Source organism: Ascaphus truei, chromosome 1 (assembly GCF_040206685.1).
Source record: "Ascaphus truei isolate aAscTru1 chromosome 1, aAscTru1.hap1, whole genome shotgun sequence".
Taxonomy (NCBI): Eukaryota; Metazoa; Chordata; class Amphibia; order Anura; family Ascaphidae; genus Ascaphus; species Ascaphus truei.
Window position 1 is genome coordinate 442,727,062 of NC_134483.1, and position 59,653 is coordinate 442,786,714.

Consider the following 59,653-nt stretch of genomic DNA (forward strand, 5'->3'; position numbering starts at 1 on the left):
TTCTTAATGGCCCATCGGATTAACACAGCAGGGGTCCCTGCAGTCCCATTCAGTTTGAATGGGACTGCAGGGACCCCTGCTGTATTAATCCAATGGGCAATTAAGAATCTCACAGAAATGTTGAGGCAATGTTGAGGCATTTACTGTGAGACTGCCCCAGAATCTCCCAGAATTTCCCAGGTACAAGTGATCTAATACTCGTGGCTGCATCTGTATGTTAAGGGTTATGGTGGCCGATCATTTCATCAGTGTTTTGAGAGGGATTAGGAAGGATGTGTTGGTGTGAGTTGAGTTCTTGGGGCGTTATAACTTGAGAACGTTAGCACTGAGGGAGACGGTGGAAATTCGGCATATAGAGTGCTTTACGTATATAGTAGGTTCAGTCAGTTTTGTGACCTTTTTTGGGGGATGTTGGTGTTCTGAAAGATGAGCAGAGGAATGGGGAGAGCTTGATTTGCTGGGCCACCTGATATTCCTGGAGCTGTTCCCATTGCTGGTGGCGATGGTGGTGTAGGGGCAGGAGTAGGAGCCAATAGAGTATTTGCAAGTCCAACAATGTGGGGGTTGTGGCTACGGTAAATGGGGTGTTGGCCTCTAGTTTAGGGCAAAGCATATGCCAGGGATTGAGAACAGGGTGGCAGATGCGTTGTCTCTTTTCCAGTGGATTGCAGAATTTTGGGACCTGGTTCCAGGAGCAGAGCAAGTAGAGGAGCTGTGCCCGGCATTCCTGTGGGTCATGGCTCTGAGGAGTGATGGATCTGGTTTGAGCTTAACTGGCACGGAGTCCGTGGGCAGTTTATGTTGGGCTTGGGTAGAGTGGTTACATTTCCTGAATTCAAGTGATGATGGTGGGAAGATGACAAGTCAAGGGGGTAATGGGAGAAGGGATTAGTTGGGGAGCCTATTTTATAGAAGCACGATGGGGGCTGGCCAGCGGCTTCAGTATAGATGTCGCTGGCTGGTTTAGCCTTTCTCTTTCTGTTGTTAGGGTTACGATATTGGTCCCAGGATTTCCTGGTACAGAAGGTCGTAGTGGGATGGAGTTGGCAGACCGGAAGGCAGACAGTAGGGTGTCACTTCTGGCTGATATGTTGGTAAGATTGGTGGAGGTAACGGGTGTAATGTGTATGGATAGTTTTGAAGCAAAGTTGTTTTCTGCGGCATTCTCTTTAGCTTTATTGAGGGCTTTGAGGGTGAGTGAATTGGTCCGTGCTTCCAAGAGAGGGGAAAGGGGTTTAAGGAGTGAGGATGTCTGTTTGCATGAAGGGCGAATACGTTTTCTGATTAGACAGTTCAAGACTGACCAGCAAGGTAAAGATAGGTGGGTCTCACTTTCTCAGCTGAGTGGGAGTATCATTTGCCCGGTGAGTTCAGTGGGTGTTTATTTGGGTTTAAGGCCATGGGTGTGGGGTCCATTGTTGTTGCATGAGGATTTTTTATTATTTTTTGTACATAGGATTGAAGCAAGGGGTCTATGGAGCTGAACATCATTAATTTCAGGTCTGAGGGCCCCTGCTTCCTGAGGTGCAGGCCTCCATATCAGGTGCTGGTATCTCCTGCAAGTTTAAATGTTCCACGTCAGGGTCCATGTACCATGTGATGCTTTCTGTTGAATCGATCTGATCTGGTTGGCATGCCTGTCGGTCTCTCACATTTGACTGACACATGGTACATTCACCAATCTGATTGGTGGATGTACCATGTGATGCCTTTCCTTTTTTGGGTGATGTGACGTCCCCTTAATGGAAGGGAAGCATATGGTACCTGATTGGATGGCTTTCCTCCATTTAAGGTGATGTCACATCACTTCAAAAAAGGAAAGGCATCACATGGTACATCCACCAATCGGATTGGTGAATGTACCATGTGTCAGTCAAATGTGAGAGACCGACAGGCATGCCAACCAGATCAGATTGATTCAACAGAAAGCAATTAATCTACAGGAACAGTCTCTTTTTTAGAGCAGAGGAGGCCAGGGGAAGGTCGAGGCCAACGAGATGGGCAGGGCACAAGCACCGACGGACGAGGGGCCACAAAGAGAGGGATGCAGACATGAACCCGTCATTAGTGGTACATTTTTTGGACTTTACCCTTTCCCTTGAACAGACTAGGGCCCTAAACAAAGGACTATCATTTGTCCTCATGGCACTTACAGACCCATTAGCATTAGACGTAGATCTGGCTAGGTTCTTCCGCACAATACATCTGAAGGGATATTTCGCCAAATTTCCCAATTTAACCAGAAGCCATAACATTGAGATTGAGGAAGATACTGTGTTTCACATTTTAACCACAGACTGTAAGAATAAGAGCAGATTCAACCCCCGCCATTTAATCATACTATTGAAACCTTCATTACCCTGGTACAGAATGATATGGCACTCCTAAAAAGGATACCCCCAGCACCACCTAGGAAAATCAACTTCACTAGGGCGGAAAGGGAAATTCAGAAAGAAATCGAACTAATAAGGAACTCATCATTAAACCAGATGATAAGGGGGGAGCTGTGGTAGTCATGAATAAGTCTGACTACAAGGAGGAAATTATTCGTCAGCTTTCTGACACCTCTAATTACATTAGCGTACCACATAACCCTACCCTAGAGTTGTAGAGATTACACAGACCATGACATCGGCCTTTGAAGGCGGTGATTTCTGATAAAAAAAGACCCCATTACACCCGTGTACTATACACTTCCAAAGATCCACAAAAATCTCAATAGGCCGCCTGGACGTTCCACAGTAGTGGGTATGGACTCAGTGTTTCAACCCCTTGCTACTGTATGTTCCTGGACAAACTTCTGCATCCACTGGTCACAGCTTCAGCTTCATATATCCAAGATACCACTCATTTTTTACATAAAATAGAGGACATTACAGATTTTGAAGACAATATGTTGCTAGTCACGTTAGACGTAAATAGCTTATACATGTCCATACCTCATAATGATGTTATTGAGGTGGTCAAACTGGCTCTCGACAAAGATGGTTCCTTTACACCTCAGGAAAGAATGTTTGTATTGGACACACTGTCAGTGATTTTGAGAGAAAATGTCTTCTTATTTAAAGACACGTGCTATATTCAAATGCAAGGTACTGCAATGGGTTCGAATGTCACACCCACATACGCCAACATTTTCATAACCCAATTTGAAACAGATTTTGTTTTCCATCACCAACTATTCATGACACATGGGCATATGTGGGTGCAGTAAATTGACGATATTTCCCTCATTTGGACTGGTACAGAAGAATTACTTCATCAGTTGATAGGGGACCTCAACAGTGCCATGGTTACTATTAGCTTCCCCTCATCTATCAGTAAACAGGCCATCAATTTCATTGATACTACAATCATGATACAGCATAGGAAATTAGAGTCTGATATTTATACCAAACCAACAGATAGGAACAACCTACATCATTACAGTAGCCATCATCCACCAGAGACCATCAAGGGCTTACCTTACAGTCAATATTTAAGAGGAAAATGCATAATCAGTATCCCCCCAGTAGTCCCGGCTAGGCTAGATATTATGCAAGACAAATTCATGGAGAGAGGATACCCCGATCAACTACTGTAAGTACAAATGAGGAAGGCAGAGACCCACTCAAGGGCTAGTTTACTAGGAAGGGGTACACGACAACTTAGGGCTTCTAGGGATTTCTTTGTTCCCTTTAAATCTACTTTTGGGACCTGGCGTGGGAGAGTCAATCAGATAATCCTAGAACATTGGCCATTTTTAAGGTCAGATTAAAGCCTGATACCCTCATTGAGTTCTAAATCCCTGTTTTAATATAATAGGGGACAAAACCTTAGGGATCATATAATCAGGGCAGATATCGGAGATAAGGCTGGGCTGTAAACATTTTTAGGCCCGCCTAAAATGGGTTGCTTCAGGTGCTGCAGCTGCAGCAACTGTGGCAATATGCAAGAGGGTAATCTCTTCTATCACCCCCATAGTGGTTAATGTTTCATCAAGACATTCTTCCCCTGCAACTCCCGTAATGTCATCTATCTGATCAAATGGCCTTGTGGCTTAGGGTATGGGGTTAAGACGACCCAGTGTGTAAAAGATAGGATTCAACAGCATAAGGCTGAGATCCGGAGAGGGAGCGAAGAGGCCCCAGTGGCGCATCATTTCATATACTCTGGACACAACGTAAGCCAACTCCGGTATCAGGTCATAGACAGTGTGGAGAAGCATCGACGAGGGGTTAACTACAGAAAGAGTCCAGATGGATAAGGATATTGGGCACATTAACCCCAGGGGGAATGAACATCGTAGCAGGTGTTATATAAGGCCTGTGATGTCACATTTGACTGACACATGGTACATGCATCAATCTGATTGGTGGATGAACCATGTGATGCCCTCTTTTTTGAAGTGATGTGATGTCACCTTAAAGGTAGGAAAGCCATCCAATCAGAAAGTATGGTGTTATAGGCAGCACTCCAAAATATTAAAACTAAAGAGAAAGTAAGTTAGGATTTAAATGTTGGTGCCACTGAGTTAAACAGGGACGAAGACAGCCTTTATCCTTGCAGGGGATTTCATTTAATTTTAGGCCCCATTGATTGTTTCTGAATGGGAAATAACCCTATTACCCAGATATAAGAGTAGTTGCCTCCAGGGAGGGTGTTTAGGCCTCCCCGGGGTAGTGGGAGGCTTAACCCTTTCATTACCTTAGCGATTAGCCACTAAGGTAATGAAGCTCTGCTTTTATTTTATTTTTATTTTTACTACATACAATAGGATTGAATAAGGGCGTCTCCGGAGCTGAATCGCATTACTTTCAGGTCTGGGGACCCCCTTCTTCGTGTGGTACACGCCTCAGTATGGGGTACCGGTATCTCCTGCAAGTTTAAATGTCTCAGTCACGTGGGCCGTGATCCAGGACATTTAAACTACAGGAGATACTGCATGAAGAAACCTCCTATGGCGCTGAGGATGGAATGGAAGTAGAATCTTGTGCAAAAGTTCTCTTCTTGTGCTGAAAACCTCAGAAAGGAAGATAAAAAGAGGCAAAAAAACACTGCAATAGTGTATTACCCTTGGGACATGTGATGATGTATAAAGAGCATTTATTAATTAAAACAATTGATATTACAATTGGTGTAAAATTAATTTATAAAACAGTTGATCAATCTAATAAATGAGTGAATTAGTAAAAAACTTCCAAGCGCTTGTGCTTAAGGAAGCTGTGCTGCTCCGCCGTTGTAAAATTGAAATCCTACTCACCGGACATGAGTAGGACATGTGCAATGGTTTGGGGTCTTTAACTCCAGAAATCACCGCTCGCCGTGGGGTGCAGACGTCTGTTGGTGCGGGGGGATCTCCTGCAATCCTCGTGGTCTCGTTGCCGACAGAGTATCTTTCGATCGTCTCCTCCGCTGACGTCACCGCCTGGATAGCACTGCTACGGTATCCCTGAATGGCCAAAAACCTTCCTACGTGTTTCCAAACTCCAATTGATGGGTTCCCTGATGAAGAAACCCATCAATTGGAGTTTCGAAACACGTAGGAAGGTTTTTGGCCATTCAGGGACACCGTCCTTTCTGAGGTTTTCAGCACAAGAAGAGAACTTTTGCACAAGATTCTACTTCCATTACATCCTCAGCGCCATAGGAGGTTTCTTCACGCAGACTTCTTATCTGGTTGGAAGATACCAGATTAACCTTTCAGGCAGCTCAAGGACTACCTTCACCATACTCTGTATCACAGGTTTTGGTTTATTCATTGTTTGTATATCACTGTATTGTTTGCACGAGCGCTATTTGCACTTATTATTTCACCACTACAGGAGAAATACAATAAAGTTGGAGCGCAGAGAGAAAAGGGTGGTGTTAGACAAAATCACTTTAATGGGTAAAATAACATTTAAAACTTACAATTAGTAAAGCTGCATCGCCCATGGGGTTCCCAAGCCTGTCCTCACTAACACTGCCTCCCTCGGCAGTGTCCTAATGCGAGTCGCTGCCCTGCTACAACCCGGAAGTAGAAGTCCAATACAGGGCTCTCTCGCGAGATCACTACTCAGGAAGTGCTGGCTCTGGCTGGATAATAGAAATGAACCCCCGATAGGCTATAGGTACCACTCTCCAAGACCGAGTGTGTACCCTATATTCTATGCAACCCCTCAGGTATTTCTGACTGTTGTCCCGGGTGATCGCCGGAGGATTTGGGAGCTGCGGGGGAGAGGTGGATAAACAGAGATATCCAGGAGAGAACAGACGAGCGCAGTCTCCTTTTCTGCTGACCACTACAGGAGATACTGGCACCCAATACAGATAAAACAAAACAGAGACCATAAGTCACTTCTAATACAGTTGCTCCCTGCTGAGATCAAGCCCCATTATACATACAGTATGGTATACATTATACAGTCATACCCACCTGTAACTAGCACTACGCACCATATCTCTTCTGGGTCTTTTCGGCAGGCTAGGTTATGTGTGGCCTGTAGGCCTGGGAACTGCCCCAGTATTAGGCAGATGTCATAAAAGGAGGTGTCGGTGGGGAATTGCCCAATGGCAAGCACCTGTTGGGGTGCTATGCATTTCAACACCCATTCATTGACCTCCCGTCGGGATGGTAATGATATGATCAGCGACACAATTTGGTTGTGCTAATTTTGGCCACCCCAGGTCTGAATCAGCAGCACCTCCAAATGTAGCCCCCTTTCCTTATGACTAAGGGAACTAAGCGTGCTGAAATACCTGTTCCTCACAGGAGGCCTAAGCCTCCGCCACTGGGAGCCTGGGTGAGCTCTTTCTCCTCTCAGTACAGCGCCGCCCCCTATGAGGGATCCCAGTGTTGGCGGGATAACCCCTCACAGGAACCAATTACAGTAAAGAATAATACACACACAGGTATATAACATGTTTACTGACACACGCACATACAATAACAATACCCCAATGCAATTCCCACACACAACATCCAACACCCCGGTTTGGTTCCCCCACCTAAACACCCAGTGCCCATAGAATAGTCCCACCCAAAGTGTGAGGTAGCGCTATCCCCCTTGAGTTGTGATGGTGCATGGTATGTACCTTCCTGGCTATGAACAGGGTATTATGGAGATCCTCTATTAGCAGAGACGCATCCGTGGTCCCACGATGCGGGGTCTGCAAAATTCCCCTCACGCCTCGCTCCGATCCGCCTTGAGAGGCGAGTTCCAGCTGGAGTGTCTCACCTAATGTCTATGGGCCTGTGGCCTAGTCCCAGACCATATAGCACTTCTAGTACCATGCAACATCTTACAGAGCCTCCTAAGATGGCCACCTCACTACTAGCTATCTGTGCATGCGCACCGCATCATACTGCGCATGCACAAATCCAAAATGGCGGTCCCCACACTCCAAGTCCGCTGCGGAGCTCCAGCAGCTCCGGCGGCACACAGCAGCAGTTCCTACTCGCCGGAGGTAAAGAGGGGGACCTGAAGCACTGCCGTTCATGGGCAAACTTGGTGGGTGCTGGCCAGGTTCTGGTAGACACTGTAGCTGGCTGCCAGGAACTTGTGCTGGTTCGGGCAGGATCAGGCTGTCGCAGCCGGAAAGGCACTGCAAGTTTAAGAGACACCGGAAGCTGCCTCCGGAGCTGGAGACGTGCAGCCATGAAGTATTGTATTGTATGTCTTTATTTATATAGCACCATTAATGTACATAGCGCTTCACAGCAGTAATACATGTGGTAATCCAATAAATAACAGATAATATAAATAACAGATCATGGGAATAAGTGCTTTAGACATTAAGGAAGACGAGTTCCTGCTCCGAGGAGCTTACAGTCTAATTGGTAGGTAGGGAGAATGTACAGAGACAGTAGGAGGGAGTTCTGGTAGGTGCATCTGCAGGGGGCTAAGCTTTATGTGCCATGTGTTCAGAATATCCACAGTGCTATTCATATGCTTCTTTAAGCAAGTGTGTCTTAAGGTGGGTCTTAAAGGTGGATAGAGAGGGTGCTAGTCGGGTACTGAGGGGAAGGGCATTCCAGAGGTGAGGGGCAGTCAATGAAAAAGGTTTAAGGCGGGAGAGGGCTTTAGATACAAAGGGGGTAGAAAGAAGACATCCTTGAGAAGAACGCAAGAGTCTGGATGGTGCATAACGAGAAATTAGGGCTGAGATGTAAGGAGGGGCAGAAGAGTGTAAAGCTTTAAAAGTGAGGAGAAGAATGGAGTGTGAGATGCGGGATTTGATCGGAAGCCAGGAGAGGGATTTCATGAGGGGAGATGCTGAGACAGATCTAGGAAAGAGTAGAGTGATTCTGGCAGCAGCGTTAAGGATAGATTGTAGGGGAGACAGGTGAGAGGCAGGAAGGCCGGACAGCAGGAGGTTACAGTAATCAAGACGGGAGAGAATGAGGGCCTGAGTTAGAGTTTTAGCAGTCGAACAACAGAGGAAAGGGCGTATCTTTGTTATATTGCGGAGGAAAAAGCGACAGGTTTTAGAAATGTTTTGAATGTGAGGGGCAAATGTGAGAGAGGAGTCGAGTGTGACCCCAAGGCAGCGTGCTTGGGCTACTGGGTGAATGATCGTAGTTCCAACAATAATGTGGAAGGAGGTAGTAGGGCCAGGTTTGGGAGGAAGTATGAGGAGCTCTGCCAGGGCGGCCGCTTGCCTCATGCTGACCATTTTGCAGTCGGTGACCCACTCTTGCTCCTCGGGTAAGCCTTTCAGCATGAACTGCTCTTCCACCATGAGGTCATGGAGTGCCTTAAAGAGTGTAACCTCACACCCGGCGATCCCTCGTTTAGATTGGTGCTCTAGCCGAGACATGAACTCGAGGTGCATATCCTGGGACCCTTTGTTCAGTGCTCTGAACTGGGTTCGGTAGGTCTCCTGGGTAATGGCATAACGTGCTAGGAGAACCTCCTTCACAACTGGGTAGTCCTTAGCATCCTCCCGGTCCATCTCACGGTGTGCCACGGCTGCTTTGCAGCGCAGCTGAGGGATCAGGTAAGACATGCATTTCACAATAGTTCTCAAAGGACCACAAATATCTATCGATGTCATCCGTGTTATCACAGAATGTGGCGAAGCTGAAATATGTGAGTCGGTGTGCTTAACTGGCCCGGGACCTCCGAATTCCAGAGGACGATCGGGACCTTGATCGGATGGGTGCGTGAGCAGCCAGGAAATGGAGCATGGCAACTCATTCAGCAGTGGTCGCCCCGTTGACCAGGTCTTCCAGCGCCCGCCGGATGTCTGCTGCCATGCCCATCTCCGCTGCAGGCAGCCCTGTCAGAGCCTCCACGACTCATCACCAGAGTTGGCGGGTGATTCCCGTAGTCCAGAAGGGCCCGAAACTACCTCAGGGCTGGCCAGTACCTGAGCTGTAACCACTGAGTACTGCACCTCATACGCTACCAGATCGGCGAACAGCTGCTTCTTGTCATGGTTTCCGGTAGGTTCTCCACACCTCACACTGAAGTGCAATACGGTCCTTGGTCCAGGGCCGATACTTGGCCGACATCCGTGTAGTCTTGTCTGTATGTAAACTAAGCTACAGGGAATGGTAAAGGGTGTGTGTCCAAGTACTGGAACAGTTGTAATTGTGAGTTCTATGGTCCTCAAAATTGAGACCTTACTCTAGACAGATATTCCCGGAAGAATATCGGTGCTGAGCCTAGCGATCCCACTTCTACCACTAGAAAATAGCCTGTCACAGGAGACCAGGACTATCACACCAGAGGTCAATTCGCCAGACTGAAACACAGAGTTTATAAAAATGAATTTATTGGAAAAATAAATATCCACACCTATTTACAGTAAATCAACACACACACAGCTGGGAAACTGGGGTTACCCTATAAACTCGGGCTCAGGGAGCTCCCTAAAGAGAAGTTCCCTGTTTTTTCTTCCTGCAGTGTCGTCCTCTGCAGCTTCTCCCAGTTACTTCAGCTAAAGAATCTGAACTCCCAGCTAAAACTGAACTGAGCTAATCTTATTTGATCTAGCTAGGGGTCTAGCTAGGGGTCTTCCCCCTCCCCCCAGGTGTTTGCAATATGAGACCCAGCCCCTGATTGTTGGGTGGAAATGCAACAACAAACACAGTTACATGCAAAGAGTTACTGGGAAAGATCACAGACCCCTTTGCAATATTCCAGCTGAACATAACATTAACCCCTGGTTCCTGAAGTGCTGGAACCAGGCTTACAATACAGATATATATATACAAACATAATACAGGTGTATTGCTGACAGGTAGGAGTAATGCCCGGCTTGACCTTTATTAAAAGCAGTCATATTTACCCCTACTGTCACAATAATCTCTTAATTTTAAATATAATAAAATGGAGCAAAGCAGCAGCAGTTCCCCCGCCTGGACACCCTTTTTTAAGTGGGTGGGATGGAGTGCGTCCCTGGCACTGAACTGCATTCATTTCAGCTCGGGGGATCACCTATTTCCTGAGATCCGTACCATTGCTCTAGGACATTTGGTCGCGGTTGTTTTCGCTGCCCCTAACCCCTTAGTCCATAACCTTAGCCCTTACCCTAAAACCCCATAATCTTAACCCCTTTTACAAACGCTACTCACTACCCTAAAAATCTTAACCCCTGAACCTAAAATCCTTTAAGTTAACCCCCTACCCTAACCACTAAAACCCCTAAACTTAACCCCCTACCCTAACCACTAAAACCCTAAACTTAACCCCCTACTCTAACCACTATACCCCTTGTTAACCCCCTACCCTAACCACTAAAACTCCTGGTTAAGCCCCTACCCTAACCACTAAAACCCTAAAGTTAACCCCCCCAGTCTACTCTAAAACCTACCTTATCATAGAAGCGGCCGGCTCCAGAGGGTACAGTGGCAGAGTAGCTGCGGCGGAGGCTCTGTAGCTAAACACTGGTGGGGACTTGGTCGCGGTTAGACAGCGGCGACCACAAGTCCCATTCCATGCCGGGTAATGTAGCGCTGACGCCAGTACTTCCTGGTTATTTCAATCCCATGCGCCACGTGAGATAAAAGCGAGTTTCACCTCTCCGTGGAGGCCCTCTGCTTCCCACCCATGTAGAAAAAAAAGGAGAGGGGGGTGAAAAATAATGAGTTGGAGAACTGCTGCTTTAATGTGTCTTAGGCCTCGTTCAGGGTGTCAGCTGCAGGACTCGGAGGGAGGGCGTGAGGGAGGCAGTGCTGCAGTTTGCTGGGCGATCTGTGTTTATCCCCCAGCAGACTTTTCAGCGTTGGGGAGGGGGCGGGGTTACACACGGCAGGGTAAGTATCCAAGTTGCAGTCATGAAATCATTCTGAAGAATGATTTCATTGGCTGCCTTGGTCCCTGTGACGCTGCTGCAGCTCCAAAAAACGAAATTTTCGTTTATTGAAACTGTAGTCAGCTTCAACTCCTGGCTTCGGAGACAGGGCAGTTGCTACCCTGAAAACCAGTATTCAAATTGAATACAGTACTTTGTTTCTCACGGCAGCACGCACGGCAGCACGCCCTCCCTCCGAAGCCAGCACCCTGAACGAGGCCTTATATTTGACAAAGTCACAAGGCAACAACAACAACAAAAAGATTCAATGTACACTTAGTAAACGGGAAAATAAAAGGATAACATTTGTAGTATGATAACATTTTTTAGACCAACAAATAATTTTCAGTTTACAAGCTGAGAAGTGCTTTGCAGGAGTTCAATATACTGTACATATAAGCCTTCAAATAGATAGTTCTCTCAATTGCTCACTAGGTGCTGCTGCTGCTTCATCTGTGGAAGCAGACACAGTGCAGACCAAGGCACTGTCACTGTGAGAGCAGCCTTCACTGCAATAGAAACTCCCTCCACCAAGCTCTCCACAGCGCAATAAGAATCACTTCTAATAACCAGGAAGGGGGGTTTATTGCATCAATATTTATCATGCTTTTTTTATGTGGTGAAAAGGGGGTGCAAATGATCTTTCTTTGTCTCTTAAACGTTCACAGCTATTGTCCATGTTTTTAACCTGTCATCTCCTCAATTACAGAAAGGCAAATGTGTTTTAACTGCTTAGTGCAGAAAATAAAAAAGAAAGACGTCTGGGAAACAGGTTAATGTCTCAGCCAGAGCTGATAGTGACAAACTAAACCTTCTGTGTCCTAGAGAGGAGCTAATAAAATCATCACGTGTGGCAAAGAAAACAGAGATTAGGTGCTAGTGTCTGCTGTGCAGGGGCTGTCAGCCTCTTGGTGAAGGATTGCTCACATCGTTTTCAACTTCAGCACAAGCAGATCATTTGGGATTGTCTGTATTTACTGACAGTGTTTCAGCTCTGAAGAGGACGCAACGAAGTGTTTGTAGAAGCACAGTTCTGATCAGAGACATCAAACATATATATACATTTATACACCTAAGAAGGGGAGGTGGGGAGGTGGGTTTATTAAGCACACGAGACAAGCTGAGATCTGCCCTCAGCATGGGTGGCACACACACACAGTGCTGCTGACACCGTCCCAGCAGGGACTCCTCTTCCCTAAAGATCTTGGAACCTGAAAACTGGAATAGAAGTGAGAATTCATGTATTCAGTTGAAGAAGGGAGAGTGCGGGGAGACTCATTTCACATTTAGCATCAATCAGATCTACAGGGTGAAGTTGGAACTTTCCTATGCCTCACATATAGAGGGCATTCCCCTGCCAGGGTTTTGAAGTGGCTTTAAAAATATCAATTTAAAAAAAAAAGTGGTACTGTGTCTGGCTTTTAACCAATTTTAAATTGCATTTAACAGTGGGGAAAGAAATCTATTCTTGACATATTTTAGAAAGATGTATAAAATGGGAAATGGGTTTCCTAAAATACATCCTTTTTTTCATAGAGAGTTAGTCTCTCAGTATAAATAAAATAAAAAAGTAGTGGTACTCTGAGATTGTCAATTAAAAACGAGTGATGATGCTTTGTTTCTCCTGGTACAATCACACTTCCCACATCTGCCTCTTGGTTCTACTTATTATTGTGAATGTACAGCCCACACAAGGTATTTATTTTTAAGGGGGCACAATAACTAAATACCCACCAGCACAGAAGGTGTTAATAATGATAATGATAAAAAGAGGGCTAACACAGATCCAGTGATACATACAATCTTACAATTTTAAAAATGAATAATAAATTAGTACTCACTGCTACATGATGATGTCTTAGTTGAATGCTGGGCCCAGCATTACAGATCTTTTTAGATTTGTAATAATACATACTGTATGCTTACAAAACAGATTCAATCCTTCTTCATGTGCTACTTCTGTAGTTCTGAAAGCTTGTGAGTTAAAAGCATAGTGTACATGAACACTTTTAATGTTTGTCATTTCATGGTTTCACAAAACACACACAAAAACAATATAGTAACTAAAATGGGCTGTTCTCTCCTGTACCTACTATAACAATTGCTATTCTTCTCCTAAGAAGATATTGGGATGATGTGCACAATTCAATTAACAGTAAAATAACAGCACAACACATTCATCAAATGTATTAATTTTGTAACATCTGATGGTTACATTTGCAACTGGCAAACGATTGTTTCTATGAACATATGTTCTCTGCTGTATCTTTGCTATTTTAAATGATTCAGCCTGTTCTTTTAATATAAGAAGAAAAAAAACTCAGACACGATTTTATCATTAAGTGTTATATGTCACATTTCCAAAAAAACATATTTTGGGTGGCCACTTAATCTGTGGCTTCTTTTGTTTGTTGCAACAGTTTGCAAAGTCCTCCTGTTTGCTGGTCTGGATGAGATCTGTCATCAGCTGTATAAATGTGTTTGTGACTGTGAGGTTGTCTTCACCACTATACAACAGATCTGAACGATGTATTGTTTATTCTTCGTTTATTTCTCTAAATACCCAACATTTCGTTTTGTTAGGTCACACATCGCTTAATGTCACATGCCCTCAATTCAGCTGCCTTTCTGTCTCCATCGAACAGATAAATACTGGGCACGTTTTAATCAGAGTGAAAATAGAGCTAGATGTAATAGATACCGGAGACTACAACTACTGTGCTAGCTATGGTATTCTAAATGGTGTTCTGTATAGTGGCATTTCTGCCCTTTACTGAACACAGTGATGTCCTGCATATTATCCATACATCCTATGAACACAGTACTGCAATACATAGTAAACATACATGCTATAAACACTCTGCTCTCTGTATATTAATCATACAGTATATCACACAAACATCGTGTTGCCCTGAATATTATCCATGCAGCATAATAATACAGTTCGGTCCTGCATATTATCCACATGTCCATCCTCTAACATCCTATAATTTGGCTAGCTCAAGTCAGATACAATCAAACAAAAGATAAACACGTAAAAATCAATCCTGAGCTATTTTCTCAGCTATGGAGTGAAACTCATAATGAAAAGCCAATTAAGGAAATTAAAAAAAAAAAAAGTGAAGTGGAAACTCAAATAAAATCGGGTGGGGGGAATCAAATTTCATAATGTGAATCACTGTTCTTAAACACGTGATATTAACACATTTGAGACGCAAGCTTCTCTAAATAGGTGTAAGAAGCAAGTAGCAATGTATTAGGCAGTAAGTGATTACATGTGATTTGAATCCTGTGCCCTAGCTATGTGAATGTTCTTGTTATGTGATTGATCAGAGTTGAGAAGCTGCTGTGCTGAGAGAAGCTGTTTCTCATTACCCAGCACATGCAACTTAGAGGTTTGGGGACTTTACAGTATAGCAAGATATCTTTGATCTACTTTTATAATAATATAATCGGATTTGGCAAATTTAAACAATTTATTATGCATGGCTTAAAATGTATGATTTTAAAAAATTGGAGTCGTTATACTGTTCGCCAGCTCGAGTCAATAATAACACTATTAAAACAAGTTTTGTGATTTTGTTTTGTTTTTATTAAAGCAATTCTGCACACCAACTTGAAAAAATGAATCGTGAATGCCCCACAGATGTACATTTGAGACATCCTTGTAATTTACAGCTTAATTCCAAATGATCCCAGATAAATCCCTGTATTTTTGCTATTTTTCTTTCACTGTGCATTTTATACATGCCTGCATATTTTAATAAATACAGGACGACCACAGAATTGGCTTCGGAGGGGACTTGTGAAACGGTTTTGCATTTGGTATGGTGTCTGGAAACTCCACCGCGAAGACTATTTATTCAAAAAACAAGCTTGTTTTCTTTTCCTCTCCCTGGCTGCAGTTGCTTCATTTCAATAAAAGCTACATTCAGGATCCTAAAACTACAGATACTCTGACAAAAAAAAAATGTGTTTGTTAGTTACTCAGATCTCAACCCTGATCTCTGCTTACTGACGCGTTGAAATAGTTAAGATCATTCTGTAACACAGTGAAATAGACAATGTATATGTGTATATGCATCTATATTATATACAAATATATACAGTATTTGTGAAACAAGACAGACACTATACTTATTTATAGATTATACATATATGTGTGTGAGTGGCTGTGTGTGTGTGTGTGTGTGTGAGTGGCTGTGTGTATGTTTGTGTGTATATAATATATATATACATATATACATATATTACACACACACACACACACACACACACACACACACACACACACACACACACACACACACACACACACACACACACACAGCCACTCACACACACATATATGTATAATCTATAAATAAGTATAGTGTCTGTCTTGTTGTTTCACAAATACTGTATATATTTGTATATAATACAGATGCATATACACATATACATTGTCTATTTCACTGTGTTACAGAATATTTGTGTGTGTGTGTGTACACCACACACACACACACACACACACACACACACACACACACACACACACACACACACACACACACACACACACACACACACACACTTTATACACACACACACACACACACACACACACACACACTTTATACACACACACTGTACAGTCTAGTTAATTCTCTGAATTACAGTCAAACAATTTCTCATGCTCCTTCAATAAAAAATAAGGAATGCATTATATGTGTAGTGTATTTGTCCATGTCTGTCGGTGAGCCCCTCACTGTCTCTCCCCCCGGTCAGTAACTGCGCCCCTATATCCCTTTGTCATTCTCAGGCTCTGGTGCCTGCCTGTACCCCTGCCATTGTTTTTATAGTGCAAGCGGGTGGGGCTTCCTACCATTCAGAAAGTGAGCGGGGAGAGCAGAGCTGTGGTTGGTTGAGACGTCGGTGCCCTCGCCTCATGGTTGGTGGGTTTGGTCCCTGGACTTTATGCACAGGGGAGGGGAGGCTCCCTGCTTTCCTATTGACATGCAGCTCCAATCCACTGTAGTATCAGAGTGAGAGAGGCTCAGAGAGCAGATACAGGGATACCCACACTCCCCACACAACCTTACAACAGAGCATCCATACCAAGAACTCTACACAGGAGGATATTGGATACCAGAGACCTCCCACTGCAGATCTTCCAAACACCTTTTTTCCCCCCTTTGCCCTGGCAATTCTTGCCACCCAAGACCCCAGTTATCCCAAAGTTATAGTGGGGTAGAGGAAAAGTAAGAGGAAGGGGGTAGCCACACTTTGACCCTATCCACAACCTCCTTTCCCTTGCGGACAAGCCTGATCCGGTACTTTACGAAAGCCCAGGGAACATATAGATTGACAGCAGGAGTACTTCTCCTTCCCAGAGGTGAAACTGTAAGGTAAGTGTCATCTGATTTTCCACCATATGCTCTGCTCATTTCTGCATAAACTCTAAAAAAAAAAAAAAAAATTGTATTTGCAAAAGATGAGCTCAGCATCTTCCTGATCTCTTCAGGTTTCCTTTTTACATCCACAGAGAAGTCCAAGTCACCTCGCAATGAATACAGTATACGTGAGTGTAGGAATTACCGTCTGGCAATCAGTTCAATGAGTTAATTGGTCTCTCTCAGTTTCAAGAGTGCTTTGAAAAGTTCCTTGCAAAGCAGACCCAGGAAATTACAGCTTTGATATTGTTGCCAGTGCAGAATCAGAGACGTTTTTATGACATGACTTGTAACTGGAGGAGGCATTTCACTTCTCTCGTAAAATTGGCAGAGGACCCCCTATTTGATATTACTTCATTGCAGGGTTGTGGTTGAGTGCATTTGGTGGGTTGTTTGTTTTAATAATTCAGCTTTACACTAAGGCTAAGCTGGGCTGCGTGTGCTAAGCAGATTTGTTTGTGTCAGCAGGATGCACAAGGTAGGACGCGATCAAAAGAGATGGATTACTACCCAAATAATCTTAAAGCGCACACATGCCACAGACCTGGAAACATATGGCTATCTTGTTTTTATAGTATATCCCTTACATATAACTATGACCTTATGCATTGGCATACTATATGCTCCAGGGTAAATCAATGGAGGGGTCATTTTAGCCAAGGTTGAGGGGTCATATTTTCTTGATTGGTGAAAAGATAAGATACACTGCGGTGCTTGATTTACAAACAGTGTGCACCCCTGTGGGTAACTGTTACTCATGGGCTGTGTAAACATTATACCGTACCCTCTGTTATTCATGCCTTGGCAATACTACAATGTTTCTCTGTCATGCCAATAAAGCGTATTTGATTTGATTGATGTGTATGCCCTGTGTGTAGCCTGAGCAGTTACAGTACCTCCTGCTGTACTTCGTGCATTAAATCAGAACATGTATTTGTAGGGTTACTACTCTCTCCATCTCTCACAACTATTTCAGCTGATGAGCCTTCCTTCTGTTAAAGGATTGAATGTATCTAATTTTTCATGTTGCTTTGCTTCTATCTATTGGAGTATGTGTTGCTTTCTATAGGTTGATCTAGAAAAGCAACGTGTGTGTGTGTGTGTGTGTGTGTGTGTGTGTGTGTGTGTGTGTGTGTGTGTGTGTGTGTGTGTGTGTGTGTGTGTGTGTGTGTGTGTGTGTGTGTGTGTGTGTGTGTGTGTGTGTGTGTCTGTGTGTGTATAACAAAGACTATTTCATAGTTAAAGCTTGTAGTATAACAAAGTGAGAGCTGGTGATTTTTTACATCATATTAAAAAAAAAGTTTTTTTGAATCAAATACATTTAGGTCATTTACTGCACTGAATCCAAGCAATTGAGATTAGGTTAACATCTTGATTTTTATTTATTCCTCATAAATGTAATAGTTGTGTACTTTACTGATTTTGGTGCTAGTGCTCTGTTCTATGGAGGCCCATTTATCAAAGTCTCCACCAATGTAAAAGTGGTGCAAAAAAAGGAAAAATATCAGTGATTCCCATAGGCATCTGTATTGCTAGATATATTATATCTGGCTTTATCTGGTGCAGAATGTTGGCCCTGTTTTGTAATCAGGGAGTCTTTGATAAATAATCCCCTTTATCTTTCATCAGAAGTTGTGATTTGCTCGAGGGTTTTCTGTAACTTCCATAAATGACCTGACTGGATTCTCTAGAATACAGTAGATCTAAACGAGGTTAGTTTCTCCTGGCTGCAAACCTGGGACAATACCAGATTTATCAAAGGAAAAACTCCAATAGCTTTCAATGGGATCTCTTTTCTTTGAGAAGTATAGGGCTGTTTTTGCACAAGTTTGCCCATGTTTTGCAGCTTGGAGACTTCACTAAATAACCCCCAAGTGGAAGCAGTTTGATTCTTCTTACATCCAGGGAAGGTTAGTGGAAGGAGATGTGGAGGGGGGAAAGACTTGATGCTATCAACCAGTCCGCACATCTTTAAATACTTTAAAGCAAGGGACATCATGATTGTTTGTAATGTTTTTAATTAGCTAATTTGATTCTACTTTTATATATTATCTGCAATTAGATATTTGAACCCCCATGATCCTGTACATTAAGTAAATACATCAGATATGTGTTTAGCACTTTAAATGATCCCTTGCAATGTTCTTCAATTTAATAATGTTTTTGTTGTTGAGCCTTTGAAGATTTTTACATTTCCAGACCAGTTTATATATATATATATATATATATATATATACATATATATATATATATATATATATATATATATATCTTGTGCCTACAATGGCCATCACTTTTTTATGAATACATCCTATTTTTGCATGGATTGTATTTAATAGCCCTAATATCTGTTAAATATAAGTAATAAGTAAACACACTTTGTCAGCTACTGAAATAATAAAGAATATCAAAATATATAGAGAGTTATATAGATGTATGCAATACTCAATGCTAATTGGAGATCACATTACATTACAGTGTTTATTGTACAATCCAATTCCATCTGTCAGTGTTAGCAAAACTTCAGGCATCTAGTGTCATTATTTTTTAATATCATATTGTTGAAGGTAAGATTCAAATGTAATTGCTTCCAGTTGCAGCCAGTTGAAATAGGTGCTAATCGGTGTGGATCTAGGTCTTGGTATTATAATATATAAAATGTTCCATTTTTATTATTACCAGCATTATCATCATCATTTATTTAGAAGGCAGAAATGTTTTCCCTCCCCTGTTATATATTGGCATTGTTAGCCTTTCAAATAGAGTGCATCTTGGTAATAGGTCAAGCTTGTTCAGACCTTGCTCATAAATGTGAACAAACAGATTATTAACCCCTTGCCAGTGCCCCACTGTGTCTGCTGTGCTTTACCACGACCACTGTGGGTCACTCTAGGGAAACATATGTAGGTCTTACATTTTTGGTAGCACTAGGGCTTTTTAGAAACTGTGATAGGGACGATCGAACACTATCGTATGGAAGCTCTCATTGATTCCTTTATTTCAATGTTCCATTTATGTATTTTATCTGCACTTATCTGTATTATTATATTCCCTGTATTATTTGTCAAAATTGAAAAGCGCCGTAAATGGTTAGTGCTATAAAAAATATACTACATACAGTATAATGCATAAACCCCTAGAGCCTGGGGAAGGGGAATCCTCTTTAGCTGCGAAAGAGTTAACTCAAAGGGCAAGTGCAACATACAAAAAAAAATTGTTTAAAGAACACAAAACTAGGCACATGCAGCAAGAGTAAATAAAGAAATATCTGAGGAAACCACATTACTACTTCCAGAATGAAGATTATCTGTTCTATGTGTAGCCTAGAAGGCTAGCCAAAACAATGTGGTTTGTGCTATGCTAAAGCTTCTTGTATATATGCAAAAAAATAAATAAAAAGAAAGAATAGTCACAATTATCACTTAAAAACAGATTGTAGTCCATCCCTGCAAGATTGCATATTTTCTAGGAAGTTCCCCACAGAAATAAACAACTAAATGATGAGCTAGAGAACTGCAGAGACATTTATAACATCTGCGGTGCTAGATTAAAAAAAAAAGTTGTCTTGGTGAAATTAAATGTACAGTTTCACCGTACAAACAGGTGAATTGTTGTTATTAATCATTTTATCCTACATTATATATGAGAAGCAAACATGTCACCAAGGTCTGTATAATGAGATATGAAATAGAGCAATGCAAAATAAACATGGAAATTATCCACAAAGATAGTAAATTACCACACACTGACACAATGGCTTAATAATTACCCTGTGTGATGTAAGTTTTATGGAATGGTAAACATGCGTGCGTTTTTCTCTCAGAGCAAATAATGGCCTGGCTGCCTTATCGTTAAGCCTGTGTTATGTGTTTATTAAATAGACATTATAGAAATCACACTGCTGACTCATTTTAAGAATGTTTTGCTTTTTTCATTTTCAAAGGTGAGCGTAAGTGTATGACAATTAAAAGCATTTAGTGTAATGCACTCTGCACACACATTTGCTTTCACGGTAAAAACACTGGGTCATGTTGGAAAGGTCCCCCCTCACCTTCCAAAAGTTCTAAATAACTTATAATTAATCACCGTGCTGTGCTATTTGTGATTACATAATAGTATTTCTAACAAGTCAGGCAAGTTTACCTAGATCTTCAGCTTTGTTCAAATATAATATAAAATGAAGGTATGTATCGCAAAGAAAACAACTAAACTATTAAAGGTTAGTTACTTTTTTTTATCTTTGGGTTTCATTGTTTGTTGGGTGAATTTTTAAAATAGCATTCATTATAGAGATGTAAAGTATGATGTCACTGTGAGCTCAAGGAGCTAGAAATAGAAGGCAAACTATCCTTTTCAGAACATTCAAAAATTACATGCACACAAAAGTGTTCAATTTGAACTTCCCTTAGGGCTTGTTTGTGTTAGGGACACTAGAATGAATGAGAATAACAAGAGAAAGAAATGACATGCCCTTTAGAATTCAAAGGAATATATGCCTGGGGACACAAGCACAATATTCATTGCATCTGTTAGTATTGACAATGTACTTAATTATCATTGCCACTGTTGTTATTATTAGTATTATTAATAACACCAGTATATCACATTTATTGTTGAAGTTGAGTGGCATTTAATAAAAACAGGATATAACAAACAAGAAAAAGTTAGTTTCTTGTGGGAAGAATCTTGGTAGTGACTGCTTCAATGCTGGCGTTTTGCATGCAATGTGTTTTCCACAGTACACAATAGATTACTTCACCACAGTTAAACTCAAAGCAGTTCAAAAAACACTATTTGCTTGCTTCTCGTTCATATTACAGAGACACCAGATAACATTGTTGAGGGGTAGGTCCTCAGAAGGTTGCTAATTTGTTAACGTTACGTTATCTCAATTTAATATATCCATATCCGTAACTCATATCCCCAGAGGTGCTTATCGTTACATTGTTCAGTAATTTTCCTTAAAATTATGAGATTGTTTCATTTTAACGGACCTTAGGCTTACTCATATGCAAATGATATGGTAATGAGCAGTTTACCTAGCAGCGGAGATCCTCAGACCTCTGTTACTGTTAGGACATGATAATAACACTACGGTATTTACCACCTTCTAAAAGCCGCCCTTACGCCCATCCAGACCCTGCTTATCATTGCACTATTCCTGGGAATAGCCTAAAAGCAATGTAATGAGTATGGGACTTAACCCTTTCATTACAAAAAGTTACACGTGTCATACAAAGATGTGTATTAGGGATCATATAAATGTCTGAAACACATCATAAACTATATTATGTTTTTTAGTGATTAAAGTGATATGTTTGTATGAATTAATATGGTATATAATGTAATAATGCCTGTATACATTATGGGTGTTCAATAATGTATATATTAATTAATATTGTTGAGGTTTGTATATATATATATATATATATATATATATATATTCTTGTACATTATTATATTATATACCATATAATTAAGTGAAAAAGTTAATAAGTGTAAAAACGATATATTGCTAATATAAGAAGATTTGCATTAGCTTTCTGGTAGCACACATACAAATCTCTGTTACTATGTTACTAGCGCTGCCTTAATAACGCGCCTTAAAGTGTAAGTGCGCATGTGCAGTGTATGGGAAAATGCAGGAAACATAAGGATGGTGGTTTTGCTAATGGACCTGATTTATGCATATAAATTAATTTGACGATCCATGTTAAATGAAAGAAAAATAATGTCCGTTAACTAAGCAGGTATGTTAACGTTATTTGCACTTATTTAGCGCATGTCTGAGGATCTACCCCACATTTTGTTGCATCAATTGGGCTTTCTGTGGGATAGCATTTATAGAATGAGGATCATAATGGAATAAGTTCTTCAAACATACAAATAAACACTAGGAAAAGACATTCAGAGAGCTTACAATCCAAGTCTCATTTCTTATCACATATATGGGAAAGGTAAAGTCGGATCCCAAAAATATTTTGTCATACTCATTGTGTTCACATTGACTAGTTTGTGAGGCTCACCTCCGGCATTGTAAACCCCCCCCCCCCAATGTATTCCTATTACCTGGTCACTGTAGCATTAGTCTAAGTCCCCGCTGGCGCTGAGCGCGCTCATGCTTGGAGAGCGCTCCAAGCATGAACGCCGGGTGTCCTCCGATTACGCAAGCGCGTGGGGGGGGGGGGGGGGTGGGGGGCGGCATAGCGGGCCAGCTGAGCGCGCGGGGAAGTATAGGTTTTTTGTTTATGTAAGCGCAGATCGTGGCTGAGCGTGTGTGCACGCGCACGAGCACCGCGCGCACCGAGTTAGCGGGGATTTACATATATCTATATACTGTGTGTAATTCCCCGCCGCAAGCGCCGGCCGCTCAGCCCGATCAGCGCTAGCGGGGACTTAGCCTTAGAATCATGGCTGCATTCTTACTTTCATTTGCTGAAACCCACCCCAACTAGACTTGAATGTAGTTAACATGCATTGCGTGCTCTGGTGTTTCTGTGGCTTTGGGGGCTTGATAGCTTCCCTTTTTAATACTCTAAATGTTTTAGAGAGACTGTTGCATGTATGAGGGACAACTTCAGTACCTGTTAAGTGGGAATAAGATTTTAAGAACAATCAGATTCCTGCTTTCAAAGACTGTTTTATAAAAAATGACATAATTGTTTGAAATACCACTGAGTGACACATAGAACACTGCAGATAATATAATACCTATTTATCCAAATTGTAGCACCTTTGGATATAATAATTTACCGTATAGCCATAACACCAAAGGCAATAAGCAATTTTCAGAATTTCTCCCATAATTGCACACAGACCCGAAAATTCACGCATTGACATGCTTTCTTAGGTTTAGAAAAACATGACTCCACTCTTACAAAAAGTTTTGAGAATCATTGCCAGGTTAAAGGAATATTTTTTCCTACAGTAACTGTACAGTACGTGTGTGTTACTTACAGTTGTGAAGAATGTCTCAATTCAATAACAGTTTTAATGTTTAAAGCTTCTTTTTGTAGCCGCCCGCTTTGGGTTTTAGATAAGCATCTATAATTATACGGATTAGGAGACGAATTGTGCTGTACATCTGCACTGATGCAATTAATAGTGTGGGGAACACCCAGACAACATATGCATAAAATAAGATATGCAGGAAATTGATGGTCAAAAATAGAACTCTGAAGAGAGGAAACAATGCTATTGTGATGTTTATACTAGCAAAATATACAAACTACTAAAGAACCCTCAAAAAGCTCCCAGTAGCTTGACAAGAAGTCTTGTTGTTTTTAAGGATAACAGAAAAATCCGCAGTGGAAAAACAGCCTAATGGTAACTAGGTATTTCGCATTCTTAGGAATCACACGAACAATTATTGAAGCATTGTAAGTTAAATGGGAACAGGTGTGTGATTGATCTTACAGAACAATTTAACTATTTTTAAAAAAATCTATTTTTTCTTTTCTCTCTTTTTTTTTTTTCATTTTTAACTTTTTTGGCTTAGGACTCTCATAGCGATGAAACAGCTACTAGAATGTGTCCGGTTATGGATCAGCTACTTAATTCATGTGTATTGCAAACATGGCTTGCCTTCTTGTGCTCAGTGCATGCGAGGAATGTCAGCATTTTCGAGTCATTGTTATGCTCAGTTCAAATCATCTTTCTGGGCAGGGAAAGGCGTCAGTTAAAAATACACTTCTTAAGAGGATTATTGAAACAACTGAATACTTGAGGTGAACAATGCTCAAATTCCTTCATCTTTGCTGAGACCTTTCCATTATATCACCAGTTTAAAAAAAAACCCATATATAATTACATTTTCCAACACGATATTGCATCTACAAAAAAGTTTAAACCTAATGGTGCTGCTATCCACAATGCTTCATTTATACAACCCCCAAAGATGTAGATATTTTCATTTGGCCAACGATTAACAAACACTTTTATTCTGTCTACTTTTCCTTTGCAATCTCCAACACTGAGAAGGTTATCTAGCTATTACTTTTTGGGTATGTTTTTGCAGAGGAAACAATTGCGGATGCTTTATCTCATAGGAAAGGAATGGTTTCGCTTTGCATTGATTAAACGTATAGGAATCAGAAATGAAACACATACATATGTACATACAGATTACTGGATCATTTTAAGAACACTTTTCTTAAAATAAATGCAAACCGTTGCTGGAGGTGCAGCACTTTTGCTGTATCTCTAAGATGTATACTTCTTACTTTGCGTATTCATTTGTTTCAAATGAAGGTACTGTATTTGGTTTTAGAATACTTTTCCATTGCGATTATGAAAAGAGGTGTTGGACTAGTATTTAGACATGATGCAAAACTAGTAGATCAAATGAGCTCTGCACACTAAATAAACACATTTTAAATGTGCTATTGCTATTCCATTGTTCTGTTGGAAAGATTCACTTAATGCCATCCTTTTATCCTGATTACTGTGAGATCCTCCAGTGGGTTTCTATTATCCAGAAATATTGATGTCTATACAAACACTTTTCTACGGGGATTTAAAAAATGGCCACCATTGTGATTTTTCTAAATATTGCTTTATATCTCGGCCTTGATCAGAGTGCAACTTTGAAATCCGGGCTGAACTAGGTATGGGCACTTAAAAAGTCACCAATTGAAGCAGTGTTGCATGTATTTGATACTCTGTGATGTCTTGTGATAGTTCTTACTGTGCTGTTCACAGTTGTTTTTCTTGACTTACTACAGATTTGCAGAACTATTATATACATGTTCAATTATAAAAAAAAAACAGTAATTCAAACCGGAAAGAAATTGTTGTATGGCAGAGGGCTTTTACTTTCTTGCAACTTCAATGCAAGTCACAATGAAGAATTGCATCTATAATAGAGAGCAACTCCATTGCAGACAGCGACATAAATTAGCTTACATCAAAAGCCTGCACTAATTTGTAAAGTGCCAAATATACTGTAAGGACCCAGAGTCATGTTTCAGAACATTCACTTCTAATGCCGTTATAACCTGCCAATCCCAAGCTTGTTTATTGATAAACTCAATTATTCACAAACGACATTCTTTATAAATCTGGTAGAGGATTAAGATATTAGGGCTATGAGTACTGGATTAAGTTATTACATATTTTGGTTTAAAAGATTAAGTTAAAACTTCTGGGGAGCCTTCGATATGGAACCAACTTAGAAAACTCAAGAGCAAACTGCACAATTTTCTTAATAATATATCCATCACCATAAAATGTTGCTGTTGCAATAAAGTTAAAGCATGAAGCCATGTACTGTACGCGCTTCCCGGCTATTTTTGTTCTCTTGGCTAAATAGGATTTTGTAGTCTAATTTTGAAGTTCAAACAGCACAACAATACATATTTTTGAATGTAATATACACTACAGGCCCATGTTCTTTATGGTGAAAAGAGGGTTAACACACAGTGAAGGAATGGAACTGGATTCAAGTACATGGAGGTAAATTGTGCAGTATACATTTCTTAATATATGGAATAGATTGAGGACTGTTTTATATTATAATAGCCAGCATCAACCTCACACTGATAAGACCCAAAAGGTAAAACATAGCTGTCTGTGAGTACTGCTGGATATGAACTTCCTTAACACAGGCTGTCCTGTGTAATATGCCAGGCATACGCTTATATATAGGGGCCCATGTTAAAATGGATAGGAAGTAAAGAGTAACACACTGTGTGCTCATTTGCATGCCATTACCCAGAATCCCTGACTGCAGGGGAAGCATTGTATGCTAAGAGGTTAACGGGGAAAGACAGGGCTGCATACCTGTCTGAGACATGCAAATGTACCCGCAAGTGGTATTGTTATATGCTGTATATTATAATAAAACAATGTTAATCAAGACTACAATTTCAGGCCTAAGGAAAAATAGTACAGATTTTCCAAGTAGCAATGAGCAATGTTGGGTTTTACCTATAGATGATCCGAATGTAAAAGGAAACGTCAAGTCGATTTGGAGATAAAGAAATATTTGGCACACATTTAGTTGTCTTTCAAAGGCACATGTAAAAATAGTGCAGTCATTATGTTTGTTATTGTTTACTTGTAACGAAGCCAGAACTCATAATAGACAAGGACATGAGATATGGACTTATCACTGTAAATTCACAATGAGAAATCCTTATATCTCATCGATAAACATTATACATAATGTTTATTTATGCAACAGGAATTGAACAGAGCGTATGCACATCCTGTTAGCTCAGTAAGGAATTTGTTACAGAATAACAGCTGCATAATGTACTAATAACAAAAGACATTGAAGTCTCACCATTTAAAAATGATATGTTGGCATATACAAGGGGCCATTAATTACAACTTAGGGTGTGGTGTATGTGTCATAGATTCCATAGTGAAACAATATGAAAAAAACAGCAGATTTATCAGATATAAAATATCCAATTGCTTCCAGTGGGTGATAAATATGTTTGACCTTTTTTGTTCATTTTTTATTCTTTGATAAATCTGATTGGGAAACCTTGATAATGTACGTTGGTGTGAATCTTTAGAAGTAAAATAGACCGTTTTATTCCTAAAACAAATGTAATATCACGTTTCATCAGCCCTTTATTTTCATTAGGTGTATCAGATGAATTCCACTGATAAATCTGGGAATGTGCAACAGTAAAACTCACCATATCCTCTTAGTTCTGCACAAGATGTAGACCCCGTTTTGTAACTGTGACATGGTAACTTGGCATTGTGACAGAGCTACTTCCTGATCTTGATTTAAGTAAACTTACTTATCTAGGAGGTTAAAAGTTATGTTTTTGGTAACAAACTTAATGTAAACTTTTCAATCATGTTTTATAAAACTTTAATGTTCTCTTTATCATCCACATGTGCATATTTCTAAGAGACAAAGGCCATAATTAGAGATGGGCAAATTTTTGGGGGCAGATTTGGATCCGCAGCGGCTCAGCCGGTTCCTTTGATCCGCGGATTTTCGTGCATCAATCTCAAAAAGGGCAACTCACGTTTGCGGCTTTTTATTATTATTGCCAATACATTCTGAAGAGAGGATGATTACATTCCGCAGTCCGTTGACAGATTTTTAAGATTGCTGAAGCTGCGGATTGGATTCTTCAAATCCGTCAACGGATTGTATCCCATCGTGGCTTTTGATGAATCCGCACGGATTAAAACCGACCAAATGAGTTTGCGATTTTACACCGCGAAACGGATGTCGGGAAAATCCACGAAAATCTGGGAAACGAATTTGGGTTGATTCGCCCATCTCTTAATTACTAAGCGGTACTACTCCTTTAAACACTTTTCCAGGCCATGAAGTGAATATCCCACAAGATGTATTCTAGCACCAGAAGGTGTGGAGTAGCAACACTTAGTAAATTTGGGCCACTGGGGTGCTAGAGAAAACAAGAGACATGGACTCTCTGTCTCACTCTAAGGCCCAGATACATTAAGCAGTGGTAAGGAAAAAGGGAAATGTTATCTCCAAAAATTGGTACATTTTTCCTTACCACTGTTTGATGTATTTGGGCCTTAGAGTGAGACAGAGTCCAATGTGTGAACACATAGTTATTTAAAAAAAAAAAAACATGTTTGCCTGGGTGTGCCTGCAACACTTCAGGTAGTGATGGGGATTAATGCTACCTCCGTCTTTCAACATCCAGACCCGTACATACTATATAGCCATTTTGGCCTCACCCAAAGGGTGACATCACTGAGACTACTACGGTATATACAAGTCTCCCCCTCTCTGTCACAGGACCGAGCAAGAAAAGAGAGAGGAGAAAGTGACTACACGTTACCTGTGGAAGTTGAGATTTATGTTACTACATTTTTGACATCACCAAAAAGGAAGTGGGTGAAGAAGCTAAGAAAGCATCCGCAGTGTCAGCTTTCTCTGGGAACAACCGATCAACCATAAGGTTTAGGAAATGTAAAAATGCTTTTACCTGGCTTATAGAAAAATAACATCAGTCACCATGATGTAACCCATTAAACAGATCACCTTGGTGCTAAAAGAAAAATATACTATATAAGGGATATGGGTGTGGATATGCAACACATTGAGGTTGTCACTGTGTGATCTTTTAAGAGAAAACCTGTGTGGGGCATGTTAATGTATTTTGTTCTCATCTTTTAAGGACATACATGAAAGTTGTTCTTAGTTGCTTTCATACCCACATCTTTTATTGGATGAAAGAAAGCTAAAAGAGACTTTTGTAGTGTAGGAAGATCATAAACAGTTCAACTGTGGGGAACTTTCATGTTTCTCTGAGAATCGCAACCTACAAAAAAACCATCCACATGAAAACTGCTCTGAAGAGCCAGACTCTAATTCAACTTGTTCTCCACTGAGTGCTTTGTATGTGGCTGGGAAGGTGACTATTAAGATTCTATTATCTCATTTACCTGCTCTCTGACTATGTTTACCGTATTGTGACTGTCAGACATTGGATAATACTTAGGCCTAGTTTCATAAAACTTAGTTAAGTTTAAGTTAAAATGGCTACTGTAGAAAAAAAAAATAACATTAACATGTATGAAGTATCACATTATTCGCAAAGTATATATTTTTTACAAATGGGTTGCAATAAGAAAAATGTGTTGACTATATGGCAAATAACTCTAGAAATAATCTAAGCGTTGACTACATGTGCACATCCCAATCCATTAAAACCCAACATTTCATCAACATTAAACCTTTCTTATTACTTATATTATGCTGCCGAAAGGTGTAACACTTACACCAGTGTGACTCATTTATCATATTTGTTTTATATGATGTTAGGCAACAGCTCCACTGTGACTTCCACAAACACTACAAAACTACTTAGCATTCATAGGAAATAATTGGTAATTTTGTTCGAGGTTAAATCCCCTCCTCCTTCCCCCCCCCCCCCCCTCCCCGGCCCCCCCTAATGTTTTTAAGTTCTGGGTAAATGTTCTACAGTGAATTAGAAGATATTACATGAGATGGTATTTGGTAAATAAATGTAGCGTTTGTTCTTACTAGTAGGAGGTGCATTTTGAAGTTGAGCACTGCTCTCAAACCAATGCTAAGAAATTCAAAGGGAATTACATCTCACATTTGGCACAATAAAGGAAGTGTCGGTTTACAATTTCAAGTTTGTTTGTTGGACACAGCCATCAGAAAAATAGACTATATTTTTTATTTTAACTGTTTATTGCTTTGTTTTATAGTGAATTGTTTGTTTGTTTGTTTTTACTATTGTGACCATATTTTGTTTTGGGAAATTATTAATGAAGAAGAAAATCTAATAGCAAACCAAGGAACACGTTTCATTCACTGCATGTAGAACAGCTGATAAATTAGGCATGTTCTATTGTCCGGCGGGAATTTGCTTCTGAAAGCAACATATAGGCTATTTGAAGTGACATGAGCTAACAAGCACTTCTAATATATAAAGCTTTACGATTAAAATATAACGTTTTTGACTAACTACTTGTTCAAACACCACCCACATCCACACATGTGCCAGTATAAAAAGAATGTAGCGTTCTTTATATTATCCTCACTAAATTGCAATCATGGACTTTTTACTCCCTGTAATTAAGCATTAGATTTTATTTGTTCCAGATGCATTGTTTCAAGCATACCAGATCAATTTTAGGGCTGTAAATTACGCCCTCGTCTCTATAGCTTGATGACAGTTGAGAACTGCGGTGAATGTTTTATCCAGATCAGGGCAATAAGTTTAATTTGGTAAACTTTCATTTCATTATACTTTATTATATCTGTGCATTCAGTTTGGCATACTTCCATTTGCTAGGTTTCTTTGCATATGTGTCACTGAGCATGGTAAAATACTGTATAGAGTAGCAGTACACTCACTCACAGAGCAATGCAATGCGAACCTACAAAAATAATTATAAAGCCTTGGTTCTTCTATTGTGCCAGGTGAACTCCAAACTAGATCATATGTGTTCTCAGAACTGAAATTCCTACACAGGTATTCTGCTTTGCTATGAGTGGTATTGTACCTGCAGTGAGGAGAACTGAGGTCACACTATGAAGTTCGAAGCGAGATGAAGAAAATGCGAGCACTTGCAATGAATCTATAACATAGGTAAGCTCTGAAATGTAATTGTAGCCTCGGCTTTGGGGACTACTAGTTGGTATAAGGAGTAAACAGCCTTAATGGGTTACCTGTGTGGGATCACTCAGGTTACTCCCCTCCGGATCATGTGATACTGGATGACTGTGCAGAAAGGGATAGCCCCTCCTTTGTATGTCTTGTGACCAGTGATGTCACTATAGTGGGGTAGAAGGGTATATACACTCCAAGTGATGTTGAAAAAACAGGTTCCTCAAAGCTTCACTGTGATTCCTTTAAATAAGTTTGTGTGTATAGTTATGTGTGTAACCCTGTTTCACCCACCCAATCTCACATAGGGCCTCTCTCTGGGAAACTCGCTCTGATTACATGGTATAGTGTGGTGCAAACCTGCTGGCATCAGGGGGCCCTGGGTCTCCCGCATGATGGTATAAGGGAATAACAGGACAGACTGCTGGGGTCTTGCCCGAATAGTACTCACAGGTGCAGCACCTCCATCTTGTGCAGCTCCCAGGTGTATGGGGAGAAGTCTCTACAGAAGAATCTTTTCCCCCTCCTCCCAACAGACTTCACTCTCAGGCAGAAGGTATAATAAAACAGGATTCTTTATTGGTCTCCCTGTATTCAGAAGCAGTAGTTGATAGCAGCTCAGAGGGTGCCCACCCTCAGGATGTCCCTGGATACTCTTCCAGCCAAATGGCACCAAGAGTTGTCCTTGCTCTTCCCTTATCCCTTGGTGGAGAGGGCCTCAAACTGCCAGAGCCCTGACAGCTTAGTTTGGGTAAACCAGCCTCTATCACGGTAGAGGCAGACTGGCTAAATACAGGAAGTGCAGTGCCTTACGTACAAGTCCAGTAGGAACCACACCTGTGCCTCTGATTGGACACAAGGCCTGATTGCACTACCTTCCCTGACTCAATGCACTGCTATGAGTGGGGAAAACCCATGATTACTCCTGGCAAACCTACCCTTACTAGGCTTTACTGCCAGGACGAGAGCAGAGCTATAGCCCAAAAACCAATCAGGGCTACATGTGTATTAAAGATGTCCTATCACCATTTACAGTTAAGGAATGTGCCTTATATAGTTAAAGCCCATAGTAATGGCCCAAGATTGTTCTCTGGCTACAAGAGGAGTAAGCATGTGCTCAGCAGGGAGTTCTCAGAGTAGAAGCTCTGGAGCATAATTGGATCGGCCCCCCTAGAAGGTCCTTAGTAAACTCCCGATCCAATATGCATGGACGAGGTAGGCAGTACACAGAATGGTGGGTTATTGATCCCAGAGAAAAGAGTGCATTCCCACCATAGTAAAAAAGAGGTGTCCTCCGGTGCATAGACTCTGGTGGTAATTTCAGACATGGAAAAAACAGAAAAGCCTGCAGTATTTACTGAGAAGTTAGTTGACCAAGCGTCCACTAAATAATCGTAGGACACCTACACAATATGTAGTTTGCTGTGTCTTAGATCTGTATATATGACTATGCTCCCAGATCCTTAGGTGATAACAGTATCTCGGAAAAAAATAGAAGAGAAAAAACATGGCATAATAAAGTTTAATAAAAATAGACTGGCATAAAACAGTAAATGCACTCACAAACAGCCCTCGCACATTGGCATTGTGAATAGCTTTCCAGCATGTGACAGATTAATCCTCCCCTCACTTGTTCCGCACACAGTAGGGATCCGCGGGATCTCCTTTACCTCTCATTGCCTGCAGTACTCGCCTCCTCTTAGATGGAACTATAAGAGTTCAGTTGTTCTCCCTCTCCGTCTCGGCTCGTGCACAGCCGGGGTAGAGCAGAGTAGCAGCGTTCCTCTCCGGTAGTGAGCCTGCGTCCTACATACGTCCTACACCCTCTGTTCAGTGACTCCCTCTGCTGAGCTAAGTGACTGACTGCAGTGCTAAATGATCAACACGTGGAGAAGAGGAAGACCACCATAGCTCCAACAGTGCGCAGACTTCAGAAACCCGTCTCACGCTGCCGGTTCCTGCGCGTTCATAGGACGCAGGCTCACTACCAGAGAGGAACGTTGCTACTCTGCTCGACCCCGGCTGGGCACGAGTCGAGACAGTGAGGGAGAACAGCTGAACTCTTATAGTTTCTTCTAAGAGGAGGCAAGTACTGCGGGCAGTGAGTGGTAAAGAAGATCTGGTGACGGAGACCCCGCAGATCCCTACTGTGTTTGGACCAAGTGAGGGGAGGATTAAGCCGTCACATGCTGGAAAGCTGTTCACCACACCAATGTGCGAGAGCTGTTTGTGAGTACATTTACTGATTTATGTCAGTCTATTTTTATTAAACTTTATTATGCCATGTTTTTTCGCTTCTATTTTTTTTGAGATACTGTTATCACCTAAGGATCTGGGAGCATAGTCATATATACAGATCTAAGACACAGCAAACTACATATTGTTTCCTACAATTATTTAGTGAATTATTTAGTAGTATTTAGTAGTAAATACAAGTAACAAAAAATTCTACTGTGTAGCTCCAGGAAGGGCTCTGAACATAGAACCAATGCAGTATAATGAAGGAAATAAAGCAGAGCGTGTGGAGTTACTACATAGCCCAATAATGGAGGATATACAACAGGTTAGCAGGAGTGTGTCCACAGTATAAAGCAGTAACTACACAACCTAGCAAATGTCCAGTGTGGAGCAACAATGAACTCACGATAAGCACTGTACTCATAAGTCCTCCTGGCTTCATACTCCTTGAGAAAGAACATTAGTTGTTCGATACGCGTGGGAGGAGGTTCTTTTTGTCGTGTCCATGGATTGTATCCGTTTTATGTAGCCTGAATAAAAGTTTTTTATCTTTACCTATTGGTGAGTCACTGTACCTTTAAGGAGCGGCAGACTTTCAGATCCTCTACCTTGCAACTTAATAGTAAATACTGCTGGGTTTTCTGTTTTTTCCATGTCTGAAATACCACATGAGTCTACGCAACCTGTTTCTGGAGGGACGTGGAATTCTCTCTTTGGACTCTGGCAGCTGGACGTAAGTATTTCCCCACATTCAGGGGAGACCAACTACAATAGGAGCTGTTGCTGTGTTTCACTTTATAAGATTTTACACTTAAGTCACTTTCACATTTTGTATGGAACACCCCTTTATTAGGTTTAGTGGCTAGCGCTGCTTTCTTTCCTTTTTATTCCCACCATAGGCCCACTTGAGATGGGGCACTATTGAAGCAATGCAGGAGATGGTCAATCTAACTATTACTAAGGGAAACAAGCATAAGTACCTCCCCAGCATCGGAGTGAGAGCTATCAAGGGAAGAAGCGCAGAGTAACCATATTGTTTGCCACCAGTTAATGTCTGAAGTGAAGCCTGTTTTTTGTATGGCGAGCATTATCAATGGGAATAAAGCTCTTGTTTGTACTATAAAAAATTCTGGTGCTCATCCTTATTCTATCTGCATATCCACGCCCAGCCTGCACAGATCCAGCTCCCTGATAAAGTATGAGAGACCGAGCATTGCCATGTATGTATGTATGTGTATATATATATATATATATATATATATATATATATATATATATATATATACTGTATATATTCAACTCAATGTAAACCTCTTTAGAGCCGGAGAAGCAGGGTTACATAATATACCGTGTGGAAGTAAATCTCCGAGCTTCTGTTCTGTCACAGCAACGTTAAACAAAGGTAGTCACCATAAGTATTTCAACATTGCTGGTGGTGCTACACTTTCCCAATTTCATCACACAGGGGAATGTGCTGAACCAAGCAGAATATGACCGTGTAATATTATCTTCCTCTGTGCGGTCAGAAGGGACTGCTCAAATTGGTGTGGCAATGTAGGCTTTACAAGAATCATCCTAACGTATGAATTACATGTTAGGAAAAGACGCGAGCCACATTACCATTTTCTCCTCAACAATTAGTATCAAAGCAAATTATGTGTGTCTTTACAGGTTGGATATAAACAGTGTTACATGTTCACAATCCCTCTGATACAACAAAACAAAAAAGTTATAAGGCTGTAACATACACACTGTTATAGTCAGCAAATAAACCCCTTCAATGAAAAATTCTCTTCTTGGCTATAAGTGTGGTTATAGTTCTACAACATCTTATGGGTCTCGGGTTTGTCTGGTTCCAGAATGTAAGGTTTGTGGTAGGTTTTGATTTTACACACCCAGTTATACCCATCTCTCGAAACAAATCACGCTGTTTTCAATGGGATTCCTTTTCTTTAACAAATCTGGTGCCGCCTTTTGCACTGGTTTTGCCCCAGTTTTGCAGGATGGAGACTGCTGTAAATAGACTCACAGGATACGAAAAACCATGATATTATGCACAATTGAATCCACTTTTGTTTAAAAACATGGCAGGCAAGAATATTCACCTTATACCAACAATACCTTTGCGTCTAGTGTGTTAACATAATGCAACATTCGCTATGTGGGTCATTTATTAAGGCCTAAAGACGGCAAAACTAGGGCAAAAATAGTGCACCATGTTTATCAAAGACGAAAACTTGGAATGTTTTTTGTTGATAAATGCGCCCCAGTTTTGCAGCTGATGATTGTAATTTTCGAGTGTAGATACAGATGACTTGGAAGCACATTTGGAGTCGGAGCTGCAGAGCCAAGTTTATGAAAGTGGCCAAGTATGGATGACCAAATGTGGCCATTTGCAATGTATCACTGGTAGAAACCCTGATAATAATAAATCTGTGCTCCAACTCCCTTTCTACAGACCACTAATAGGATGCATTAAACAGCTTGCAGTTGGTTGTTGTGTGGACAAGAGCTCTTTGCCTTCTGTCCAGTGACCTGCTAATTTGAAAGAGTATTATCTCTGAACCGTAGTAAGAGAACATTATTGCAGTTTAATATGTCCTCTCATTGCATTATTTACTTGAAAAGCATTGCAGCTCTATAAAGAGGATGTATTAAGGGGGCTCATTCACATGTTTTTTTTCCTTTCTACATGCAACATGGCATTAAATTCAAGAACCTTTGGAGATTTTATTTGGCTGTTAATTGGGTGTATGGTTACCACCATACTTTCTTAAGTGATGGTTATGACATTATTTTGCTCAAAATACTACATCAATGGGACTCCCATGGATGTAGAATTTTGAGCAAAATAACGATGGGAGTGTGGGACACATGACAATAGTTCCTGACTCTGCTGCACAATGTACAGTACCATCTATCCTAATTCCCCCGATTGATTAAAGAAACTAGCCTTTATTTTGGGATCAATAAGATTACAGATCTACTGGTATCAATGTGTCTGCCACTCCTGAGAGAATGGAAGCAGGCACACGGTCTTATGAAAATTCAATTTAATGTGCCACCAAAGGCTGGACCCTTTGGTGGCACATTAAATTGTATTTTCATAAGACCATGTGCCTGCTTCCATTCTCTACGCTGATCTCCTCTGGGACGTCTGGACCTCCCTGGACACAGTGCACGGCAGATAAGTACCCCACTCCAGCACCATTTTGCAGTGTGCATGCACCTCCCTATATGTCTGCCTCTCCTGACCCTGTCTCTGAGTATTAGAGGAAGTCTGCTACCACTAACTGTAACTGTAACATCTATCTTGACCACAAAGATTGTACCCTCCACCGCAGTTTTTATGGACACGGAACAAGTTTTTATTGTGCATTTACTATAGGTGTATTTTGATTTTTTCATTTTGAGGCTCTTGCTTGCAATCAAACTATTAACTTTATCTACAGAACATGTGTCAAAATACCCAAATTACAGGAATATTTAAACTTTCATATTTTTCCAGTGATGCCCAATGATTCAGTAAGGAAGCGTAACATTAACACATGCAATATGCTTAGCATACATGCTTCAAATATGCTATTTTGCAGCTGTTTTAATACATGGCAGTGTAGTAAGGCACTGCAATTACTGTTTACTTTTTTTCTGTAGTATTTTTGAACAGTTTTTTTTAGAGTAAGTGGCAGTATTTAGTATTTGTAGTTTCATCTTATCTCATAAATTAGTACAGTATACCTACATACAGTAATACACTTATGAGTATTGCGTAGTAAAATAGAAATCTGTATGACATGAATACAGTATTTGGTATATCTGATGCAAGCATTTGCAGATATAAGTATCTATGTGTTTGCAAAATATCTGTATCAGTTCCGACTGAAATTGTTTCTAATGCTGCCCATCAGTATTCATTTTGTGTTTTGCAGATGAAGGCCATTTATAATCTCCTTTTTTTCTACTCTGCCTTAATCCGGATCACAAAACTTAGTGCAAAATCCTAATGTATAATGACTAGACAGGCGCTGAGTGTTTTTTCATCATCCTATTAATTAGGCCTCCCATACAAAAAAAAAAGGATTATAAAACACTGTGATATAGAAAATAAGATGACAATAAAAGGATAATATGGGATGACTATGTTTAGGTCGATCAATTATATTTTTGTGCTGCTTTTTGAACTGAAGACTATAAAATGTATGGAAAGGAACATTGTACCAAACAATAAAGTATGAAATCACATATGGGAAATTGCGTGAGTCATTTCAAGATGACAAGAGAGATAGTTATAGTCGGGTCATGCAGTTCTGCTTCAGTACTTGAGAGATCTCTTTGATTATTTAAAAGGAACAGTATGAGTGAATGGATTAGCAGCGCTCTGCTTCATCTATCTTCTATTGTAAAAATATTCCCACAGTTTAAATGTCCTGCTTCCAAAGTATACTATTTAAAGCACCAGTACATGATAGGCATTGTACAAATCAATTATCACACACTAACAGTGACTGTATCATAGAAATATAGAATTTTACAGCACATAAGAGCCACTTGGCCCACCTAGTCTGCCCATTTTCCTATCTGCTGTAAAACCTCAGACACTATTTTATCCTTTACTTTCTTTTGTATTTAGGATATAGCCTTATGTCTATCCCAAGCTTGTACAAATTCCCTGCCTCTATTAGTCTCTATCACACCATTTGGGAGGCTGTTCCATGAATCCCTCACTCTTTCCATGAAGAAGTACTTCCTCACAGTTCCCCTTCGCCGGTCACCCTCCAGCCTCACAGTACGGCCTCCTGTTCTAGCACTTCTCTTTCTCTGAAATGTGCTCCCCTTCTGCACTTTGTTGAAACCCTTTAAGCATTTGAAAGTTTCAATCATATCCCTATCTCCCTGTAATCCGCTAAACTGTACATATTATGGTCCTTTAGTCTTTCCTGATAAGTCTGTGCTGTAGATCGTGCACCATTTTAATAGTCCTTTCAGTTAATTTATGTCCTTCTGGAGATATGATCTCCAGAATTAAACACAGTGCTTAAGTTGTGGTCTTGCCAATGATCTTAAAAGTGGCATCACCACCCCTCTCTTTCTGCTGCTAATAAATATCCCTATTCAACTGTAGCCCTGGCTGGTTTTGGGCTATAAACCTGCCCTCTTCCTGGCAGTAATCCCTAGTAAGGGTAGGGTTGCCAGGAGTAATCATGGGTTTTCCCCACACCTTTCCAGCTCAGTGAGTCAGAGAAGGTAGTGCAATCAGGCCTGGTGTCCAATCAGGGGGAAGGGGCTGGTTCCTACTTGAACTGACTAAAGGAGCTGCACTTCCTCAATATAGGCATTTGCCTCTACCCCTGAGAGAGGCTAGTCTACCCAACCCAGTAGCGCAGGGCTCTGCTTACTGAGTGCCCTCCCTGCAGGGAGAGGTGGGAGACTATTCCCCTTACCCTACCAGAGGGTAAGGGAAGAGTAAGGACTGCTCATGGTGGCCAGTGGCTGGGAGTGTATGTCCAGGGACATCCTGAGGGTGAAGACCCTGTTGCTGAGGACTGATTCCAGTGTATGCTGTATACTGCTTCTGATTGCTGTGCGGTTGCATCAGAATAAAGAACACCTGTTTTCATATACTTCTTGCCTGAGACTGAAATCTATCAAGAAGAAGAAGTGATAAGTTCTCCTGCAGAAATTTCTCCCCACATCTCTGGGGGCTGCAAGAGATGGAGGCGCTGTCACCGTGAGTACGATTCGTGTAATACCCTAGAAAAGCCTGTCCTGACCTCCCCTATACCACCATGCAGGAGACTCAGGGCTACTGTTTATTAGAAGGTATGCACCATCCTACTTCAAGTAACCAGTGTAGTCTTTCCCACAATAGACCCTATCTGACATTGGGGGGGGGGGGGGGAACAGGGTTACACAACATTACATCCTGGCTTTCCGTATTGCTTTGTTACATTGCTTGCCTACTTTTATGTCTGGTGAAATAAGGACTCCCAGGTCCATTTCCTTTATAGTAGTTGACATAATGCCATTAATCCGGCATTGTGCGTTTGGATATTCGTGACTCAAGCGCATTATTTTGCATGTTTCGACATTAACTTGAAGATGTCGCACTTGACCATTCCTCTAATCTACCTAAATCATTAGTCATTTTGTGTAGCACCCCCTTGAAGTGTCAATCCTGTTGCAGATCTTTGTGTCATCGACAAAAAGTCATACTTTCCCCTTCAGATTATTTGTAATGTCACTAATAAAGATATTAGAGCACTGGTCCCAGCACAGATCCCGGAGTTACCCTACCAGTCACCTTCCCCTCCTCTAAATGTACTCCCTTTATCACTATTATCTTCTAATTATACATCCCTCACTTGTGTTATGTTATTCAACCTTTCTGCCCCATGTGGAAAGTGCAACTGTACAATATTTATCCTCAATGCCAAATAAAATAAAACAACCATTAACAGATGTATGAAAGTGACCACTTTCATGTGAGCTAGTGTATACAGTATGTTAGTTCAGATGCAGTACATATATTCTCCTGCTCTGTAAAGGTCACGGTCCTTGTAATTTGGAACACAACGTTCTCCCTTTAAACATTTATCTTTGCTGTACATTTCCCCATATACCATAGACCTGTGCTTTACGGTAACATCTCAAAATGTAACATGGTAAACATGGAAGGTACTTTGCATCTTGGAAAAGCAGCAGCTCCAAGATTAGATTTAGGGCAATTTAAACAGACTTCATATATACATACATGGATGTAAGATGTCATTTAGTCTACTGTTATGATTGATTGCTGCATTAAGCTACATGAATGTTAAATCTGCATTACTATAACAAAATGTCCATAACAGTCATTCATCATAGATCCAGTGACTTTGTGCAAAAGAAATCAAACTTTTCATCCTAAACAGAGGTCCTTCTCATTTGCGGTTATTCTTGTGTACTAAAGATCTTTTGTTATAAACAGAGACAATGAAGGAACCTTTTGTTCTTTTGGTGATGTTGCATCAAAACTAATTGAGGAAACCAGATGGGAATAGGACGCTACAGGTCACAAATATGCACGCATATCTTTATTTGTATAGTGCCATCCATGTACATAGCGCTTTACAGCAGTAATACACGACGTACTAATATGAGACATAATAGGAAAAAACCATTCACACACAAAGTAACATTAGGAAAGGGAGTTCCTGTCCTGAGGAAATATGAAGCCCTTTTCAACACGGTTATAGTTTGAGCTGCATTATGTTTGCAGGTCAGACCCACATTGATCCTGATGAGTCGTGTGTAACCGTCAGGTACCGAGTGTTTAAAAAGCCCAGGGAGGATGCTTGTGAAAGATTTCCCAAGTTATACTGGTGTATTTACAGATATGTACTTTTAATTAATATAATAATGGGGACAATTATAACGAATATAATAACGGAGACAATAAATCATAGCAATCTTTAGTGAGAGGTACATTACTAAACTGTTACAACAGCCACAGAATAAAAGGATGAATAATCTGGATCTTCACTATATCAGGTTTTTAATGTGAGCAAAGAACCTTTTAAGTGGATTATTCATCCAAAGAATTTAAGGAGTACGGCTTTGGTCTGCATAATCCTATAATCAAACATACTTAAGTCTGAAAAGTTTAGATTGCGTTGAAGCAGACAGTGAGTAGAGACAGTCTCATTTTTGTATTTTTATTTAAGGGCACAGTGATACTTGGCAACATATATTTGTGCTGAAAAAAAGGGAAAGCATGCTTAATTGTTATACCTACTTTACCATTATAATGTATTGTTTAAATAATTTAAGACGATTTCCCTAGCTTTACAAGTTTCAACCCACATTTGTGACACCTTTCAATAAAATAGAACAATTATTCATATGCAAATGTACACAAATGACACCAAAGTATACACGATGGATGGATTTTGTTTGGAGATGTTTAAGAGTGATGTCTGAATGAAGAAAAAAGTTACACTCATCGAGGCTGCAACATCAAAGCAAATATAAAAAGCAGAAAAGTGGCCACTTTTAGGAAACATTAATGCAAAAGGTGTTTACAGTATTATTTATTTAAAAAAAACGATTGTGTTGGAAGATTTCATATAATAAGGAAAGTAAATGCAATTCTTTGGCACTCATTTAAAGAACATATAGCCTTAGCGTCTCGTCTTTTAGTTAGGGTGGTTTTGTAATCTACAAATATTTATGTATGCAATAGAAGTAGGAATTCCTTTTGTATGTGATCAGAAATATGCACCTAGTATGTATGCCATTATTTCTATAGCTGTTCTAATTAGCTGAAGGTTAATGTGCTGTATGTGCAGAAGAGAGACAATGACATCTATTAAATTAAACAAGTTCCACAAATGAAAATATTGGCATTATTGGTATTTCACGTCAATATTGTTATCGACCTAATTACTAAAGTGAGTTCTTTTTAATGCTGTGTATGCAAATTAATGCAAATGAGCAGTTAATGCCAAAATTACTTATTTACATGTTATTCACTAAACTCCTCTACCTGAACTACCGGCAAAACCTGTAGCCAATTTTTATCACCTAACCTAGAATGGGAGCTAAAATGACATAATATTAGCCATGTAGAACGTACTATATAAAACCTTTAGTAGCCCAAGTAGCAAGCTAGTCCTGCTCAGTACATTGTTTCTTAACCAGGGTACTGCAGAACCCTGGTGTGCTGCGACCTTCTGCCGAGGGTACTGCGGAACCCTGGTGTGCTGCGACCTTCTGCCGAGGGTACTACGGAACCCTGGTGTGCTGCGACCTTCTGCCGAGGGTACTACGGAACCCTGGTGTGCTGCGACCTTCTGCCGAGGGTACTACGGAACCCTGGTGTGCTGCGACCTTCTGCCGAGGGTACTACGGAACCCTGGTGCGCTGCGACCCTTTGCCGAGGGTACCGCGAAACTCTGATGTACTGCAACCCTCTGCCAAGGGAGGAAAGACTCTGCTGACTTCTCAGCAGGCATGTCCCACGCAGCCTGGAGACATAGAGGTTGAAATTTGCCTCTCCTCTCTTAGCCGAGCACAGAGCAGAGAGAGTGAAGTTCTGCAATCTACAGGCAGTGCAAGACATGCTCGCTGAGCAGCTGACATGTTTTGGGTATGTGGGAATGTGGAACGGAAATAGGAGTGAGCGCTTTGTGTGGGGTGGTGGATGGTGTGTTGTGTAAGATGAGGGGTGACATTTTCAGGGGTGCCCCTATTAAAAAAGTTTGAGAACCACTGCACTAAAGGCTTAATATTTGCACATATGGGTCTTATGCTTTTGATAATTTTTTGTAGGTTGTCTATGTTGTATGTTAACCCCTTTGGTGCCTGAGGACATTATGTTTAATTTTTAATTGATTCATTATTTTCAAATGAAAAAATGTACGGTAAGTTGCAGAAAGCATCAATGACAATGTCTACTCATGGTGTATTATGGTGTATCTTATTTGAATATTATTATTATTTTTCAAATATTTTAATGGGTAATCAGAAAATAATGTCAACCTCACATCATTGTATATGTTTATGAGACTTATGGACATAGATTAGCAACATATTGCATTCAAGTTATCAATACCGCAGAGCCTATGTGACCGCAGGAGGGGAAATGTAAATCTCTGACTGCAGTAAAACTGTAGTAAATCAATCAGACATTTCTTCTATTCCCACTCTATTCCCACTCCCCACTCCCCAGCACCCACATGGGGATTTTTTAACATTTATTTTAACCATTGAGTGTGATATTTTGATGTATTAAATAATTTTTTGTTTTTCGTCGGTTCCATATCCTGACAGGGACTTGTGTGCAGCCTTTGGCAATTAGGAGTAATACACTATTACTTAGGTAAAGAGTGCAAACTAGTGTGGTTCTTTACTCAATATCTCTTGAGATCTCGTGGTCATATATGTTACACCTCCATGCACCTACCTTATTATCTACAGGACCTCAATATATGTATAGGTGAGCGGTTGAATTTCTCTTCCATAATCAGAAAATAAACAACATCTGGTGCCATTGAAAAAGAGATATACAATTACATTTTCAATAAGTGTAGGAAAATGAAAAAAAAACAGTGATTATTATTGTTATAACACCGGGTCAGAATTGGGGGAGGGGTTGCTGCGAACTCCCATATATCCTCCCAATCATCTCTTATCTATTTCTATATTTAAATCGGCAGCCCATTTTAGCATATAATTATGATTGGGAATTTCTACTGAGGCTTCCATCCCCAGATATATCCTTGAGATTAGCCCTTTCTGGTAGGTTCTCCACCTGCAAAGAGATTTGAAATTTGTGAGTAAAGAAGTTTAATTTCGTGCGCTGGAAGGTTTAGATTAAATAAATCTTATAGTTTGTTTTTTCCAATCCTAATTCCCTGTATATTTACATTTGTTCTAATATTTGAGGCTAGGGGCTCTATTGACAGAGCAAAGAGGAAAGGGGATTGTGGGCAGCCCTGTCTTGTTCCATTTCTTAGTTTTATCAAGCCCTGATCATTTCCAGGGAGTTTGAAAGTAGCCATGGGATTTTGGTATAGGGTTCGGATGCCCACTAAAAAGTGGCCTGAAAAAAACAAATTTCTGTATTGTGCTGTCCAGAAACTCCCAGTCTATTCTATCGAACGCCTTCTCTATGTCGAGACTTAATAGAATTGCCTTGGTTCCCGTAAGGTGAACATCGTCCACAATATTAATAATTTTTCGGGTGTTGTCTGAGGCTTGTCTTCCTGAAACAAATCCCACTTTATCAATATGAATTAGATTTGGTAGGATAGGGTTTAGACTATTTGCCAGGATTTTGCTATATATCTTGAGATCAGAGTTGAGTATGGATATTGGGCGATAGCTGCCACATTGCATAGGATCACGTCCTTCTTTATGTATAAGAGCTAAACTTGCGGAGGACATTGTGGGTGGGATTGGCTTACCTTCTAGAAAAGAGTTCAACAACTATGGGGATAGATTAGCAAGACATTTTTTATAGTAGACGTTGGTGAATCCGTCCAGATCCAGGGCTTTGGTAGCTTTTAATGATTTCACTGCATCAGTAAGTTCAGTTTGAGTCTTATTTGATTATTTTAATGTAATGTAGAAAAACAATATGTGAAAAGTAGTCTCAATCGGTAAATTAACATATCTGTGCATTTTTAAAAAATATAAAATGACCCAGTCTAACAATTCAATTATCTATATAATTTGTGAATCTATCTATGGAACATCTACAATAAAAAGCTTCATAATTGTTTTTTTCTTCTGGTAACATACATTTTGTTCTGTGAACAATTTCCAAGAACTGAATGACTTGACTGATGACGTATACAATATTCAGAGAACAGTATCTACATGGCACATATTATAATGTGATGTATCAAGTTTTGTATCTCTGTACCTCACCTTTTTATCTTCAACTTCTGTTAAAAACACATTTGTCTGAAGTGCCATAAACTTGCAAACAATTTGCTTCACATGTAGGAAACGCTCTTATATTTGACACAAGCAGAAAATGCAGTAATGCGCCTCTGCACTTTCTTTATATTGACATATCACTTTTTTGGGCTCCAAAACCCCCGAGAGGTCCCCTTAAGGACGTGTATATGGCAATAGAAATGTTTTCCATCATAGATAGTCTTTATTTTAAAATGGGGAAGTTGATTTTACTTATATTTCTCCATTTTTTTTTTCATTTCGTTAGGATGTTGCTGTCTCACTGGTACATCACTTTATTTCTACTGCCAGTCTGCTTGAGATCCCAGAAGTTACCAACCAGAGATGAGGAACTCTTCCAGATGCAGATCAGAGACAAGACTTTGTTTCACGACTCATCTGTAATTCCTGATGGAGCTGAAATCAGTGGCTATATTTTCAGAGACAACCCTAAAAGGTACACCACACCTATGATGGGTGATAGCCAGCACAAAGGGATACCAAACACATTGACTCATGTACATGCCAAGTTTCCACCCTACATTTATTTGTTTAGAAATAGAGGTATATAACGAATTCTGAAATCTGGATGTAGAACTTAAAATTCCCATCTGAAGTATCCAGATTTAGTAAAAAGAGAAACATTTAACTCCCCTCTGCAAGTGTTTCTAACAAGTTTTTTTAGTGCACAGCAGTTACCACGTTATATGTCATAAATATGCTATGTGGAGATGAAGCAGACATTATTGCTGCCACCACTGCGTTTCAGTGAGACCTACACAACGCGCCAGCAGGAGAAGCGGCCATTGGTTTTCATTAGCCATACATGAGAAAGGGGTGGGGCTAACACTTTGTTGCACATGTACAAAAGCAAGTTCAATAATGGCTGGTTCACCTGTAATTTAATGTCTGTATAACCACTGGATCGTGTTGCTGTGCATTAGCTGCTTTTATATTTGCAGCGTTGTGACCATTTTGACCAGCAGATTGTTATTAGATTGTAAACTCTCCCGAACAGGGCTTTCAGTACCTTTTATAACAGTTTGCGTTGATTCTTATTGTGGTTGTCATTCTACTTAATGGAACGACTGTTTTCTCCACTGTACTGTGCTGCGCTATATGTTGGTACTTTATAAATAAACAATTAAAATGATACTGATAAACATTCATACAAATATTTAGGGAGGACTCATGTAGTGTAAAGATATTCACATTACCAGTGCTACTGATGCGGGACTGTTTTTCATTTAAACAACGCAAGATTTATAAGGTTATGATGTAGTAAGATATGGATTCTGAACAAAGGTTTTGCTTTTGAATGTCCCTTGGTGGTATTTTAATTATAATTTTAATCGTGTTTATTTTTCTCTTTAGTTAGGATTATCCTACATAATACAAATTGGTTATATATATATATAAACACATAATATAATATTCTTGACTAATAGTGTGATAATCTTAGTCTTTGTCTGCCTATTCTAGGTATTTCTTTGTGGTGGAAGAAGATAATACACCTTTATCGGTTATAATCACACCATGTGATGCACCGTTGGAGTGGAGATTAACCCTACAGGAGCTCCCAGAAGAGGCCAGTGGAGAAGGATCAGGTAGATAACTATGACATATCTTGTATAGGTGGAATCCATATAGGCCTAATGTTACTAAATTGTGGTTAGCCCTAGTGCTCCTTAAGTCCCATTTGAGTGACTGGGAATTAAGGTGTGCTAAGGCCGAGCACTGTTTACTACCTTTGTGCTTTTGTATTCTTACTCATATCACATTTTAAACCTGGAAATAATTTATTCAACCGCAGTTTCAATCGAAAAAATTAGATGTGATGTGAAGTGAGTCCAAATTTGGAAGACTGCAGTTATCTTTTTTACTTCATTCTCAGAGAGATACAGTATGTGGGTGACGTGTAAAGTCACACATGTAGATTGAGAGACAGCTCCATCTGTGTGCAACCAATTAGCTCATTTGAAACACAACTTCAGACACAGTTTACAGTTTACAAAAGGATGATGTATCTCCAATTACTAAAATGTATAATTCATTACTGATTTTATAATGTAACATCTCTATACCCTACATACTGAAGTCTAAAAATGAAATGTCTGAACTTAATGCATTTTAGCTATGACTGGATATTTTATTAGTATTCATAATTTTAGACGGCCCTGTTAGTGTACACAGTCCATTTCAATATTATTATATTAATATTGAATGTCAATGGGAGTTGACATGTGATAATGCCTCAATCGTCACTATCACAGCTTAATTAATAACCTTCTCTGAATCTGTGCTGGCAGCCAATAATTACTAGGGGTTGCATATTGTTCAGCATATTTATTATAACATCAGTATTATTTCTCATAATTTGGCTTGTAGTTCAAGCTGCAGTTCAAGCTGCCGTTTAAAAAAAAAAAATATATATATATATCCCATTCAATATGTGCATCAATACAATCTGCACACTGACAAGAGATTAGCTAAGCTGCAGATCGATCCGTTCTCCTGTAATCGATCGCTTGCTCAGGCTTATTTAACTCAGTTCTTGCACAGCATTGTGGGCAATGTAGTCCTAGAATATGATTGACTGGGCAGTTACTAGATACAATTGGTGCACTGCTAGAGATAGGGTGGGGCTATCAGAAGGGGCTGTCACTTTGGAAATGCTTCCTACATTAGAAACATTAAAAATGTCTTTAAAACATTTTTTTTACATGCTACAAGTATTTTCTCATAGTACAGAACTGATTTATTAAAAAAAAAAAAAAACACATGTAGGATATTGCTTGAACTGCTGCTTTAAATTGACTCCTATCATTTTATCAGATCAAACACTGAGTATTTTGTGAGCAACAGATACTTTTAGTTGTATAATCTTTTTTCTTTTTTTTGCGAGATGTGCTTCTTTGTGTCCCTAGGAATGTTATTTTGCTGATTTTAAGTTTTGAGCAGATGTTGAGCTTGAGTTAGGTTCATTAAGCATAGCCAGGTTTTGAAAATGCAGAATAGCCTTTTTGCAACCATAAAAAGCACAATAATATATTTTCCCAATATCTGATTTTGTAGGTAAACCTGAACCACTTGAGCAGCAAAAGCAGCAGATCATAAATGAAGAAGGCACAGAGTTGTTCTCTTATAAAGGCAATGATGTGGAATATTTTGTTTCTTCAAGCTCCCCATCCGGTTTGTACCAACTGGAGTTAATTTCAACTGAAAAGGACACACATTTCAAGGTTTACGCCACCACAACACCAGAGTCTGATCAGCCTTATCCAGAATTACCTTATGATCCAAGAGTTGATGTGACAGCACTTGGACGTACAACAATCACATTGGCATGGAAACCTACTCCAACATCATCCGTTCTCAAACAACCAATTCAGTATTGTGTTGTCATCAACAAGGAGCACAATTTTAAAAGCATTTGTGCAGTCGAAGCTAAAATGAATGCAGATGATGCATTCATGATGGCTCCTAAACCCGGGCTAGACTTCAGCCCTTTTGACTTTGCCCACTTTGGTTTTCCTTCAGACAACGATGCTGGCAAAGATCGTGGTTTTATTTCAAAAACATCCTCCTCAAAGATGTTACGGCAAATAGCTGCCAAACCAAAGGTGGATCTTCAGAAGGTTTGCATTGGGAACAAAAATATATTCACAGTGTCTGATCTGAAGCCTGACACCCAGTACTACTTTGATGTTTTTGCCGTAAACGCGGCCACAAATATGAGCACTGCTTACGTTGGAACATTTGCTCGAACCAAAGAGGAGGCAAAGCAGAAAACCGTGGAGCTGAAGGATGGTAAAGTTACTGACATATTCATAAAGAGAAAGGGTGCAAAGTTTTTAAGGTTTGCTCCAGTTTCTTCACACCAAAAAGTTACATTTTCTGTTCACTCTTGTTTGGATGCCATCCAAATCCAAGTCAGAAGAGATGGAAAGCTACTTTTGTCACAGAGCGTGGAAGGTGTACGTCAGTTTCAGCTTAGAGGAAAACCCAAAGCTAAATACATGATCAGACTCAAAGGAAGCAAAAAAGGTGCTTCAATGTTAAAGATTTTGGCAACTTCAAAGTTTAACAAGCAACCATTCCCTTCTCTGCCTGACGATACGAGAATCAAAGCCTTTGACAAGCTACGTACATGTTCCTCTGTCACAGTAGCATGGTTGGGCACACAAGATAGAAATAAATTTTGTGTTTACAAAAAAGAAGTGGACGATGATTACAGCGAGGAGCAAAAGAAACGAGAACAAAACCAGTGTCTGGGGCCAGATACAAGAAAGAAATCAGAAAAAGTTATCTGTAAATACTTCCACAGCCAGAATATCCACAAAGCAGTAACCACAGAGACAATTAAAGGGCTGCAGCCTGGAAAGTCTTACATGCTCGATGTTTATGTCATGGGTCACGGAGGCCACTCAGTCAAATATCAAAGCAAAGTAGTAAAAACAAGAAAGTTCTGTTAGAATTATTCTGAACTCGTATGTGAAATTTACCCCACAATGAGCATACTGGCTGACTACTTGTGCAGCTGAGAGGTCGTGACTTGACATGTATAGTACATATAACTGTGTAGGAAGATATCAACGTGTACACTTCTGTTTACATATGAAAGTGGTTGCTTCGAAGTGCTTTATCTGCTGCTTCTCTGGAAGTGTCAGGCAGTTGTTGTTACCATGTGTCCAATGATCCTGATCAGATGCAAAGTAGATGATAATAATGGCAGGAATTTGGAAAAATGGAAGAGGAACAACTTGAGTTGCTGCCCACACTGCATGAACTGCTTCTAAATTATTTTACTACATAACCAGCCATGGCAAGTCATATGGCTGTCTTCCTACTCACACAAATACTATCTAGAGATGATAGACTATCTGTAAATTATTTTATAAAGTCTTGTCTTAAATGTTTATGTTTTATGACTGTAAACTATGAAATCATTCCCTAGTAGTTACAGTTTGAATCTTAAGTATTAACTGGACTGCATTCTTATTAATTCCATGGCTATTGTACATTCTTACTAGGCTGGTTTTCTTTTTTAAATATGTATTGTATGTATGTATAAAGTTGTTACACATATATTCCTGTACATATAAAATTAAAAATATGAGATTATATATTGTTTCTGTTTACTCAGTGTTTAAGTAATAAATCAAGAACTGTGATCGTTACATATACACAATACTTAGAATGATTTTTTTTGTTTCCATGATATATGAGCCTTTATATGTAAGAATATATAGTTATATTGTGAAAGGGGAAACAAAATTAATATCACCGTGCTGACTTTTCGACATTTGAATCGATTGAAAGAGCAAAATGAAAATAATTCCAAATCGGGTGTACTGGAGAATAAACATACATACAGTATTCGAAGCAATATTCCCGTCCAGTCCTCTCACTGTGACTATGGTACACAAGTTAACACATATGCATTTTTTTTTCGTATGAATTTGAGTGATAGCATCATTATTGTGAATAAAAAAATATTAATGGGGATGAAAGACACATTGCCTGATAACATGTTGTAGTTTAACAAAGGCAAAACAGGGAGGGTTAAAATTAGAAATTGATATTAATGGGACACATTTTAATACATGACACAGGGTGTATAGCAATTGATTTACATTTCATGTAATGTAAAAGTGAATTGTTATCACTTAATTCAGAATTTCTCAACTCCCATCCTCAAGACCCCCCCCCCCCCCCCCCCCAACAGGTCAGATTTTAAGGATATTCCAGCTTCAGCACAGGTGGTTCAATCAGTGGCTCAGTCTCTGACTGAGCCATCTGTGCTGAAGCAGGGATATGCTGAAAACATGACCTATTGGGGGGTCTTGATGACTGGTTGAGAACCCCTGGCTTAATTGTTTATATTACTAAACAGAACAGTACCATAAGGTTCTAAAAAGTGAGGTCACATAATTTGCAATGGGTGTTTAACATCATAATGTAACAGAAAAGAATCTATTTCCACAGCCAGAATTGAAATAATGAGATTTTGCACAAAATATATTAATAGAAGCCATTATGCTTAGACGCATCAAGAGCAGCGGGGCTTGATACAACAGTATAGAGAGTCACATATATATGACGAATCGGACTGGCCAAAGTCCAAAGAACTAACACTGACTCTCTTAGCAAAGACATTGCATCCACCAATCATTGTCCTTAATACAGTAACATAATAGTTTTAACTTGGAAATATAATACCTCAGAATTATAAAATCAATAATAAACTCTTAAGACCGGTATGAAGCTATAGTATTTTCATTTTTAACCTTTAGTTAATTTAATAAAAGACCTATTTTCAAATGAGAAATATATACTTTAGGATATTTGCGAATATTCTGTACACACATAATAGCAGTTTTAGAAAATGTTTACTGTTTATCCCATATCAGTTTGTCAGGTTCTAATACATTTAAGAATGATAAATGAATCAATTGTGCTAGGACTGTAGCTACCCGTTGTGAAACCGCATCCTTATATAGTTTCTCAAACATACAGCTGTGCTGGAACTTGCAATTTGCTTTGAACTTGGTGTGGGTGAGATGAAAAGGAAATGTGTCCATTGACTGGCAGGAGTTGGTATTAAGAGAGAATAGAGGTTGAACATTATCATTAAACGCAATAATCACAGGAGAATAGAGGAGTATAAAATCACTACTTATTGTGTTGGTTAAAAAAAAAACATTTAAAAAACAAATTCAATAAACATTTTTTCAACATGTCTTCTGTATTACATCGTGCTGATTACAGCCGCATTAAAGCCTAGCTGCCTAATAAGAATGTTATCTGTGTGTTATGATAATGACAGGGAGGAGAAGTGCAAACTGGTTCCATTGTGCAAGCCAACAAATGTTGTTGAACAATAGATTGTCAGTAGATAGGGGATTAACACTATCCAAGATTGTAGATAACCAATTACAAAATTACAGCAATGTTTTGGAGCGCTTGGCTAGTGCATAGAAGAAATCAGGAATAGGAATATATTAAAAATAAGCTGGTAGATGGAAACCAGGGGGTATGATAAAGGGCATTGGAAATTCCATTATGATCTTAGCAGCAAAACAACATATAACATCAACAAAGTCCCGCAAAAGGGAAAAGTAAATATGCTTTTGACAATGACACAGAGTGAGAGAATATGTTATGGGTTGTACTGCACCGACACACTTTATTCGAGCAAATACCCAGTATGTACCTGGCAGATACCTGGAATGCGCCGCTCCTCACCTCTCACAAGCCCCGTTGCGTTTGCCTTCCCAGCCTGGGTTCATGCCTGGCTGACGGGCGGCTGATCTGTTAAATGATAATGATTAGGATTTAATAGGCTGCAATGCTTCGCGTGTCTACCAGATGGCATAAATTCATGAATTGTAATGCAGTATATATATATATACTGTGCAGTATTGCAGCCAGCGGGAATAAAATGCTTCAATCCCTGCCTGGAAAATACCTCAATGCACTCGGGCAGAAAACAGTCACAAACCTCAATACACCCGGGTATACCCGAATTCGTGGGACTAGCCGAGCTCGAATAAAGTGTGTCGCCAGTGTACTACCTTCTCCACGCACTCTTTCTCCAGAAGACCTCATCCATTTTAACACTAAGCTGCAAAACAGCTTCTGTCATAATTGTTGACCATATATTAGTGGTATTTAAAATTGTCACTAACATATTTACTAAATGGTGCAATGCTAGACGCCAATATACGGCTCATTCACATTATGCCCATTTCATGTGAAACGTCTTTCACTTGAATAGGTCATAAGGTGTCTTTCAGAGCTGTCACGTGTCTTATGACATAGCACCACTTAGTGAATATGCGCCTTTGCGAGGCAGTTCCTCCTCTCCTGCTTGCTGCCACTAGCATTTATAACATATTACTACATGTATTGAGAGGATACATGTACAGACAGTAGAGCTTGGTAACTGAGTGCTCAGTTGGAGAGGCTTCCAATAGCTTTTATTTTTAGGTTCTTTTTGTAGGTTGTAGTGTAATTGTTCCCTCAGATTCACCCCTGCATGTATGTGGTTAAATGCCAGCTTCGAACTACCAGTGATATATATGCATTTCTAGTGCAATTGTTTTGAAGTATGGATTAAGAATGCAAAAATACACCAAAACAACCTATTTGTTTTCTTTTAAACTCGTCTACTTGAACTAGGTTACTCAATCTGCATTGTGAAGCCTTGAGGTAATGGTTGGTGACAAAAACCCTCCACTATGTATAACACAGATAAACTCATGAGTGTATATTCATGTCTAGCCGAAGTTTGCAAATCCTGTCCTATTGGACGCACCAGTTTGAGCTTGCTTACTGATTGCACTGTGAAGCTGGTAGTGGTTGCAAACCAGATACAATAAAGTTATGTACAGCAAAAATATGACAAAACCTCCACTAAGCATCTCAACCCAGAATTGAGTTTTATCCATGATAAAATTCATCTGCACGCATACTGTCAGTACTCAAACCCCTGGCCCTTAAATCCTAATCAAACATTGTAATTGGGTAAAATGTTGTGATATTGGACAAAACATGAGCACAGATTACAAATGTGCATTGATGTCTCATACAATGCTTAACTCATTTTAAGAAGTATTCTCTGTACTAGTGGCATTTTGAAGATGAAACCTATGAAGAACACTGCCCTTAAAGACACTTGTAGAAGAAAACTATGAGCGTTTGAAAGCTCTGTACACTATAATTTCATCTATGAAGAATGTTCCTCTAAAACTATTCTGCATTTCTCAAGGACCAAAATGGTTACTAGAACTACTAGTGGCAATAAACTAAGTTCAAATAAATATATCAGAATCTGTCTTCTCGGTAATAAAGTAAAGTCTGCATTTTTAGATGATCTGAAAGAGGTTGCTCTGAGAAAAGACACACAGGGGATGATGTGTCAACATGATTTAACATGTTTTAATGCACTGTACCATTTTCTGCTTGTACAGATGTAGCAAGACTTACTTGTTGTCTTGCCAAGGCCACCCGTTCTCCCGCGACCACGAAGATTGCGGCCCAGATGGGTTAACACTACAGGGGGTCCGATCCGGAACCATGGACCCCCCTGCAGAACGATGGCAACAGACACTGTACCCAGCGCCGCGGCCGTTTGCTTTTTCTGCCGCGATACTGGGGACAGAAAGTCTAGCAAACTGTTAGGTAGATTTTTTTCACCTCGCGACGTTATGTACAGGGAAACTGTGTCTGATAGGCTCAATGTGAAACATCCTGTATATTTTTGGTTGGATGACTTGAGTGACTGAAGACATCAATAAGACTTTGTTGACACTTTGGGTGTGTGTTATTCTCACTGTTTTTGTTCGTGTTTTCACTCTCCACAGGCTAAACGCGTTGACCGAATCTGATGACATTTTAAGGGTACCTTTCTGCCATGCTATCTTAAATCTGCCGGGAGTTTCAATCAAATTGGTGCAGGTCCCATCTTGGAATACATTTTTTGTTTTTTTGAAGTGATCAAAAAAAAAATTAAACGGTATAGCTCATTTGACCAAATTCTTGATGCAAAACATTCAATGTATTTTTTGGCGAGTTGTACAAAATTTTCAGACAATTTACTGGAACCGTTTCAGAGAAATTAAATATTATAATGAAAATAAATTGGTAAACGCGGTAACAAATAACACTGTACAACAACAACCTGTAGATTTATTTTGGCATCTAGGTGGTAGTGATAATTATTCACTGCACAATAGGTACCCATGTTGTCAGTATAGCTGTTCATATATCACAGCCTTCTTGAGAACAATGAGTTTTTGTGTGTTGCTTTTTGCTTTTCAACGGTCATTGTTACATGGAAGTGTTGTGCCGTTAATGATATTATATTCACCGGATTTCTTTTCAAGTCGCAATAGTGTGAGAGTTGAAGTGGTATTCAGAATTACATTTTTTTTTGCCTTCAAGACAGTGCTTGATCATTGTGACAGACAATAGCTGCTTTTCTGGACACCTCGACCGCCAGTGGAAACAAGGCTTATTTAAAGGCTCATATACTGTAATGCCACACAATTCACAAATTGATGTCATTTCAAATTTTGTTTTGTCTGTTCCATTCTGTGTTATGAAACTTTGTCCTATTAGGTGTGTTCACTCATCCCACAATACGGTTATACAATGTACTGTTTTCCTAGTACAGGCATACCCCGCATTAATGTATGCAATGGGTCCAGAGCATGTATGTAAAGCGAAAATGTACTTAAAATGAAGCACTACGTTTTTTCCACTTATCGATGCTTTGGTACAGATAGGGAGCCGGTATTGCTGTTCAGGACGTGCTGACAGGCGCATGCGCGAGCTGCCGTTTGCCTATTGGGCGAGGGGAATCATTGCGTCACTACTACGGCGGTCTGTAGGGTAGAATAAGTGTCCGTACTCGTGAACCGAGCGTACGGACACAGGGGTATGGTGCTATTGAAAATATGTCCTTACAGTGAGTGTCCTTAAACCGGGGTATGCCTGTATTTAGTAACTCATACATATTCTTTCTGCTAGTGGCAGTATTAAAGGTGTGAGTCTGCCTACTCTGTTTATTTATTTCTTTTATACATACATGTACAGTAGGTGGTAAGCAGGGGGTCTCCGGAGCTGAACCGTGTTAATTTCCGGTATAATGACCCGAGATCTCAAGCTACTTACAGTACCTACGAATGTGCACTTGGTACCTTCCCCTGCTGGGGAAACAAAATGGAGATTTAACTAACTCGGCACGCAGCCATGCAACGTCCCCCACCGTAGCTTTCTATTGAGTTGAGAACCAGGAAGTAACCAGCAGCACGTACCAGTACAGAGTTAAGTATCTCAGAAACCAGGGGACCCAGCCGCTGAAATGAATGCAGTTCATAACCATAACAATTGATACCCTTGGGTGGAATGCTGCTTAACAATCACAAGCTGATACACGTGGGGCAAAATAAGAACAAAGCATTGAGGGCAAGAGATGCACGGTAAAATTATGCTGTTGCTGGGGGCTAAAAAAAAAAACTAACCGTGTTTTTTCCATTACATTGATGCTGCAGTACAAATATTGCATCTGTGTTATTGTACATTATCAATGAAGTTCCGCATTGGTTTTGATTGTTTTAGTGTCTTGCGCTTCATAAATCTCTGCCACATATAAAGTGGTTTATGTTCTTGTGACTAAAGATCTGAGCCATATTGATTAACACATTTCTTATAGCTGAAGCAGAACAAAGCATTTTTGTGCAAAAACACTTATTTTTTTTTTTGCAAGCTTGATACATAAGAGTAAATGATATATCTGCCGAAGCAGCCGTAACTCCCCATACACAACAATTGAGATTTTTGACCGAAAATGGCCCTAACATCCACTTCGGATTATATAGAATAAGGCCCATAGCCCTATTTGAGTCTTGCTTTCTCTTTCAGAAATCCCTTGACATTGTACATCACGTCCACCCTACAGTATGCAGTTTATACAGGATTTTTTTTCCTCTATAATAAAGAAGGACATCTTAACATTTCCTCTGAGGCTTCTGTTTATTTGTATAAATGAACATTAACTAAGCGTTAGAAGATGAATGAGAGGAAATTGATATCATGTCAGTATTATTTCTCTATAGGGATTTCTGAGTCCAACGTCGGTGCTTTTTTTCTCAAAACCATTAAAGCAACTGTTTATATTCAAGTTCCCCCTCCCTATAAAATGAGTATGCTGTCAAATAATGCAGTACTGACTGCACTTGCAACCTAAAGGAATAGAGAACAAAAACATTATTTTATTCTACCTGTAATTATAGCTGCTGACCCATATAGCCCATTTATATTGTCCCCTGCTCCCTGCTTGGAATGACCCCCTATAATTATTGTAGATTACCACACTTGTTTTTTTGGGGGGGGGACAAAAAACTGTCTGTGTCGCGAATACAAATTGCATATAAAAAAAAAGCTGTGTGTGCTGTGCACGCGCATAGTAAGTGAAACTTCTTTGACTTTTGTCACAGAAATTGTATTTGTATTGGTGATGTTTTAATTAAAAATCAAAATACAATTTCATTGACAAAACGCAAATAAATTTGACTTAGAATGCGCGTGCTCGGCACACATCCCCTGTATTAGCTATTTGCACTAAGTGTGAATTCCTCGTGTGTGCAGGTGACTGAGTGTGCGGTTGACTGAGTGTGACTGCGACTGCGTGTGACTGCGACTGCGTGTGACTGCGACTGCGGGTGAGTGTGCGGGTGATTGTGCGGGTGACTGCATGTGCGGGTGAGTGTGCGGGTGACTGCGTGTGCGGGTGACTGTGAGTGTGCGGGTGACTGTGAGTGTGCAGGTGACTGTGAGTGTGCGGGTGACTGTGAGTGTGCGGGTGACTGAGTGTGCGGGTGACTGTGTGTGTGACTGAGTGTGCGTGTGCGTGTGACTGAGTGTGCGGGTGACTGTGAGTGTGACTGCGTGAGTGTGCGGGTGACTGTGTGTGTGTGACTGTGCGTGTGACTGTGTGTGCGTGTGACTGAGATGTGTTTTACAAATAGTCTCACCCTTTATATTCTGCATGAATACACCATGTTTGTAAAATTAGTACCATTATTATAGTGTCCTTTGCTCAAATAACTGTGCTCTCTCTTGTAGTCAAGCACAACACCACTGAGGTTGTATTAGTACTGTGACCACTGCATTTTACAATCTGATATATTGCTGACTTTGTATAGATCAGATATTTCCAGTACACAGAAGAATGTTATATTTCATTTGGGTTGACAGTTGAGATTTGTCATACAGATACCTTGCTATTTCCTTAACCCTGAGTATTTACTAGCACTGAGATTTCCAGTGTTTAGTGTGTCCTGTTTTGACAGTCTTTAATTGTTCTGCTGAAGGCTCATGCCAGTCTGGATGGTTCCTTCAGTGCATGTTAGCAGAGAGCACAGAACACCAGGAGCTGCATGCAGCTATATCTCACCATCAGAAGCAGCATCGGCACACACACACACACACACACACACACACACACACACACACACACACACACACACACACACACACACACACACACACACACACACACACACACACACACACACACACACACACACACACACACACACACACACACACACACACACACACACACACACACACACACACACACACACTGAACGGCTGGCTGCAAGGGCAGGGAATGCACATCCACTTCTGCCCTGTCCTGCTACTCACTGCACACACACAGAATCACTAGGACTGTGATGTTTTCAGTGTGATGTCCCTCCTCCCTCCTCCCTCCTCCCTCCTCCCTCCTCCCTTCCTGTCCATCGGCAATTCAGCATGTCAGCGACACACTGCTCTGCTTCCTCTCGGTTACCCTCCATGATCCCTGGGCTCCTCTCCTCTGGCCCCGGCAGCGCTCAGTCAGCGGGACACAGGGAAGGGGAGGGAGGTGAGAGGCTGAGCAGCGGCTCACTGAGTCTGATTTAAAATCCCCGCGCTTGCTACACCTTTCACTCTAGCACCGGAAGCTCTGCGGCAGCCATCTTGCTATACCCATGGCAGCTGACGTGTGGGGGTAACGGCGGCCGTTAGGAGCGGCGCCGGTGGCTATCGCCGCCGCATGTCACAACGGGTGTGTGTGGGGGGGAGCGGTGGCTGTTAGGAGCGGCGCCGGCGGCGATGCAGGTCACAGTAGATGCGAGGGGGGGGGAGCCGTGACGTCACTTCCGTTTCACATTTCTCCCCCAACTCTCCTGTTTTACTCCATCAGAATAGGTGCCACTAAAGAAGTTTCACTTCAAAAGCAGTGGATAGATATCCCCAATAACAAGTAGTAAACTATTTACAACCTTGTTGCAGACAAATTGATAGCAGTTTAATACGACAAACAGCAAAGGCAAATACACAATTTCAGGTCCTACCCAGAGCTTTCTTCAGATTACCACTCCCCTGTTAAGAGGGTGTGTGCTGAGGATGCTTCCAGTTTGATTTTTTTCCCCCCCAAGTGAAAGGCTATATATTTATTTTTTACTTGGTGTCAAAAACCCTTATCCATACACTAAACATTCGTGATTTTATAAAAAATATATCCAACTTTTTACAAATTGTTTAATAGCTATAAAAACATATTAAAGTTGATGAACAGTGCCAATATGTTTGGAAATAAAATAATGTACCTAATAAATTTGCTCTGGATCTTTCACTCTTAAAAAAAAAAAAAATATATCATTACCAGTAACTCACATTTTCATGTATAGGGAATGCTCACTAGAAGGTACAGATGTGCAAATGTTCTCACAAGTTCACAGAACAGGCACATTTTAGACTTCTTGCACAAATTTGCCATGTGTCAGAAACGCATTATGCACTGAAATTATTTAGAAAAAAGTTGTTTTTATGGCAAATACCATAAACTGAGCACAGACCCCCAGAAAGTCAGTAGTGATATTGGTAGAGTCTACTGGCAAACTGTTTTGAGGCAGGTTGTGCTTGTTGTATTTGCTAATAACAAAGCATCAATTATCCCCAATTTGACTGTCTGTAACCATCAATAATAGCAAGATAAAGGGTGAGGAAGTGCCCTGTATGGAGCAGAACAGAAGCACAAGTCATGACTCTTTTGGATACAGATCCCTTCCTGTCTCAGCATGGGGCTAATGATGATTACTGACTGACTTTTCACAGTGACAGTGAGGAGGAGGATGCTGATTCCTTAACAACAGGCATCAACCTCAATGTGCAAGGGCACCCTCCCTCAGTGAGGCCTTGGCTGCTTTTACCAGCTCCCCACTCCATTATACAGTGTGACAAGGATGCTGAACAACAGACCCTCAAACCGTCTGAGTGTGCAAGGGCACTGGGGCAGAGACCACCAAGCACTACATGTTATGGTGACTGTGACACTGAACTGGCTCTAGGACTTATTTATGCTCATGTACAGTACTGTATGTTTTGTGAAAATCGTGAAACTTTTGCGGCAAAATAGCAAACATTTTTGCATGTAAATCCGCGCTCCGCTGTGTATTTGCACATTTCTTGAAAAAATGTGTTTACAACAATTTGCAAGACATTTGCACATTTCTCCTTAAATTTGAAGTCCCCCATAGGGACAAAAAGGAATTAATGGCTGTGATGAGTTTCTGTTAAAAATTAGAGACATGCTTAAGTATTAAATTCATTTGTTTTACTTGTATTGTCTTG

At 40.2% G+C, this 59,653-nt stretch overlaps 1 protein-coding gene across 3 annotated transcripts; it reads left to right on the plus strand.

The window, feature by feature from the left end:
* The first annotated feature begins 16,256 nt into the window (after positions 1-16,256).
* On the plus strand, positions 16,257-49,601 carry NDNF (neuron derived neurotrophic factor). 3 transcript variants are annotated; one of them, XM_075616159.1, is made up of 4 exons: positions 16,257-16,649; positions 44,733-44,921; positions 45,947-46,071; positions 47,540-49,600. In XM_075616159.1, the coding sequence occupies exons 2-4, from the start codon at positions 44,734-44,736 to the stop codon at positions 48,937-48,939; spliced, it is 1,713 nt and encodes a 570-aa protein (XP_075472274.1). In that variant the 5' UTR covers positions 16,257-16,649; position 44,733; the 3' UTR covers positions 48,940-49,600. The 3 variants fall into 3 exon arrangements, with proteins under 3 accessions (XP_075472274.1, XP_075472283.1, XP_075472265.1); XM_075616168.1 differs by lacking the exon at positions 16,257-16,649 and adding an exon at positions 18,417-18,604 and having other exon boundaries at positions 47,540-49,601; XM_075616150.1 differs by lacking the exon at positions 16,257-16,649 and adding an exon at positions 33,158-33,755 and having other exon boundaries at positions 47,540-49,601.
* The last annotated feature ends 10,052 nt before the right edge of the window (positions 49,602-59,653 follow it).

Excerpts from the sequence above, each read along its gene's own strand:
- NDNF (XM_075616150.1), top strand. The coding sequence starts at position 33,691 with ATGAGTCTACGCAACCTGTTTCTGGAGGGACGTGGAATTCTCTCTTTG. Across the intron at positions 33,756-44,732 it reads TTGGACTCTGGCAGCTGGAC|GATGTTGCTGTCTCACTGGT; the intron begins GTAAGTATTTCC and ends TCATTTCGTTAG. Across the intron at positions 44,922-45,946 it reads TTCAGAGACAACCCTAAAAG|GTATTTCTTTGTGGTGGAAG; the intron begins GTACACCACACC and ends TGCCTATTCTAG.